The 53,709-nt window shown below is 37.4% G+C and overlaps 2 protein-coding genes and 1 pseudogene across 3 annotated transcripts; all 3 read right to left on the bottom strand.

Annotated features, from left to right (window-relative positions):
* Positions 1-7,116: 7,116 nt before the first annotated feature.
* LOC121434684 lies at positions 7,117-9,363 on the bottom strand (annotated as a pseudogene).
* A 4,960-nt stretch (positions 9,364-14,323) lies between these two features.
* LOC121434782 (zinc finger protein 431-like) lies at positions 14,324-20,159 on the bottom strand. 2 transcript variants are annotated; one of them, XM_041633757.1, is made up of 5 exons: positions 20,126-20,159; positions 19,868-19,928; positions 15,803-15,938; positions 15,606-15,727; positions 14,324-15,521 (listed from the first exon to the last, which is right to left on the bottom strand). In XM_041633757.1, the coding sequence occupies exons 1-5, from the start codon at positions 20,157-20,159 to the stop codon at positions 14,324-14,326; spliced, it is 1,551 nt and encodes a 516-aa protein (XP_041489691.1). The 2 variants fall into 2 exon arrangements, with proteins under 2 accessions (XP_041489691.1, XP_041489692.1); XM_041633758.1 differs by lacking the exon at positions 15,803-15,938 and adding an exon at positions 17,457-17,465 and having other exon boundaries at positions 14,324-15,680.
* A 23,982-nt stretch (positions 20,160-44,141) lies between these two features.
* LOC121434683 (40S ribosomal protein S26-like) lies at positions 44,142-44,459 on the bottom strand. Its single transcript, XM_041633605.1, has one exon. It carries the CDS (start codon positions 44,457-44,459, stop codon positions 44,142-44,144), a length of 318 nt encoding a protein of 105 aa, XP_041489539.1.
* Between the last annotated feature and the right edge of the window lie 9,250 nt (positions 44,460-53,709).

Here is a 53,709-nt window from a genome sequence, read left to right as displayed (position 1 = left end):
TGGGGAGTGCAGACCCTCAGTGTCTCTGAAGCTCCAACTGCTCATAAGGTCTCAGAAAGGGACCCTAGGGAGGTTGGGCAGCTACCTAGGATAGAGCACAATGATAACATGATGGCAGGTAGAGCAAGCCCCCTCAGATGAATCAGGAATACTGAAAGATGCAGTTGTTGGGTGGGGTTGAAGTGGAACCCCAGCTTAATGTTGTTCAGGGTGTTTGGTGTCCTCTGACCAGACAGGTCTGGGTTCTTGTGATTTTTGACAGACCTAACTTCAACCTCTGGCGACATCTCCCGGAGGTCTAAGTCTTGCCTAAACTGTAAGAAATTCATCCAGCTCTGTTCATACTCGGGGAGAACACCATGCTGCCATGAATGTGTCTACATAATCATGTTCATATATGTACTACATAAAGGTATAAAAGGACTGGAATTGAGCCAGACTAGATATTAGAAAAGTAGGATTATTGTTCCCTGATCTTGGTATAATATTACAAACCAATGGGTAGAACAGAGACAGCAAACTCCATTGGAACAGGTACAGGGGAGTAACTGAAGAGTGAGTGAACCAGGGCCAGAGCCCACTGAGGGTCCGGACATAAATCTGGGACCTTCAAGGGAGTAGACCTAAGCCAGACCAGGACCCCTGTTTGTCTTGGTGTGAGTCTAGGACCTCCAAGGAAATGGTTCTGAGCCAGGACCTCTGCCACTCTGAGACTGAATCTGGGACCTCTGAGGGATTAAGCAGAACCAGAGATCTCTGCAGAGCCAAGTGTCAGTCATGGACCTTAGAGGGAAAAATGCTGATCCAGGACCTCTGTTGCTCAGGGCCTTGCTCAGGGACATCAAAGGGAATAGACAGGAAACTGAAACCTCTGCAGGTCCAAGTGTGAATCTGAGAACTCTGAGGGAGTAAGACTGAGCCAGGTCTTCTACTGTTCTGGGCGCACTTGAGCCTGGGAATTCTGAAGCAATAGACCAAAGGCAAAGATATTTGCAAGACCAACTCCAAGCCAGGGACTTCTGCAGGAGGAAATCCAGACCAAAATTTACAGAAACAGGTCAAAGCTGGTAACCTAGGCCAAAGTAGTCCTGAGACAGCAAACTCCAAGTGAGCAGAGCAAAGCCCAGGAATGTTGAGCTATCTCTAGGAACACAGGATAACCAATGGGGTAACTAGAACTATAGTACTGATAGTACCACAAAACAATCATCTGAGCTTTGGATTAATGGACACCTAGAATATTAATCAATAGAATCTCAGACAGCTGCAACATGCACCTAAGAGTGGAATAAAAGAGTACAAAAGGTAAAACCATATGCAACACCACAAAGAGCAATAAAACACCAGGAAAACCTAAAGAACCTTCAACAGCAAGACTTGAACAACAAAATATAGATGAAGCAGAGGAAAGTGACCTAAAAAATAAATTCAAGAGTTTGTAACTCATAAAGAGGAAATGAGAAATTCCCCCAAAGAATTGGAGGGAAAGGCAAAAAAAAAATTGGAAGACATCATCAAATCCCTTAAAGGAATCCAAGAAAAAGCAATCAACCATATGAAAGAAACTATTCAAGACTTGAAAACTAAAATAGAGACAATAAAAAAAACACAGACTGAGGGGATTATAGAAAAAGAAATGTTGAGAAAATGATCAGGAACCACAAACACAATCATGAATAACAGTATATAAGACATGGAAGAGAGAAGCTCAAGCACTGAAGATATAATACAGGAAAAAAACTCATCAGTTAAATAAAATATTAAATGTATCAAAAGCTTAACCCAAAATATCCAGGAAATATGAGACACCATGAAAAGGCCAAATCAAAGAATAATAAAAATAGAAAAAGAAGCTCAACTCAAAAACACACAAAATATATTTAACAAAATCATAGAAGAAAACTTACTCAACTTAAAGAAATATATACCTATGAAGATAAAAGAAGTTTACAGAACACCAAATAGACTGGATCCATAAAAAGTCCCTTCAACACATAATAATCAAAACATTAACATATAGAGTCAAGAAGGAATATTAAGAGCTGCAAAGGAAAATGGCCAAGTACCATATAATGGTAGACCTATCAGAATTATACCTGACTCCTCATTGGAGACAGTGAAAGCCAGAAGGTCATGATCAAACATTATACAGACATTAAGAGACCACAAATGCCAGCCCAGAATACTATACCTAATAAAACTTTCAATTACCATAGAAGGAAAAAAACAAGACATTCCATGAAAAAACTAGATTGAACCAGTACCTAGCTACAAACTCAGCCCTACAAAAAATACTAAAAGGAAAACTCCAACTGAAGAAAATTGGCTTAACCAACAAAAACATAGACAATTGATGGTCACATAGTAGCAAATTCCAAAGAAGGGGAAAATGCACAAGTTAACATCACCAACAATGAATACTAAATTAACAGGAGATAGCAATCACTGGTCATTAATATCCCTTAATATAAATGGACTCAACTCACCTATAAAAAGACACAGGCTAACAGATTGCATGTGAATACACAATCCATTTTTCTTCTGCATACAAAAAAAAAAAAACCACATCTCAACCTCAAAGACAGACACTGTCTCAGAGGAAAGGTTAGGAAAAAGGATTCCAATCAAATGGAAATAAGAAACATCAGGTGTAGCTATCCTAATATCTAACAAAATAGAATTCAAGCTAAAATCAATCAAAAGAGACAAAGAAGGTCATTTCATACTAGTCACAGGAAAAATCCATCAAGAGAAATCTCATTACTGAACATCTATGCCCCAAATGCAAGGGCACCCTGATATGTAAAAGAAACACTTCTAAAGCTTAAAACATACATTAAACTCCACACACTAATAGTGGAAAACTTCAATATTCCCCTCTCATCACTGGCCTGGTCAATCAGACAAAAAATGAACAGAGACATAAGAGAACTAACAGATATTATGACCCAAATGAACTTAACATACATCTACATAATATTCCATTCAAAACAAAAGAAAATACTTTCTTCTCAGCACCTGATGGAACCTATAGAAAAACTGACCACATACTCAAACCGAACCTCAACAAATACAAAAAAAAATTGGAATACTACAATGTACTTTCTCATACTATCATGGTTTAAACTAGAAGTAAACAGCAATACTAATTTCAGATAACCTACAAACACAGGGAAATTAAGCAATGTTAACCTGAATCATCAATGAGTCAGGGAAATTAAAACTTCCTAAAATTCAATGAAAATGACCACACAACATACCCAAATTTATGGGACACAATGAAAGCAGTGTTAACAGGAAAGTTCATAGAATTAAATGCCTACATAAAGAAGCTGGAAAAATCCCACACTAGTGAATTAACAGAAAATTTAAAGTTTTGGAACAAAAAGAAGCAAACTCACCTAAGAGATCTAGATGGCAGGACATAATCAAATTAAGAGCTGAAATCAACAAAATTGAAACAAAGAAAAAATACAAAGAATCAATGAAATAAAGAGTAGGTTCTTCAAGAAAAAAATAAAATAGACAAACATTTATCCAAATTAACAAAAGGTAGAGAGAGAATATCTAATTAACAAATCAGAAATGAAAGGGGGACATAGCTGCAGACACAGAGGAAATACAGAGAATCACCAGGTCATATTTTGAAAACTTGTACTCCACAAAATTGGAAAACTTAAAGAAAATGGGCAACTTTCTGGATACATATCACTTACCAAAATTAAATCAAGACCAGATAAGCAAATTAAACACACCTATAATTGCTGAATAAATAGATATAGTCAAATAAAGTCTCCCAACAAAAAAAAAAAACCCAGGACCAGAGGGTTTCAGCTTAGAATTCTACAAGTCTTTCAAAGAACTAATACCAATATTCCTCACATTATTCCACACAATAGAAAAGTAAGGAAAATTGCCAAACTCTTTTTATGAGGCTACAATTACACTGATACTCCAACTACAGAAAGACATTATAAAGAAAGAGAATTACAGACCAATCTCACTAGTGAACATTGATGCAAAAACACCAAATAAAATACTGGCAAACCAAATCCAAGAACACATGAGAACCATTAGGCAGCATTATCATGTTGGCTTCATAACAGAGATGCAAGGATGGTTCAACATATGAAAATCTGTCAAAATAATCCACCATATAAAAAAACTGAAAAATAAAAACCACATGATCATCTCATTAGATGTCAAAAAAAGGTTTAGACAAAATACAACATCTCTTAATGATAACAATCTTGGAGAGAACAGGGACACAAGGAATATGCTAAACATAATAAAGGCAATATACAGCAAGACAACAGCCAACAACACACTATAATGGAGAGAAACTCTCAGTGATTCCACAGAACGAGAAAAGATTGTCCACTCTCTTCATATCTATTCATCGTATTTCTTAAGGTCCTAGCCAGAACAATAAGATACAAATGGGAAATCAAGGGAATACAATTTAGAAAAGAAGAAGTCAAACTCTCACTGTTTGTTGATGACATGATAGTTTACATAAGCAATCCCAAAAATTATGCCAAGGAACTTCTACAACTCATAAAGACTTTCATTCAGTAATGTAGCAGGAAACAAGATCAACTAAAAAAAATAATCAGTATCCCTCCTATACACAGACAATAAAATGTCTGGGGAAGAAATCAGAGGAGTAACACCCTTCAAAATAACCACAAGTAGCATAAAATATCTCAGAATAACTCTAACCAAACAAGTGGAAGACTTGTATGACAGGAACTTTGAATCCTTGATGTAAGCAATTGAAGAAGACACCAGAAAGTGGAAAGATCTCCTATACTCTTGGGTAGGCAGAATTAACATAGTAAAAATGGCAACTTTACTAAGAGCAATCTACAGATTCAATGAGATGCTCATCAAAGTCTCAGCAAAATTCTTCACAGACCTCAAAAGAATGGTACTCAACATCATATAGAAAAGCAAAAATCCCAGGACAGCCAAAATAATCCTGTACAATAAAAGAACTTCTGGAGGAATCACAATCCCTGACTTCAAACTTTACTAAGGAGCTACCGTACTGAAAACTGTCTGGCACTGGCATAAGAACAGACAGGAAGATCAATGGAACTGAATCGAAGACCCAGATATTAATCCACACATATTCAAACACCTGATTTTTGACAAAGAAACAAAAAATATCAAATGGAAAAAAGAAAGCATATTTAAGAAATGGTGCTAACATAACTGGATATCAACATGTAGAAGAAGGAAAATAAACCATATCTATCACCATGCACAAAACTCGAGTCCAAAATGGATCCAAGACCTCAACATAAAGCCAGCCATACTGAACCTTATAGAAAAGAGAGTGGGAAGTACACTTGAAAGCAATGGCACAGGAGACCAGTTTTTAAATATAACCCCAGCAGCACAGACAATGAGAGAAACAATTAATAAATTGGACCTCTTGAAACTGAAAATCTTCTGTAAATCAAAGAACATGGTTAATAAGACAAAATGACAGCCTGCAGAATGGGAAAATATCTTCACTAATCCCACATCATACAGTCTCCAGAATATACAAAGAACTCAAGAAATTGCTCATCAAAAGAACAAATGATCCAATAAAAAACTGAGCACAGAACTAAACAGAGAACTCTCAGTAGAGGAATGTAAAGTGACTGAAAGACACTTAAGGAAATGGTCAACATCCTTAGTTGTCAGAGAAATGCAAATCAAAACAACTCTGAGATTCCATCTTACACCAGTAAGAATGGCCAAGATCAAAAACACTGATGACAACTTATGCTGGAGAAGTTGTGGGGTAAAGGCAACACTCCTGCATTGCTGGTGGGAATGCAAGATAGTACAGCCCCTTTGGATGTCAGTACGGTGGTTTCTCAAAAAATTAGGAAACAACCTTCCTCAAGACCCAGTAATACCACTTTTGGCTATATAACCAAGGGATCCTCAAACATGCACAAGGACAAGTGCTCAACTATGTTCATAGCAGCATTGTTGGTCATAGCCAGAACATGGAAAGAACCTAAATGCCCCTTGACCAATGAATAGGTAAGGAAAATGTGGTACATTTACATAATGGAGTACTACACAGCAGAAAAATAATAATGACAGCTTAAATTTTGGAGGAAAATGGATAGAGCTGGAAAACATTATTTCGTGTGAGGTAACCCAGACACAGAAAGACAATTATCACAGTGATTCACTCACAGGTAGTTTTTAAACATAAACCCAAGAAAACTAGCCTACAAACCACAATCCCAAAGAAATTACCCAAAAATGAGGACACTAAAAGAGACTTACACAGATCTAATCTACAGGAGAAGTAGAGAAAGACAGAATCTCCTGACCAAATTTAGATCAAGGTCCCACTGTGGACCTTGTGGGAAGGCTAAAGGGGGTAGGGAAGAGGCAGGGAGGAGAATAGAGAGAAATGTTGAATTCAATAAAAATCAATAAAATATACATTCCTAAAAATGCCATCTGGCCATAAACAATATTAGAAACCAAGGATACAGGAGGGAGATAATGAGAGGAGAAAACAGCTTTGAGCCTAAAGGGAAAGAAAGTTCAAGTGTTCTTGAATGAGTGCTGATAATAACTGCCTCACAAGAAGAACACAAGAGTTTGTGGGGTAGGGAGTTTAGGGAAGATCGAAACTCACATTTGTCAATTGTGTGTGACTGAAAGTCTGGGAGAAGGCTAGGAACTAGGCAGGCAGTCAGGCAGGCAGCTGTGAGGTCCTGCTGATGAACATCTTTTTAAGAGCAGTGAGGAGCCCTTTGTGACTGTCAGTCAGGAAATGATGCACTCTTAAGTAGTACTTAAAATGGTACTCCCAGTGCCCACTGAGGACACATTAAGAAGGAAATACTAATGTCTAGTATCTATTTATTTTCTTGGTACTGGTCACACTATGTAGCACAGGATGACATTAATTTAACCATCAATCTGCTTTAGCCCCACACATGCTGGTATTATAGTTGTGAATGAAGGAACCTAGCGAAGGCTGAAGTCTTGAGATTAGATCACATTAAAATGCTGGACACTAGCTCAGACAAGTTCAGGACAGGAGAAAACTGGGGAGTCAGACTGACAGACTTAGTGAGACAGACTGTGTCTCTACAGTGGAGGTCCCCATAGTTCTATAATCTGCTCTGCATTGGTATTGGCATTTGATGACACAAACAGAAAGTCAAGATCCCTATCTTTGCAGATCACTTCCTGCTTGATGGGTGTGAAGTCCACAATGAAGAGGACTGTAAAGACCATGTTAGAGATATAACCATTTGTGTTTATAGGTTTCATGTACATGAAACATGATGATACTATAGAAAAATAGGACCACAGCAAGGTGCTCCAAGCAGGTGGAAAAGCATTTGCAGGGCCTGCTGGCTGAGAGCACCTTTAGGAAGGTGACCAGGATTGGCATGTCAGAAAGGCTAATGAGGTACTTGAGTAGAGGTAACAGAAGGATGGCATCCACAAGGACAAAGTCATTTTTAACTGATATGTCACCACAGGCCAGCTTCAGCACACCCAGGACCTTGCAGGTGAACTTTCTAAATACTTGGTGGCCATACAATGACAGTCTCATGGCAATGACTGTTTCTGTCAACTACCTGATGACATAGAATACCCAGACAGCTCTTGGAGGCATTGAGAAAAAGCTGTGGCTCATGTGCACAGGTACCTGAGTTGCTGACAAATAGCAAGGTAGTAATCACAGGCTGTGATGACAAGCAGCAGGCATTCTGTGGAGCCTGTGGAAAGTCTCAGATGCATCTGGATGTCACAGCCATCAGAGAGATGGTCTTCTGGGATGACAGTAGGTGGAACAGCATCAGAGGCACAAAAGTAGATGTGTAGCAGATTGTCTAAATGGAAATATTACTCAGAAATTGTATATGGTGTGTGTAGGCAGGGATCAAACATACACACAGTCATGAAGGCAGTGTTCGGAGCAGGGTCACCAGGTTCATAACTGAGCACAGAGGAAAGAATAGATCTTCCAGGGATGAGTAGTCAGAAAATTCCTTCAAGATAAATGCAGAGACTTTTGTCCTGCTTCTGGTCTACATAATGCAGAGTTATGCCTGGATACACAGTAGTGTGGAAGGAGAGAGCATGCAGTGTATTGAGAACACAAAAAATTTTAAGGTCTTTTCCAACATGGATACACATTCTGTGACTTGAAGACAGTCTCCTCGTCTTCTGTAGGTTACATCGCATCCATGTGACTAGTGAGGATAACATCCCTAAGAGGGTATTTATGGAAGTATCAATAGGCAGAATCACAGAGAGCCAAAGCTGAATGAGAAATAAAGGTCTTTACTGTAGGATTCTTAAAACGTTTCAATGGCTAATGTTTATTGGAAGCTCTCCAAAAGCAATGTAGACTATGCACTTCCAAACTTACCTGAAGTTACATCCACTTCACCTCTTATCCTATCACAGAGAAGTGACCTGAAAACAGCATTTGAGAGCTGGTAGCCTGGATAAGAGGTCCTAAAACTTACACACATACTGGAATTATTTGGAAGACTGTCAAAACACAGTGTGTGTTCCTTCCAGAGTTTCTGGCTTAGGGCAGATGTGTGCTGTTGCTGCTTTGATGGCATAGGAATGAATGTCTCTAAAGGTCCTGCTGACTTTGCTGCAGCCTCTAAGCCATGGCTTACACTGTTCTCACTATCTGGAATATTTTCATTTTTTCCTCACCTGTAGTAGCTGATCTGTCTCTTCTGGTTCTGTTTGTCACACTGTATGCTTTATATCTCAGGAAGGGGGCAGATACTGACCTGTAAACCTGTGAGGAGGCACACCCCCAGAGAGATAATCTGTTAGGTGCTTTGTATGGGCTACAGCTTTATAAGATGTCCTTTTGTGTTTCCATCTCTACTTAAGAATCAGAAATGGTTTTAGAATTAGACAATGTCTATCCTTCTCTAAATCCAAGCATGATGTTAAAAGAAAAATTCAAAACTCTGTCTCATGTCAACAGTCTTCTGGTATGGAACAGAAAGAAGATCAATTTTGAAGGAATATTTTACTTTCCTTCATGCCCATTTTGTCTTTATCTTATCTTTCAATGAATATATGTCTACATGAATAATGCTTACATTTTCATCAAAGAACAGCTTCCAAGAAGAAGACATTGGGGCCCCACAATGTCTCTACCTGGTTGATATGACGGCATGATGCTGATAGCACTACGAGACCAATTTATGGGTACAAGCTGCAGATATGGTGCACCTTCTTACAATGTTCTGGCCAGAATTCCAAATAAGAAATTCAGAAAAACCCTGTCAAATACTCAGAAACCATTTGCAATTATCCAAAACAGCCATCTTGAAATTTAACCATCATTTTGCGTTTATAATATCCCATAGAAATAACATCGTCCCTGGAAGCAATTCTAGAAGATGCCATTCTCTCTCCCAACAAAGTTTGTCGTCACAGTCAGGAACAACATTTACGAGTTGATTATTACTAATATAGGATTGTCAGGAGCCATTTCAGGCTTCTCCTTTCTCACAGGGCATTGAAGTAAAAATCTTGAGACAGAAAACTTAAAGTTAGCCAAATCATTATGTGCTGATCGTGGAGACTCAAGCTCTGGAAAGTACCACAAAGTGTCTTCAGGGCTTGCTGCTATCACTAACAGCAGGTGTTCTAGCCACTGACCTTGCAACTGCCCTGCTTAGCTCTCAAACTGCCCCACTTAGTTGCCTAGCTACCAAGCCCCTCCTTCCCTTCCCCCTTTCCTGAGTTCCCCCTGCCCGAGTCCCTTTCTGAGGAGTATTTAAGGCATGAAACTTGCTTCAATAAACGGATTCCTTGACAAAATACTGCTTGGCATCCGTTTCTCTTTCCTCCCAAGTCTTTCAGATAGTGCCTCTTCAAGACCCTGGAGTAACTTAGGACCTGCTGGGTGGGTCATAGGATTGGGTGAAATGATGTACACCCAGAGATCTCAAAATGAGCGAAAATGGAATTGGATAATAGGTAGATTACTTACTCCTACTAATAAGTTTGTAATAGAAGGAATACTTGTGAAATATTTTTTATGGATTTACATTGGTATACTTTTGTATATTGACACAAATTCGAATTATATTTATTATATAGACTGTTTTGATTTTTGTTTAGAATATTTGTAACAACTATATAAGGTTATTATGTCAGATTCTATAAATGTATGATTCTACCTGTTTAAAACATATTTTTATTGATGCAATTTTATGATATATTTATCATATTGCATTATATTACTCTATCTCTGATCAAGATTTTTATACATTGTTTACATTTTGAAGTCATTGTCCTGCTTTACTGCATAGTTCTTTAAAGATTGTTTTATATTCTGATATGAAGTCTTATTCTTCAACACTGTGATGAGACTTTGGTTGATTGGTCAGTCAGTTGTCTGTCAACTACTACACTTTTTGGAAGGTGCTAGACTGCACTACCTGCCTACTCAAGTAATATTATTGCTCTTCTCAGGTCTTTGATGGGGTTGAAGATGAGATAATCATACTTACCATCCTCTTATGATCTAGTTAAGCCATTTCTACTACAACATGGACTCCTTAGGATAAAATGCTTATCAAACCATTAGGATGTATTCCTTCCTTAATATTGATTATGCTTATTGTAATTCTAACTTTAATTTTGACATCTTGTGTACAGAGTTTTGTATAGGGTTTGGAATTTCGTATTAAGTTAAATGGGTAGGTGCTGTGAGAGCTCCTTCAGTCAACAGCTTTAAAATATCAATGCACTTGGGCATGGTCTCTTACAGTATGAATGAATCTATAAAGGGTATAGTTGCTCTCTTGAATCCAGTTCTTGATTCTGGATGCTAGCTATATTGTATATGAGATCCATTGCTCTGTAGGTGCTCATCTGACCTATAAAAGCCCAAGGTATTCTTACACTCTAACTTGGTGTTTTCAGAAGTCAAAGATTCAATTAGTACTCACATAGTTCAGGGTCTGTCACTCTGACTTGTACAGCCTTCAAAATTCATCATTAAAACATGAACTCAGTGTTACATGATGAACTTAGAATGAATGCAGCTACATTAGGTAAAATCAAGCACTTCCGTCTCAAATGTTTCATGTGTGATTATTGGTTTGGGAAGATTGGGAGATATGGTATAAATCTTTAATTTTCTGTTGGAAAATGTGTGGATTGTTTTTAATTAAATATCATAAATCAGTCTGCCTTAGCAAGAGGAAGTATTTCATTCAGCTACAAAACTAAGAAAAGTTCCATATTTCAGCTATTCATTTTATACTATCACTTTGTTTAATTCACCCACAAACGGCTGTGAATCAAGGATTTTTTAATTGTTTTTTATTCAACTATATTTATCCACTATTCACCCTTCCTCCCCCATCCCATTGTCCCATGATTCACATGTTCCAAATTTACTAAGATCTTGTCTTTCTCTATGTCCTATATAGAATAGATTTATGTATGTCTGTTTCCTCTTTGTTGTATATGTTCTGGGCATTGTGAATTGTAGGCTGACTGTCCCCTGTTTTATATTGAAAAGCCACTTAGGAGTGAGTACATATATTTTTTCTTTCTGGTTCTGGGTTAACTCACTCTTTTAGGATGTTTTCTAGGTCCATAAATTTGCACATAAATTTCAAGATGTAATTGTTTTTATCCACTCTGTAGTACTCTACTGTGTAAGTATACCACAATTTCTTTTTCCATTCTTCTGAGGAGAGGTTGTTTTCAGGTTCTGGCTCTGACAATATTGCTGTGAACACAGTTGAGCATTTGTCCTTGTGGTATGATTAAGCATCCATTGAGTACATATCCAAAGGGCATGACTGGGTTTTATGATAAGTTGTTTCCTAATTTTCTTTCATTTTTTTTTAATTTTTGGTTTTCTAAGACACTGTTTCTCTTTAGCTTTGGAGCCTGTCCTGGAACTAGCTCTTGTAGACCTGGTTGGCCTTGAAGTCACAGAGATCTATCTCTGGCTCCCAATGTGCAGGGATTAAAGCCATGCCTCACAACCCGGCAGGTGACTTTCTAATTTACGGAATAACCATACTGATATCCAAAGTAGCTGACTCAGTTTGTAACCCCATCAAAAATGGAGGAGTGTTCCCTTAACTCCACATCCTCTCCAGCTTAAGTTGTCATCAGTGTTTTGATCATGCCTATTGTTACAGATGTAAGAGGGAATCTCAAATTTGTTTAGATTTTCATTTCTCTAATGACTAAGGAGTTTGGAAACTTCCTTAAGTGTCTCTCAGTCATTTTAGATTCATATGTTAAAAGATTTTTTTTAGGTCTGTACTCCATTTTTATTGGAGTACTCCATTTTTTATTTGATGAACAATTATTTAAGTTCTTTGTATGTTCTAAAGATCAGTCTTCTATCCAATGTGGTTTAGGTGAATATCTTTTCCCATACTACAGGCTGCCTTTTTTTGTATTGTTGATCATGTCCTTTGTTTTACAGAAACTTTTGCTTCAGGAAATCTCATTTATAATTTTTCTCAGTGTCTGTGATGCCTGGGGTTATAATTTGAAAGTGGTCCTCTTTACCAATGTGTTCAAGTGTACTTCCAACATTCTGTTTTATGTAGTTCAGTGTGTTTGTCTTTATGTTGTAGTCTTTGATCCATTGGGACTTGAGTTTTGTTCATGATGATAGATGTAGATCTACTTTCATTCTTCCCCACATTGATATTCAGTGATGCCATCACCATTTGTTAAATATGTTTTCTCCATTTTATATTTTTTGGTGTTTTGTCAAAAATCAGGTGTAGTAGGTGAGTGGAGTGATGTCTGGGTCTTAAAATCAGTTCCATTAGTCCTCCTATCTGTTTTTGTGCCAACACCAGGCTCTCTTCAGTACTGCAGCTCTGCAGTCATCTAAAGAAGTCAGGGAATGTGATGCCTGCAGAAATTATTTTTTATGTAGGATTGTTTTGGTTATCCCGCATTTTTTTGGCTTTTATATATGAAGTTGGGTGTTTTTATTTTGAGATCTGTGAAGAATTTTTCTGATATTTACATGGGAATGGTAGTGAGCCTGTAGATTGCTATGTTGATTTCTACCTAACAAGGGCAAAGGACATCTTCCCATTTTCTGGTGTCTTCTTCAAAGATTTAATGTTCTTTTCCAACAGTCCTTTCACTTCTTTAGTTGGTAATTCCATAATATTTTATATTATTTGCGGCTACTGTTAAGAGTGATGTTTCCATCATTTATTACTTCAAACCATCTTTCCTTTTCAGAAAATATTCCTTGTAACCACCTTCTATCTACCTTCCTGATGACCACTCCCAATCTTCTGATAACTATAATTATATTCCCAACTTCTAAGGATACTTTTATACAAAACCTACAAGTAAGCGTATGAGTGATTTGACTCCTGATGCCTCTCATATTTCAGTTAATGATATCCTTTGAGCTTAAAAACATTGTTGAAACTTTTTAGGATTTTATGGTTCTGGTTTGAGAGCCAAGTTGTGTTTTTCTTTCACTGGGCCTTTTAATGTTTTGGCTGTTTTCAGGGAGATGTTGTTTCATTATCTAGTTCTGGATTCAGAGACAAAGTTCATTCCTTTGGCTCTGGTTTGAAGACCAAAGTTGGAATACCCTTCCTGTAACTGAAAAGGATTTATCCATTACTTTGCTGGTTCAAACTAAAATAAAGAGAGTTATAATGATGCATGAACAAATTGTTGACATTTTCAAACTTTTTTCTACACAATAACTGATTTTTGTTAACTGACTGTAAGTGGCTTGACAGCTAAAAGAACAATTTAAAAGAAGCACCCAGCTTTTTCATAAGGTCCAAAAGATTATGATAATATGCACAAGCTTTCTCAGATGACTACACACTAAGTCTTACTCTTATATAAAACACAAAACATTATGACACTGAATTCATTTATAGTTTCACTACAGTATGATTTTTTTCTCATATTTTTGAAAAGTATCCAAATTATCTTCAGGGTTTCTCTACAGAAGGGCTCATATTATGTATTTGGAGATAATTGTGAAAAAGAATTTACCACATTCCATTCACAGGTATCTCTAGAGTATGTTACATTTTAAGCCTTTGAAGAGTACAGGGGTCTGCAAAGGCCTTATCACACTGATATCATTCATAGGGTTTCTCTCCAGTATATGTCCTTCTATACATTTGAGAGCACCATGTTGAGCAAAGGCCTTAACACACTGATTACATTCATAGAGTTTCTATCCAGTATGTGCTCTTTTATGCCTTTGAAGATGACTGAGAAGGGCAAAGGCCTTACCACACTGGGTATATTCATAGGGTTCCTCTCAAGTATGTGTTCTTTTATGGCTTTGAAAATTACTGTGGTGTGCAAAGGCCTTACCACACTGATTACATTCATGAGGTTTCTCTCCAGTGTGTGTTCTTTTATGCCTTTTAAGATCACTGTGACATGCAAAGGCCTTATCACAGTGATTACATTCATAGGGTTTCTCTCCAGTATGTGTTCTTTTATGCACTTGAAGATTACTGTGTCGTGCAAAGGCCTTACCACACTGATTACATTCATAGGGTTTCTCTCCAGTATGTGTTCTTTTATGCCTTTGAAGATGACTGAGACGTGCAAAGGCCTTACCACACTGATTACAATCATAGGGTTTCTCTCCAGTATGTGTTCTTTTATGTGTTTGAAGAACACTGTTTTGAAAAAAGGCCTTACCACACTGATTACATTCATAGGGTTTCTCTCCAGTATGTGTTTTTTTATGTGTTTGAAGAACACTGTTTTGAGAAAAGGCCTTACCACACTGATTACATTCATAGGGTTTCTCTCCAGTATGTGTTCTTTTATGCACTTGAAGATTACTGTGTCGTGTAAAGGCCTTACCACACTGATTACAATCATAAGGTTTCTCTCCAGTATGTGTTCTTTTATGTCTTTGAAGATCACTGTGCCATGCAAAGGCCTTACCACACTGATTACATTCATAGGGTTTCTCGCCAGTATGTGTTCTTTTATGGCTTTGAAGGTGACTGTGTTGTGCAAAGGCCTTACCACACTGGTTACATTCATAGCGTTTCTCTCCAGTATGTGTTCTTTTATGTGTTTGAAGAACACTGTTTTGAGAAAAGGCCTTACCACACTGATTACATTCATAGGGTTTCTCTCCAGTATGTGTTCTTTTATGCCTTTGAAGTTGACTTAGACGTGCAAAGGCCTTACCACACTGATTACATTCATAGGGTTTCTCTCCAGTATGTGTTCTTTTATGCCTTTGAAGTTGACTTAGACGTGCAAAGGCCTTACCACACTGATTACAATCATAGGGTTTCTCTCCAGTATGTGTTCTTTTATGCATTTGAAGATGATTATGTCGTGTAAAGGCCTTACCACACTGATTACAATCATAAGGTTTCTCTCCAGTATGTGTTCTTTTATGTCTTTGAAGACCACTGTGCCATGCAAAGGCCTTACCACACTGATTACATTCATAGCGTTTCTCTCCAGTATGTGTTCTTTTATGGCTTTGAAGATTACTGTAGTGTGCAAAGGCCTTACCACACCGATTATATTCAAATGTTTTCTCTCCAGTTCGTGTTCTTCTACGCAATTGAAGATGAATATGACGTGCAAAGGCCTTACCACACTGATTATATTCATATGGTTTTTCTCCAGTTTGTATTCTTTTATGTGTTTGAAAAACAGTACATTGAGTAATGTCTTTACCACACTGATTATATTCATAGGGTGTCTCTCTAGTATATATTCTTTTAATCTTTTGAAGATGGCTCTGATCAGCAAAGACCTTACCATGCAGATTACATTCATATGTTTTCTCTCCAGTATGTTTTCGTTTATGACTTTGATGAGTTACATACAGAAAGTCTTTATTATCTTGAACATATTCATAGGGTTTCTCTCCACTGTGTGTTCTCTTATGCATTTCACGATGATTGTGACAAGAAAAGACTTCATCACATTGCTTAATTTCACAGCATTTTTCTCCGCTATGTGTTTTTTCATTCCTTAGAAGATGAGTTTTATAAGACAAGACTTTACCACAGTGAGAATATACTGAAAACTTTTCTCCAGTTTGATTTCTTTCAATCCTGCAAGCAAAATTTACACATGTAAAAGCTTTACCACATTCAATGCAGTTGTACCTTATACCTATATGAATTAACTTCATATTTTTTCAAATTGTAAAAAGGAATCTAATATCAAGGTTTTATAGCTTTGTTTAAAATCATGTTTTGTTCTCTCATTGGGGGTCATTTTACATCTAGAAAAAATTTTTGTGATGATAAATTCCATTGTGTCATGGTTTACCTTTTCATCTATAACACTACCTATATTTTTCTAGGGTATTTTTTACATTTTTGAAGAGAACTGCATATACTGAGTGCTTTACCTGTTGTAATAAGAGTGGCGGGCTACGTTCCTGGCACCCACCCACTCATATTATGACAGAGTGGCTCTCTAACGTGATGGACTACATCCACTTTAAAAACCTGAGAGGTCTTTAGAAAAGGGAGAGAGTTTAATACAGCTTTGGCTTTTTGTGGGTGGCTTGCCACAAAGAAGTTTTCCTGACTCAGCAGCAGGAAAAAACTGGCTGTTTTAAAATGCCGGCTTTCTGGGCTGTGCCGCCATCACCATATCTGTCTGGCTCCTGCTGGAGACAGAGCTTTTGAATGGAGCATTTGGAGTAAAGTGGTACACCTCGCTTGATGGCGATGTGGACTGCCATGTGCCTGGAACTGTGAGTGGCTCAGGGGCACCAAATGGCTCTGAGGCAGGAGAGGCTCAGCTCAACCATGCTGAACTATGCTGGTCTCAGCAGGAACTACCGTAATTACCATAATAATAGCATGGTTAAGGTTTAGACTAGGCAGGACTCAGGTGGTACCATATTACCTGTACATGGTGCAACTTAAGTTTTTAAGAACTGCTTAACATTTTAAGAAATGCTCCTGGATAGTAAAAAAAAATTACAGATTCACAATAAAACAGATTCAGACATAAAAGACCACTAAATGAGTCACAGTGTTGGATGAATGTACGTAGGCTTGGGAGAGAGAAGAAAAAGAATATAAAGAATAAAGTTAATGTCTTTACAAAAAGGGTAAAGTCTTTAAAGAGACAGAATAAAGTAAACTGATAGAGTAAAAATAAGACACATAAAAATGGAAAATTCACAGTGAGTCTGGATTCTTTGTATTATTGTGCTTTCTTTAAAATTTTTGACTGTACAGGAGCTAAGTACAGAGAGACATTTTATTACATGGGCTACCAAGCTGAACCAGAATGGATTTCATAAGGGTATTATGACTTCAGAATTTTGGTTTAAGGATATGATGCTTTGGAAAGGAGTTTCTTCTTTTGTTTTCACAGAGGATGAGACCCTGTGGATTGTGTCTATCCCAATATGGTATGATCATGCCCTCCTGAGAGGTTGCTGTGAACACCTTCAGAAAATTACTTCACTCAACTGCCGACTGAGATGAACCTAGCAGACAGGTTATCCCATAAAAGACCTGAATAACAGCACCCCCATTCAGCAGGAAGCAGTTTGGAGAGAAAAAAACTGTGCCCATGTTCCCAAATATTGTTTATAAATGTTCTTTTACATTTAAAGGGGGATATGATATAGGTATGAATAATTTGCATTGGTGTGGATTTTAAGGTCAATTTTGTTATACGTATATGTATTTCAGTATCTTGATTAAGGTATTGTGATTGTGTAGTTCATTTTTAAAATGTAATGTATAATTAGGAAATACAGGTTGTTGATGGATAATCATAAATATTAGTCAAGCTTGTAGTCATGTTAGTTAGATATTCAGGTTATATATAGAGATATATTTCAGTTAGATAGGTATTCTTTATATCTTTTAAAGACTGCAGAATAAGAATATGGCATTTAAATGTTTTAATCCCTTAGGGCTTTTCATGACAATGAGACACATCTGCTCCTGGCAGCATCAAGCTACTTCAAGAGGAAGATGGGCATCGAAGAGGCTCCTTATGGAGTTTGATAGCCATTTGGGCAAGAAACTGCTCTTGCCTGGACTGTTGCATAAACTGGACACAAAGAACCCGCAGAGAAAGGACAGCTGAACTTGCCTAAAGGCAAGATGTTCTTTCAGGGTTCCTGATTCATGAAAGAGTCTGCAAGACATTCTGCAGGACACAGCAGAAAGTGACTGAACTGTCTTTGAAATTTCCTGCTTCATGGAAATGTCTGCTGAACACTATGGGTCTGAAGGCCGAAGACGGATGCCCCAACGAAACAAAAGAACTTTGGGTGACTGTACAGGGAGCAAGATGTCTCTGTCATTTCTAGAGTTTTGGATTTCTTGTTTACTTAGGTAATATTATATCACTCTGGAGTCTTGATGGAGTTGAAGAATAAATAAATAGTTATAGTTTTCCTTAGTTATGATAAAAGATAAAATAGATATAAATATTGTAACTGTAATTCTTGCTTGATAACTGTTTTGCTATATGTAATTGTACTATGTTAAAGTTAAAGCCTTTCTTTTTTGTTTAAACAGAAAAAGGGGAAATGATGGAGGTGGGTCTTGTATCTTATCTGTTGCTTTCATTGGTTAATTAATAAAGAAACTGCCTAGGCCCATTTGATAGGCCAACCCTTAGGTGGGTGGAGTAAAGAAAACAGAATGCTGAGAGAAAGAAGCCGAGTCAGTGAGTCGCCATGATTCTCCCATCAGACACAAACACAGGTTAAGATCCTCCCTGGTAAGCCACCAGCCCAAGGTGCTACACAGAATATTAGAAATGGGTTAGATCAATATGTATGAGTTAGCAAATAAGAGGCTGGAACTAATGGGTCAGACAGTGTTTAAAAGAAAACAATTTCCGTGTAATTATTTCGGATAATGCTAGCCATGCGGGTGGCCGGGTGCCAGGAATGTAGCCCGCCACTCTTATTACAACATTTACAAACATTACTCCATTCATAATTTTACTATATTGTGAATCATTATACATTTGGTAAGTGAACTAAGACACCCAGAAGTATTTGCATAGACCTAGAACTCATGTTTGTTTGTTTGTTTTTGTTGTAATGTGAGTTTGTATTTATGTATTAACCATGATGATAGAAAATAAATTAACTTTGTATTTGTGGATCAAATTAAACATGTATACTCTACATAGGAACTACAGTTTATCTTCTTAATTGTTCTTAAGAAGAGGTATGCTAAATATTTCCATATTCCTATTCCATGTTCCTATGCTCATACACTTGTGTCAAGAGTGACATATCATATATATATATGAAAAAATCGTATATATATATATATATGAAAAAAAGAATAGTGTATAAAAGATTTCCAAAATGAATCCACAAGGTTCAACTTTCAGAGACTTGAGGTATAGATATTAAGGTTTTTCCACATCACTGCCCCTTGACCCTTGACTAATCTGATTTCACTAAACTTAGCACAGTCACAAAAAGTATATGAGTGATACAAGGCTTACCATGGGCTATTGAATTAGTAGAAAGTTTTGCAGCTATACTCATCATCATTGAAATATGTATACATTTTCTGTCATGAATAGCAAGAAGCAAATGAAGCAGCAGTTCTACAACATAGCTCTCATGATGCTATGAATCAAATGGTGATATCTGTTTAGGCATTGCTACCTAGACTTTTTCTTAAATGAAGGCTTTGCAGATGCAATTCATATACAAGAAATTGAGGTATATGGATTTGTGAGAACTTAATAACCATCAATATATTTAAAGCTGTGCTTATTTACACTTTTGCTTTTGTTTTAAAGTTCCAGAACACATTACAAACTATTTAAGGGAAATTGTTATGAACTTGCCCAAGAAAATTACCTTGCATGTCTTCTAGAACATTTACAATGCTCTTTGGTGTTAAGGTCTTCCCAAAAGTATCCTAAAATACAGTACCAGAATAGAAGTTATATTATTTAAGAATGTGCAACAATTAGCTTATTATCTTAAGTGCACCTAAAAACTGTGACTGTGTTATTCACACCATTATTCTTTCTCTAAAACAAATTACAGAACAAAATTATAAACCAAGGAAAAGTTGTCTCCATATTTTGAAACATGAAAGAAATTCATTTTCACCTATAGTAGTTAGGTTCCAGTAGGTCTCCAGCATCACATCTTTGTAGAGATTCTTCTGGGAAGGATTCAGTAAATCCCACTCTTCCTTAGTGAAGTTGATGTGCACATCATCATAGGTCACTTCCTTCAAAAATATACCATATATGAGTACAGTGTAAGTATGAGAGTGAAATGCATACTTCTTTGACAGTATAGTTTTACGATTCTGGTGTTCCCCATTCTTGTTCCATGACATAGACAGTCACTTTAGAAGGAAATTGAAAAGGAGAATCAATTCTGTTATTTCTGTGTCATTTGTATAGGATACCTCCTTATATGAGCAGTATCTATTCATGGGGAAAGAAAAAGAGAAAAGATCAACAGTATGTTGTATGCATGAGAAAATTAATGCCTACAGAAAGGAAAAAAAAGATGGGCAAACTGGGCTTATTGGTGTATTTTGCCTTTACCACAATGCTCAGCAAACAGAGGTAGGTATATTTGTTTCTGAGATGAATGCCAGTCAAGATTTAACAGAACTGCTTATCCATTTTTGGATACCATGTATTTTGTCAGAGGTTGAGGCATGAGCATGTCTTTGCCCAAAGGCTAGTTTTGACAACAAGAAAACAAGCTTTGAGTGTCTCCGGTGCTCAACATTCTCTGGAAAATAGACAATGCTACCAGTAGTAATTGTGTCTCACTTCAACAGTACCCTAGGTTATGTAAAATCCAGATTTTACAGCTGTTTGAAGTGTCTGATTTACCTATCTATTCAACATTTATTCTTCATGTGTGTGAAAAACCTGATTATTCTAACTATAAGTAAGACAAACATTGATGACTATTGATCTATAATTCTAATACCTATATAACTTAAAGACTAAGACTTCATATTAGAATATTGTACAATAAACAATTGTACAACAAATGAGGACAATGGGCTCAAAATGTAACCAATGAATAGGTATCTTGATCAGTGGAAGAAATGTACATTGCAATTTGATAAATATATTTATTAATATATAAAATGTTTTAAGCATTGGTAGAAGCATGAATGCATATAATATTCAATATTTAACATTATATCAACATACAAAAATCTATATCAAAGCAATTGCCTATAAATTATAACTCACAAGAATTCACTCTATTACTTACATATTATTAATGTATGTAAACTCACACTATCTTATTCCATCCAATTTTCCCTTTTATTTCAAAGAAATCCCTGAGCCCATAAAATTTCCCTTCCAACCCACAACCCTATACCAATTATAATCAACCCCTAAATGATGTCCCTAACCCTAGGACAAACTTTGTTGGGAGAGGGGATGTAGTCTTTTAGAATTACTTCCAGCTGTCATGGGGGCGATGTTCTTTCTATGGGATCCTGCGAAACTAAAATGATGGTTAAGTTCCAAGATTACTGTCTGGTATAACTGCAAATAGTCTCTGAGTATTATGTAAAGTTTTTCTGATCTTCTTCTTATAAGGTCTGTCCAGAACATTGTAAAAAGTGGACCATTTCAGCTAACCAAGTTGGAACCATCTTGAGCAGCTGGTATGCGAAACACGTCTGGTAGTAGCACTATCATCATCATGCCATTGTATCAACCAGGTTGAGTTGTTGTTGTGGGGCCCCAACTTCTTCCTGAAACTTCAGAAATTACTGCAGGAAAATTCATTGTGCATTGTGGAAAACTGAAACATTATTTATAGTCATATACAGACATATATATTCAATGACATGTACAATAGACTTGAAAGTAGAAATGTAGAAAAGTGAAAATTTTTCTAAATTCTTCTTTCTGTCCCATGATCCTGACATTGAGAGAGAAACTCTGAATTTTTATTTTAATGACATGCTTGGATTTATAGAGGGACAGAGCCAGTGTCTTTCTCCAAAACCAGCTCTATATATTCATAAATATACATCCACTTACAAAAGGCACCCAATGAAATGATAGGATAAAAGTGTACATTACTGAATCTAAAAAAAAAAATAAAGGGGCATATATGTGTATGATGTAAAAGTATAGATCATTAAAATTAATTTAAAAAGGCAACTACTTATTTATATATTTTATATTGATATAGATATGGATGCTCCCTTTTGATATAAACTTGACATTTTTATCAAAACATACTGTCTATGATTTTTATATTCTTACTCAAACCATTTTATCTAATTTAACTCACTTAAACATGTAATGAAAATTTCTAGTCCTTGAAAGTTATTATTATAAACCAATTAGGATATAAAGTACTGGATGTTAGTACTTTGTTATTTATTACAATGGAAATTATACTCAAGTTAGGTATGTTTTCAACATTATATGGAATGTCATTAGCTGATTCAAATGTAAATACTTTAGAGAAAATGGTTGGTGAAGTAAAGCAAACTTTGTCTCCTTGGGAATTACTTCTGAAAATATACAAAAAGGTGATTGTATTAATTATTCAGCATATAAAATAGTGTTATAAAAATTTGAGCCCAAAAGTTAAAAATTAGGAGAGGTTATATGTGGAATCTTAATAAATTTCAGAAATTGTTGCAAGACATTGACCATCTATATCCCATTATTGGAGTAAAAAATTGAAAATAGTAATTAGAACCAAACCATAAAAGGTGACAAGTCAAAGAGAATTATCATCTAAAGCAGAAAAAAATGGTTTAGTAGAAATAAAATTATAAAAGGTACTTATGGATTGTTTGGATCTGGAGTTTGGTTACATTCAAGACTTTTTTTTTGATACAGGTTTCTATGTAGCTTTGGAATGTGTCCTGGAACTACCTCTTCTAGTCCAGACTGGCCTTGACCTCCACCTGCCTCTGCCTCCCAAGTGCTGGGATTAAAGGCTTGAGCCACCACCTCCTGGCCGTCATTCTAGACATTTTATGCTCTATGCATTCCCTATAGGTATTTTACTGCAGAGGAAAGATATTATCTTATAATCGATATTTTAAACATATAAACATACTGAAAGACTAAAAAGTTATGTGGAAAAGAAACTGAGTTGTTTTTAAAAAAGAAAACTGAAACTTCGTCTATTAGCAAGAATTTACCAAGGTTAAATTTTAGCATGTTTAGTCCAGTGCTCAAGTGTGGGTCTCTGTCTCTATCTCCATCCATCACCAGATGAAGATTCTATGATGATATGCAAGATATTCGTCATTATTGCACTGGAGCACTGGACTGAGCTCCCAAGGTCCCAATGAGGAGCAGAAGGAGGGAGAACATGAGCAAAGAAGTTGGGACCACAAGGGGTGCACCCACCCACTGAGACAGTGGAGCTGATCTATTGGGAGCTCACCAAGGCCAGCTGGACTGTGACTGAAAAAGCATGGGATAAAACTGGACTCTCTGAACATGACGAACAATGAGGGCTGATGAGACGCAAAGGACAATGGCACGGGGTTTTGATCCTGCTAAATATGCTGGCTTTGTGGGAGCATAGCCAGTTTGGATGTTCACCTTCCTGGATATGGACGGAGGGGGGAGGACCTAGGACTTACCACAGGGCAGAAAACCCTGACTGCTCTTTGGACTGGAGAGGGAGGGGGAAAGGAGTGGGGGGAGGGGGAAAAGGGTGGGAGGAGGGGGAGGGAAATGGGAGGCTGGGAGGAGGTGGAAACTTGTTTTTTTTTTCCTCCTTTTCTCAATAAAAAAAATTTAGCATGTTTTACTAATGTTGAAATTGAATCATTATGGACAGGAAGCTTACAGTAATTTCTTGGGAGAAATTAACAACAAATATCTCTTTAGCCATAATATTAGTGATCATATAGGGAAATAACTATTTCTAGGGAAAGGTTTCATCTAGCTTCCTGTATTTAATTTTGGGTTTGAGTCTCTCTCTGATATCTACGCATACATAACAAATACTCATCTTTAACCTCTTACAGATCTGCTGCATATGACAATTAAAATGATTAAGTTTTTTTGCAATGAAATATGAGCATGCATTACAGTGACTCTGAAGTCTCCAAAAGAAGTGTGAGTCACACAAGGAAGATTTCAACTGCACTATGTAATTGTTTCACCATCTAAACACCAGGTTTGGACTACACACTGCTCGGGACAGTATCAAAATGGTACACTGAGATATTTGAGACACCTGGGAACATATGTTTTAATTAAGCAAACAGTTCATTTTGGAGGTTTGAGGAAGAGATGATGGGCAAAAACACAGACAGATTGAATGACAGAATTGAATCAAAGACCCAGATATTAATCCTCACACCTATGAACACCTGATTTTTGACAAATAAGCTAAAATTATACAATGAAAAAAGAAAGCATCTGCAACAAATGGTTATGGCATAACCTGATATCAACATGTAAGGAATGCAAATAGATCCATATCTATCACCATGCTCAAGTCCAAAGGGGATAAAGACCGTAATATAAATCTGATCACACTGAAACTGAAAAGAGAGAAAGTGAGGGCTGGAGAGAAGGCTCAGCCGTTAAAGGCTAGGCTCACAACGATAAATATGAAGAGAAAGTGAAAAGTAGCTTAACAAGCATGGAACAGAAGACCACTTCCTAAATATAACACCTGAAACGCAGAGTCTGAGAGGAAAAATAAATAAATTGGTCCTTCTGAAACTGAGAAACTTCTGCAAAGCAAAGGACACAGTCAATAACACAATAAGGCTGCTTATTGGATGGGAAAATAAATTTCCAATCCCATATAAGATAGAAGACTGATCTCCAAAATATATAAAGAACTCAAGAAATTAAACATCAAAATTTCAAATAATTCAATTAAAAATGGGGTACAGAACTAAACAGAGAATTTTCTATAGAATATTCTCAAATGGCCAAAAGACACTTAAGGAAATGTTCAACATCCTTAGCCATCAGGGAAATGCAAATCAAAATGACTCTGCAATACCACCTTACACCTGTCAGAATGGCTAAGATCAAAACACCAATAACTGCTTATGCTGGAGAGGATGTGGGAGTAAGGGGAAGACTCTTCCATTGCTGGTGGAAATGCAAATTGTACAACCACTCTGGAAAACAGTATGTCAGTTTCTCTGAAAATTAGGATTCAACGTAACTCAAGACCCAACAATACAAATGACAATAGTGTAAACTCCTTTATACATTAATATTGGTTTTAAAGTAGAGGATATTCATGCTATAATCCACAGACACAGAGTTAGTTAACAACAAAGGATCAAGGGAGGGATACATCAATCTCCCTGAAAGGGGCACTAGAATAGGTCTTCTGAATTGAATGGCGGTAGTTGGGTATGGAAACAGGAGAAATCAGGATCAGGGTGGTTGGATGTAGGGAGAATAAGGAAAGACTACAGGAATTGGGGAACATTTAGGAGTTGGTATGGTACCTAGTAGAGTAAATACTCATTAGGTTGTATAAAAATGCCACTAGCAAGGACTTTTAGGAAAGAGGGATAAAAAGCCTGTGGAGTCTTTTCTAACCAGGCGAAGTATTCAATGTTGGGACTGAAACACCAACCCAGCAACAGTCACATCTACATCTAGTCCTGATTGTAACATGTGTTGAGTTATTTGTTCCCCATAACTTGTAGGAGTAAACAACAAATAACTCGTGAAACTTCAGGCCCATTCCATTAGAAGGAGACAATGCCCATCCTAATTGGATGTCCAAGACCTGAAGCTCACTTCACTACAGGTCTGTGATAGAACCAAACAAGATAGGAAAAAAGTCCAAGAAATGATTTCTCATAATATTCTGTTATTCTTATAGAATGGTGCCTCAGACAATTGTTACCAAACTGGCCTAATCCAGGAACTCAAAGCAGCAGGAGCAGACACAGGCAGTCAAACAATAAGAGGAGATAAGAAGACCCTGCTGGCAATGGGGAGGAAGTACCATAGCAACTGCCTCCCACCTTGGTTGAGGACACTAGGTTAACACAACCCACAGAATCAACTAAGCAGGAGTTATTGGTGCTCACAGAGACTCTAAAGGTAAACAATGAAGAGAGATTTGGGGGAAATATGAGACTGAGATGAATGGTGGAAGGAAGCACTGCAGTCAAGGTAAAAAAAGAAGAAGAAACAAAAGACTAATGAAAGAGAGGAATGAGGACAAATGAGGGAAGATTGTGTCAAGGAAAGATGAAAATTCAGCAGAGTAAATGCCAAACCCCGTGGTTCTCTCTCAGGTACATGGGGCTACATATTTTGTTTGGCTGGTTTTGTGTTTTTGTTTTGTGTTTCTTGAGACAGGGTTTCTCTGTAGCTTTGGAGCCTTTCTTGGAACTAGCTCTTGTAGACCAGACTGGCCTTGAACTCACAGAAATGCACCACCAGTGACTGGTGAGGCTTCACTTTCCAAGGGCTTACTTAATTAGTTCTATCCCTACTGAAGCAGTAATCTAATTGATATTTAAAATTAAAACTGCCTTGACCAGGCAGTTGTGGCACACACCTTTAATTCCAGCACTCAAGAGGCAGACGCAGGCAGATCTCTGTGTGTACAAGACCAGCCTGGTCTACAAAATGAGTTCTAGGACAGGCTCCAAAGCTACAGATAAACTCTGTCTCAGAAAAACTAAACCAAACTAAACCAAACTAAAATGAAATAAAACTCAGGAGTCAGATAGCAGGGTAAGAACTTGAAAGATCAGAAAATCAATTGATCAGCCACTGGTGACTACTACCTCTTCAATTTATCCATGCAAGAAAAGAGCCCATATCTTCTCTCAAGCCTGCCTTAATAATCCTGATTCCTACCTGGTCAACAACATCCAAACCTCTAGGGTAATTTACAGTGAGGTTGTTGTTAGCTCTGTCCTGACTCCAAGCAAACTGTATTATGAGAACATCATCAAAATGTCATAATTTCCCCTTTCTTACTAAATAAAAAGTGAAGGATTCAACCAACACAGTAAAGCTATATACAAAATATACAACAACTATGTACAAATATATATAGGAAACAGTGACCAATTCATTTGTATTTGGTAAATTTAGATGTAGAGAGCTGTGTGGAGCCGCACCTGATGGTGCTGGCTTCTGCCCTCCGTGATCCCGAAAGTGAGTGCTCTCTGTGATAATCAACTTCTAATATGGCTAAGGCCTGACTCATGCTATTATCACACAATTATTGTCAGCTGCTTGCATATGTGTGGACCTATGGGCACTGCCCATGTGGCAATCCAGGGTTGGCAGCTTGTGCCTTTTTAAGGGCTAGGAGAGGTTTGCCCGGGGTGAGAGAGAGAGAGAAAGAGAGAGAGATCACGATTCTGTAAGAAAGTCCTGAATAAAACTGCCTGCAAGAAGAGTTCGGGTGTTGTGTCTTCCTTGATGGTCAAGGTGGGCGTGACATTTAGAGAAAATACTATATTATCTATCCTATCTAGGTAAGTCCAAAGTGTTGTACCTAAATCATTATTTATCCCACCCTAAAATAAACTTTTTATATCTCTTAACCTTACATATTTCATTCTAGTTTCTGAGGTGTTTCAATTTGGTAACAGAGAAAACTACAATTATCTAGTATTTAAGTCCTTTAGAGACCTGTGAAGGTTATAGTACTCCCTGAGTAAACAGAAAATATAGTGTTTATTTATCTCCATGCAGAAATCTCAAGTCCAAATAGATCAAAAGAGAAAACCAACCACATTGAACTTCATAGAAGTGAAAGTGGGAAATACACTTGAACACATTGGTACAGGAGACCACTTTTTAAATATAACTCCAGCAGCACGAACACTAATAGCAATATTTAATAGAAGGGACCACCTAAAACTGAGAACTTTCTGAAAAGCAGAGGAAATGTTCAATAAAACGGCAGCCTACAGGATGGAAAAGGTCTTCTTCAACCCCACATCAAACAGAGGGATGATATCCAAAATATATAAAGAGCTCAAGTAACTGGTCATCAGAAGAACAAATAAGCCAATAGAAAAATAATTGTACAGAATTAAACACAGAACTCTCAAGAGATGACTATAAAATGACTGAAAGACACTTAAGGAAATGCTCAACATCCTTAGCCATTAAGAAATGTAAAAACAACTCTGAGATCCCACCTTACACCTGTAAGAATAGCCAAGATCAAAAACACTGAAGATAGTTTATGCTGGAGAGGATGTAGGGTGATGGGAAAACTTCTCCAGTGCTGGTGGGCATGCAAACTGGCACAATCACTTTAGAAATCAGGAAGGGAGGAGAGCAGAGAAAAATATATACCTCAATGAAAACAATTTTAAAAATCCAAGAAATGACATAAACTACTGACTGCCTGGACAGTCACCCAAGATTCCACTGTACTGTTGGAATTTTAACTTTAGCCTATACACCTAGAAAATCTGACCAAGTTTCTGTGAAGCAGGAATTTTGAAGGATTGTCCTTCTTTGCCATGGCAATGCTCAGCTGTCACTTTCTTTCATGTCCTGCCTATCTAATTTAGACAGTATACTGTCAGTAGTCAACTCAAAGGGCAGTTTCTTGCCAGTGCCTAAGTCTTGACAGCAAGAAAGTTAACTACATTTAGTCATTTCTATGATATCCATAATTTCTCTGAAGTAGATTGGTGTTGTCAGAAACAGACATGCCTTATATAATCATAACATCTTAAGTGCCATATTTTGAATAGGAAATATTTGATGACTTATTGAAAATGTATTTTTGGCCAGAGAGTGATGGGGCATGTCTTTAATCCCAGTACTTGTGTGGCAAAAGCAGGTTGATCTCAGTGTGCTCAAGGCCAGTATGTTCTACAAAGTGATTTCCAGAACAACCAGAGTAATTCAAAGGAATCCTATCATGAAAAAAATGAAAATGAAATATCTTTTGGCTTCACCTTGAAAGCCTACCTAACAGGACTATAAGTATGATTATAACATGTAACATTAACTTGTAATTTTATTAATTTAAATAGCTTGTAATAGTAATTTTCAGGACTAGAGATTTATTTTATATCATAAAGTTCGGCAGAAAACCTTACATAAGAGTAGATATGTATGTACAGTATCTTTTATCAAAAATAACCTTAAATTTCCATGAATATACAAAAATATGTTAAATAAGATTAGAAACATCTACAATATAACAAAAATAATCTCAAATATGTATTAATATAAAAAATCCATACTAATATAAAATATTTAATAAAAATAGTTTTTTATTTAAGGTCAAATTAGTAATCTATCATTTATCCTATGATTTCTATATCTTCCCTGTTTCTTTTCAGAACAAGATAACTAAATATTTTCTCCTTTGTTTATATATTTTACCATTACCCATAGTAACTTGTTACCTCCTCCACCTCAATGATGGCATAATTCATGACCTAATGAATGACCAAACCCCAACTCTTAGGAATATGGGAACCATGCTTTTGAAATTATATTTTGATGTCTGTGAGCAACGGCATCTATAAGGGTCCCTGAAATAAACCTAAGAAAATTTCAATTTATGGGAGAATTACCTGTATTATTTCTTGTCCAGTCTTTGTGTAATGGGAAAGTATAGGAATTATCTCAAGTTCTGTCTAGTGTAGTGCATGAGGACCATATTAGATAGTAATCTTGGAATCATCCTGAATAATTTATAGCCCAAAGCTGACCTTTGGAGGAGGGTAGTCAGTTTAGTGGCATTACCACACTCTAGGAGGAATCAATGTAAAATCATTAAGATTTTAATGGTCACTGCTAAGAATGATCGTGGTTTACTGTAGAAAACCTTTTAAGTGCTATATGTAGTAAAGCTCAAAGAGGTTAAAGGAGCATAGTTTTTTATTTATATACAGAATCGAAAAACTTACTTTTAAGTTACTTGATAGAGATTTAGACCCAAAATCATGAACAGGAATTAAAAAGAAGCCTTTTATTTAAATTAGATTTTAGATGTAGTGCAAACTGATGTTGTTCATAAATCCTGTAATCAGTTAGTAGGGCGGGAAGCTGAAAGATCAATGAAGCACAGCATCCATCCACTAGATCTTAGCTCTATAAAGTTCCCAGTCCAATGTGGGAGCCCACATGTGACTCAGTTTCCATCTGGAGTCATTTCAGACTTAAAGATTCTATTTGAGTCCAAGCATACCTGCTGTTCTAGTAACCTTGAGGGTTGTGAATAACATCTGCGTTAGCCAACAGAAAAAGCATTTTGCCCAGCTATAAGAGTCCATTTTTTTCTATTAATATTTGGGCTAGTGGAGGCCAGCCAGGGGCACCCCTGTTAATGATTAGAAGCTGCTTAGCTGAATCAGATAATGCACAGGTTTGAGCTGCCTCCAAGCACAGTGCAGGAAGGTGGGGAGCTGACTGTACTGCTTTTTGATCTGCATTTTGACTGTGTTTAGTACATATGCTGGCTGAGAAATAAACTCAGGCTGTTTTCTATTGACCTTTCATCCTTTCAGTCTAACCTATGTTTCTGTCTTCATTTCTCTTAATCTAACTTTTCCTTAGCCTCAGCATTCCCTCCAAGGGAAGCCCTAGATAAATGTTGTTAAGACTCACCAAATGGGGTATCCCGTCTCTATAAATCCTCAAAGTGAATGCTGTTTCTACAAAACACTCAATCCTCAGCTCTTCTCTCATACCACCTTATATTCCTCTCTCTTCCCAAGCATGCCACTTCCTATCTGCAACTCCTTAGTGATAGGATTAAAGATATGAGACACCAGCATTGACTCTACAACAAACTAGTGTGACTACTGGGATTAAAGGTGTGTGTCAGTATTGCCTGGGGTGTAAGGCGGGCCATGGTATCTGTTTTACTTTATGATCCTCAGGCAAGCTTTATTATTAAAATATAAATGAAAAAATAAAATAAAATACTTAGAAGCAAGCATCTGAGATCAAGAAGAGAAAAGTAAAACTGTTTATCACCAAAAAATATAAAAAATATTCTGAGTACAAACTGGGGAAGGTCCATCGTTTTCACAAACAATGAATGATATAATTAAATTATGGTTCACAAAATCAACAATATGGATGACACCATTGACAAAACAAGGCACAAACACAAATCTACATACACACACATGCACAAACACACACACACACACACACATACACACACACACACATATATATATATATATAATTGTTTCTTAAAGAAGAACAACAAGGTTCTAATCTAATTCACTGAATCACTGGCCATCACACATGCTGTACACTCCTGTTCTCTCCTTTACCAATAATAGAAAATGGGTTCAGTGAGAAGGGCTCTTTCACCAAAATTTACAATATTCACTTGAAGTCTTCTGATGTTTTTCCTTTACAGAAAATAGATTTGATTACTGAAAGCATCTCATTCTCTTGTGATAAAGAAAATTATGTCTGTTAGGATCACTTACCATGTTTCCTACAATTGGTGATGGAATCCAAGTCTGCATCACAGTGAGGAAATGAAATCTTTTTAAATGGAATTTCAAGAGAACAGATTTTTAAAGAATCAGTTTACATGTAAATCAACTTGATTTACTCTAACTACTTGGAGTTCCAACCACTTCTGAAATTAAGGTTACTGCTATTTTTTGTGTATGTTTGTATATATTTTTGTGTATGATACTCTCTATATGATTGCTAGAAGTGATCAAAGCTTCACCCAACGCTCACCACGATATAGCTTGTGATCTTCCTGCCTACACCTACTGCAGAGGCAGAATAGAATCATGGAAAGAACCCACAAACTGTCTGCTACTTGTATTCCCAATTGCTAACTCTTCCCGTAATTCCACATTGGCTAGGGCTCACAATATTAGCAGTTCCTCTATAGGAGGATCAGAGATTAAATGACTCAGACAGCACAGTCCTTCCAGTTCTGCCCTCCCAGCCCAGCAGACAGGGCCCCTGTTTAAAAAGATTGTATTTAGTATACATTATTCCACTACCCTAGAGCACATCCTGTTCCACATCCAAAGTACAGGGTCCTCTGTGTGCACATTGCATTGCACACTCACTTTCCAGTGCAGCCATCCCATTGCCTCAGAGAAGGAAAATCCTGAAGACAAACACAGGTCACATTCATAAAGGAATCACTGTTCCTGTGTAACTGTGGTTACTTTGTAACTGTTGTTAAACAAAAACAGACCATGAATTAGAAAACAATCAGGATCATGTTATGGCTCGGAGGGAGCAAAGACAATGAGAATATGATGCAGTTTTAAGCTCAAAAATTATTTTGAAAACTTGAAATAGACTTTATGGCCATGTGCTCGAGAGACTAAGGATTTTTATTAGAGCACAATAAATATTTCTCATGTATTTTCCCTAAAGATGAACACCTTATTCCAGAAAAGTAACAGTCCTGTTAAGCAGGGCCACAACATTTTACCCAGATTATCTGTTTTTGATGAACTATTGTAAATATCACAACTAGATTTCAAGATAAGGTAAGTGCCATACCTAGATTACCATTGTCTGTGGACTGCAAACAATGGTCAATCAGGATAATCATACAGCATCACAATTGACCTCCTGATTCCACATAAGTAATCTCAGTTGAAGGAGGAAAGCTCTTACCCTCAGGCCAACCTCTCAATTCCTGCACTGTGTCTCCACCAGCTTCAAAGTTGGTCAATAAGTTCAATTCTTATACCAATCCCTCTTCATTTCTAAGTCCCCAATAAAAGCCAGAATGATTAGCAGACACTCATTAACTGCTCTATTTTTCTTTCTCACTGACTAGAGAAGGACAAACCTGGAAGGAGTTGCAGGACTGTCTTCCCAGAACTGGCAACAGAGGCAGGATTAGGTGTGTAAAATAATTCTCAATTATGTAGCATGAGGCAAGCCTAAAGTATAGGAGACATAGCTCTACATAGAAATCAACATAACTTGAAAGAAATGAAATGAAACTATCAATGACTTAGAAACCTTGGAAAACAGAAACAAATAGAGATAACAGCAGCAATTCACTTAAAGAAAGTATTTGAAACTGAAACCAAAAAGTGATTTTTAAAGTGATGATAATAATGCACTTTTAACTGTGCAGTAGTGGCTCAGGCCTTTATTCCCAGCACTCAGGAGGCAGAAGAAAGTGGATCTTTGTGAGTTTGAGGCCAGCCTGGTCTACAAGAGCTTGTTCCAGGGCAGGCTCCAAAGCTACAGAGAAGCCTTGTCTCAACACACCAAAAAAAATGCACTTTTAAGATTAAATAAAATTTTCTATATTGATTTTAAAAAGGAGTAGGCCATTCCCTAGGAGAAAGAATGTCATTAACAAGAGGTAGATTGATATACAAATATACATATGTTCACACTGAGATTTGTAACCGAATACATAGAGTTAGTCCATGGACTGTTTTTCAAATCTCTGAGCCGACATAACTCTGTCAAGCAAGATCGATCATATTTCTTACCAAAAGCAATCTACAGATTGAATACAATGCCCATCAAAATCCCAGCAAAATTCTTCAAAGATTTCAAAAGAACAGCACTCAAATTCATTTGAAAAACAAAAAACTCAGGATAGCCAAACAATCCTATACAATAAAAGAACTTCTGGAAGCATCACAATCCCTGTCTTCAATCTTTACTACAGAGATACATTACTGAAAACAGCCTGGTATTGTCATTAGAACAGACAGGAGGACCAATTGAGCTAAATAGAAGACCCAGATATCAACTCACATATCTTTAAACACCTGATATTTGAGAAGGAACGAAAAAATACCAAATGGAAAAAAGAAAACACATTTAACTGGTGGTGCTGTCATAACTGGATATCAACATGTAGAAAAATTAAAATAGACCCATATCTATCAGCATGCACAAAACTCAAGTCCAAATGGATCAAAGACCTCAACATAAAGCCAGCCACACTGAAAATTACAGAAGAAAAATTGGGAAGTACACTTGAATGCATTGGCACAGGGAACCAATTCCTAAACATAACCGCAGTAGCACAGACACTAAAAGAAAAATTAAATGGGACATCCTGAAACTAAAAAGCTTCTGTAAAGCAAAGGACAGGTTAACAAGGCAAAATGACAGCCTACAGAATGGGAAAAGATCAAAATCCCACATCAGACAGAGGTCCGATCTTTAAAATATACAAAGAACTTAAGATATTGGACACCAGAAGAACTCATAATCCAATAAAAAATAGAGTACAGACCTAAACAGAGAACTCTCAACAGAGCAATCTAAAATAGCTGAAAGACAATTAAGGAAATGTTCAATATCATTAATCAGAGAAATGCAAATCAAAACATCTCTGACATTCCATCTAACACCTGAAAGAATGTCCAGGATTAAAAACACTGATGACAACTTATGCTGGAGAGCTTTTGGGGAAATAGAAACACTTCTGCATTGCTTGTGGGAATGCAAGCTGATACAGTCCCTTTGGATGTCAGTGTGGCAATTTCTCAGAAAATTAGGAAATGACCTTTCTCAAGACCCAGTAATACCACTTTTGGGTATATAATCAAAAGATGCTTAATCGTGCCTCAAGGACATGTGCTCAACTATGTTCATAGCAACTTTGTTTGTCATAGCCAGAATGTGGAAACAACCTAAATGCTCCTCCATAAAAGAATGAATAAGAAAAGTGTGGTACATTTACACTATGGAGTTCTACACAGCAGAAAAAAAATAACAACATCTTGAATTTTGCAGGAAAATTGATGGATCTAGAAAACATTATTTTGAGTGAGGTAACCCAGACACAGAAAGACAATTATCACATGTACTAACTTATAGGTGGTTTTTAAGCATAAAGCAAAGAAAGCCAGCCTACAAACCACAATCCCAGATCTTAGACAAAAATGAGGATGCTAAGAGAGACTGACAAACATCTAATCTACATGGGAAGAATAAAGGATAAAGAGACAAGATTTCCTGAGTAAATTGGGTGCATGGGGACCTTGGGAGAGTGTTGAAGCGGGAGTGGAGAGGCGGGGAATGAAGCAAAGAAATTGTAGAGCTCAGTAAATATCAATAAACAAAGATCGATCATATCTGCAGAGGATAGTTGCCTAATTGCAAATTAAATGTTACTTGACTCAAGATAACCTTCCTAATCTGGACACCCACACAATCACACAACATTAATTTACACATGCTGGGCAATTACAAACCTCTCCTGCTACCACAATCAGGCCCTTTCTCATAGTGGTGGCTGCAACAGCTGATTGCCTATGCTGTGCCCCCTGCAGTGCACACAACAATCTATTCTTCCTATTGTGGTCTGAGGACAGAAGAAATGCTCCATGTGCAAATCCTTTTTCTGTGACTGTGTTGGACAGTCAACTACATGGCTCAAATGCATTTTTATTTTATTTTATTGGTTTTGTTTGAGACATGGTATCTCTGAGCTTTGGTGCCTGTCCAGGAACTAGTTCTTGTAGACTACACTGGATTCAAACTCACAGAGACCTGCATGCTTCTGCCTCCCGAGTGCACCATCACTGCCAGGCAAATACATAATTTTAAAACTGTGAATGGGTACAGTCACTTAAGAACTTTGAGGGTGTAATATAGAGGACACTCAAGATTGTCCAGGAAAGCAACAGACAGGGACCAAAGCCATCTGAGTCAAAATAACAGAAGTTGTCTCAGAAACAATATTTTTATCCGGACAGAAATGCAGCTCTTCTACAATTAATATGCCTTTCTACAGAGAAATCACAATACACACTTAGAAGATTAATAAAGAAAAGTTTCTTAAATGATGTTATGCATTGATCTCTGTCCAATGCTCAAGGGGAGCTAGGATAGACAGATTTTGCATTCAATATATGCTGTTATCCATAAGTATCCCTTAGGATAATGGTCCAGATTAAACTTTGAACAATTGAAATAGAAACAGGAAACTTGCCAGTCTAAATATTTAGGCAAAAGTATTCTCAGAATATTCTCTTAAGTATGCCAGTTACCAGTTACAGACAGGGTTCTAAGGTGACGATCACAAGGGAAAAGAAAGACTGGACTGGACAAGTAAAAGATAAAAAAGATAAGGTGAGGAGGTGTTGCAGAAGATCCAGGCAAGTCTAGTAAGCTTCTTAAGAATAACATCTTAGGCGGGCAGTGGTGCAGCACGCCTTTAATCCCTGTACTCGGGGATTTTTCGAGGTGTTTCTCAGTAGCTTTGGAGCCTGTCCTGGAACTCTTGTAGATCAGGTTTGCCTTGAACTCAAAGAAATCCATCAGATTCTGCCTCCAGAGTGTGGGAATTAAAGGCACGCACCACTACTACCTGGCAGTGAGTTTTTATTTTTAAATCAGTGATGGCTTCTTTGAAATGGTTTGGAGTCAAATATCTGCACAATCCTGGTAAACAATGTGTACCAGGGCATTCTAATCTCTTCCAGTTCTGATTAGCATATATTTAAAGTCTGGGTGTTTTACATGAAGTTCTCCCTCTGCTAAATTCTACTTTGTGAGACTAATTATTTTTTAAGCATTGGTCAATCTATTGTATCACCAATTCTACTCTTCAACATTATGGTACAGTAGTGGAAAGCTACACAACACATGAGATGCCTTTGATAACCTCTACAAATTTAAATCTCAATTCAGATCATATTTAAAGCTTAAATGCAAAGTGCTCGATACCGAGAAGATATTGGAGAATCTAGGCTTCTCTGAGTTTGGCAACTTGTTTCCATGAGTGCAAGAACACTGTTGAAGTTGACTAGGAAAGTGTTTTTACACACAACTTCCTGCTCCCAATACTCTATGGAGATGAAGCCACAGAACAAAGTTATTCAGAGGCCTGCTCCTAGGTTCAGGAGATAGCAGGGACCATGAGGGACTTCACATACAGGGAGAATGATGGCAGGTTCCCACCCAGACCCATGGAGGTAACACCATAGTGTTTTCTGCACCTCACCCTCTGCTCCTCCCCATCAGGAGACAGCATTTCCTCACTTACCATGTTGGGCTTCTCCATTTTGCAAAAATTCTCAGTGCATCGTCTCCCTGCAACAGCAACTGCACCGGAGAACAGGAATTCTCTGGCGCCAGCTCCACTTCAAAGCCAAGACTGAAGATGGCTTCCCAGGAAGAGACCTGCACTGCTTCTGACTGGCAGGTCACCTGGAGTGCATGATTGGCTACTGAGTCCTGAGTGACAAGAGCACCTCCCATAGGGATACAGTGTGCTTAAAGACACAGAATACTGATTCCTGTGCAATCCATTGCCCCTAATAGAGAACTTCTCCAGATCTGAGAATATATACATTTCAATAGCACTTGCCCCTGGCTACAAAAGCAATCAATGTCATCTTCTTGCACGCCTAGGAACTTTCCCTTTTTCTTCCAGCACACTATATGACTTGTAGGGTGCACTGTGCTAGGTGGATCAAGCATTTTCCTGTCCCATGGGGTAAGGATGCCTAGAATACTAACAATTAAAGAGAGTTTTAAAGTTACTAAATGAAATATTTGTTCTGTGGCTTCATTTCTGAGGTCAGATGAACTGAAGGTACTTTTTATATGGTTTTCACAGGGATTTTATACAACAGGAAAGAGAAAAGCAGGAAACAGATCTCAATCAAGATGATCAGTCTTTCCCCCATCAGAAAGGTGGATAATGGCTCATTGCTTTATGGGTTTTGTTCCTTAAATTTGAAGCAAATTCCAGGTAAATGAATAATAATAAAAAGAATAGTGTTCATGGAAATTTGAATATGTAGAGAATAATGGAGCTAGAAAGAATGAGCACTATTGTTAGCCAGCACATCTCACTCCATAGTCAGGTGAATAAAATATACAACTGCAGTATTTAAGATTCTCTTAAGAACAGGATTTGTAGAATGAATCTCACCATGTATGTAAAAAGTAGGCTTATTAAAATGTCTCACAAGCTATTGTCCAGGTAACTTAAGAATAGCTGCCTACCAATGGCAATTGAAGAATCCAATAGCTTGCTTCTCAGCCTTTTGTCTAAGGTCAGGTGAAGATTCTAGTAGTTGTTCTGCCCCCAAGGCTCTGTGACTCAGCTGGTTTTAAGTATTCATCAAAATTACAATGCAGTAGGCTCTAATGCTAGTAAAGGAATGAGCTTGGTAGCCAGAGCTAGAGCACGGAGGCAAAACAGAGACTTTTCTTCTTCTTCAAAATACTTTATATGTGACTGCTGCTACCAGAATGGGAGATGCTGATTAAAGTTGGGTCATAGTCTTTGTTGGATTCAGGTTCGTTTTTATTTTTTTGGTGATTTCAAGACAGGATTTTTCTGTGTAGTTGTAGAACTCATTCTGTAGGCCAGACTGGTCTCAAATTTAGAAAATCCCACTGCTCATGAGTGATGGTGTTAAAACTGCACACAGACATGAGTGAGAGAGATAGCTCACTGGTTAAGTGTGCACAAACACCAAGCAGCTTAATGTGGATCCTATCATCTCAAACTATACACATTAAAGGAATATTTTCCCATTTCAAACCTTTAAGTAAAATCTCCTCAGGTATAATCAATTCTTTGTGTAGTCAATTTTAACTGCCAAAAATAGCCAGACATTTCAACAGCCAAGACAGATGAAATGAGAAAAAATTCTTGCCTGTAGGAGGCATAAAGAATGTTTATAAAGTTGTTTTCAAAATTGTTTTTCCTCAATGAATGAAGCATGGAGATTTTACGTAGGGAGTCTGAACATGCTCATGCAATGTTCTCCCTTTCCTTAAGCATGCTCAATTAACAAATCCACTTTAATGATAATCACAATGTAAAAGCAAAGACATTTAGTGACATTCTTTCCTCAAAATCATGTAGGAACAATTGTAAATTAAACAAATGATGGAAAGAAATGCCTCTGGCATGTTCATACTGTACCATAAGGTTTTAGTTGAAATTCAAGTGGATGACACTGTGAAAAGTCAATTATCAATTTTAATTCTTATTCTAAAAGATAACTTTACCAACACCATAAAAAGTACCTTCAGTTCATCTGATCTCAGCATGAAGCCACAGCACAAACTTCTCCATTTATTACCTTAAAATTCTCTTTAGCTGTTAATAATATTCTGAGCATTCTTTCCACCGTGGGACAGGAAATCACTGCACCCACCTAGCACAGCACAGTACACTGTACAAGCTAGCTAGCCACATTGTGTCCTGGAAGAAAAAGGGAAAGTTCCTATGGAGTGCAAGATTATGACAGTGTCTACTTTTGGAAGCCAGGGATAAGTGTTATGAAATACATATCTTGGCCCTTCTAGAAAAGATGTTTGACTGGGGTGGGAGCAATGGCCAGGAACCACTGTGCTGTGTCTTTAAGCACACTATAGCCCTGTGGACAGTGTTTTTTTCATTCAGACCGAATTAGCTAATCAGGCCCTTTAAGTCATGCCGGCCTCTTCTGGGCAGCCATGTTCAGACTCAGCTTTGCAGAGGAGCTGCCTTCAGTGGTTTTTTATGCTGCAGTGTAATTGTTGCTGCTGGGAGTTGAAGAACTGAGAGCTTTGACCAGCTGGGAAACAGCAACATTGTGAGCAAGGGAATGTTGTCTCCAGATGGGGAGGAACAGAGGATGAAGTGAGGGAGACAGCATGGTACATCCTCCTGGGATTGGTGTGGAAACCTGCTGCCATATTCCCTGTATTGTGAAGTCCCATGTGGTCTTTGTTAATTCATAGACCTAGGGTCAGGTTTCTGAATAACTTTGCACTGTGGCCTAAATCTGCTTAGAGAATTGGAAGTAGGGTGCTGTGTGTACAAACATTTTTCTTGTCAACTTCATATGCCATACTCAGAGAAGCCTTGTTTCTCCAGTATCTTCTCAAAATTGAGCACTTTGCATTTAACCTTACATACAATCTCCATTTATATTTAACTATGTGGACAGTATCAAGGCATCTCACCTCTTGTGTAGCACTGCACTTCTAAGCTGCAATATAGAAGAGAAGAATTGCTGATATAAAGGATTTGCCAATGCCTTGGACATAGTTCAATATCACAAAGTACAATTAGCTGAGAGAGGACTGCCCCTAAATTACCCAAAAGTTAAATGTATTTTAATTAGGGCTGTTAGAGATTAGAATGCTAGGGTACACATTGTTTAACTGGATTGTCCAGATATTTTCCTCTAAATTATTACAAAGAAGCCACCACTGACTTAAAACCAGACACCAGGCACATCACCATATCAAAACACAACCTCTAACAAGCTTTTCAAGGAGGCCTACTTTAAGGCCTGATGTGGTATAAAGTTCCAGTTTTCTATTTGAGAAAAGCACAGTTCTTTCAAATGGGCAATATGACACCAGGTGACATATAATTGAAATGCAAAACATTGTTGTCTGGAGGAGTTACCTGATCAATCAAGGCTTTTTTTTATGCCCTCTTGAGGAAGGAAGAACAATCTTGGGAGACCTAGTAATAGACTGGTGCCTAAGCCTTTTGAGTTTCCCTAGGGATCTGATCTACTGATAATAAAACAAAGCTCCTTCTCTAAAACCAGAAATATGCTTAGGGGAGCTGGTAATGGTCTGGTGACAAGGCCTTTGTGGAGGGGTTGCTTCAGATTCTAAGAACCCAACTCTTCCCACCATATGGAGATTTAGTTATCAGTCCCATGGCCACTCTGCTCATAGTAAAGTTCTTGAGATACCCTGTGTTCTCATTGTATAGATTTGTTTGAGTAGTCTCCTCCTAAATTCATGTGATAATTTGTACTTATAATTCTCTAATATCTTTCATTTCTCCCTTGGAAGTATACAAGATGCTATTCTCCTTTTAAAAATTTTTTGAGACAAGGTTTGTCTCTAGGAGTGTCCTGACTATTCTGGAACTCACTGGGTAAATCAGGCTGTCCTTGAACTCAAAGAGATCACTTGGCGCAGCAAGGGTGTGTGCCATCAATGCCCAGCAAGATGCAGTTTTTCCTAGGAAGTTTACTAGGCATCTGCAAGACTTCCCTATCCTAGGATTTTATCTTTTTTACATTTTAGTTTTCCCATCCTTCTCACCCCTGTGACCTTCACCTCAGGACCCTGTTACTGAAGCATGACCTGCTCATTCCTGTTACCAATGTAATGAAGAAAGTATCCTGAGAATATCTTTGCTCTGTAAGACTCCTGTCAGCCTAAATGTGTAGCCTGGCAAGTTCCCTGTTTCTATTTCAATGTTCAAAGTGTTACCTAGAGCCTAAACCTAAAGGATACTTAAGGACAACAGCAAATGTGGAATCTGTCTAGCTGGCTCCTCTTTGATATTTAGCTAGAGATTGTTGTCTACCATCATTAAAGACGTTTTTCTTTATTAATCTCCTAGGTGTGTAAAGTTATTTCTCAATGGAAAGGCATATTAATTCTAGAGCAGCTTCATTTCCATCCTGTTAGAAAAATAGTTCCTTAGACAAGTTCTCTTATGTTGTCTCAGGTGCCCTAAGTCTGCTGCTATCCAGGGCAATGACCTTGCTGTCCTGTATATTACACTTTCAAAATTCCTTTAAAAATACTGTACCACCTCACAGTTTTAAAATTATGCATTTGAGTCATGTAGTTGACTATGCATTGCAGTTGCAGGAAAAGGATTTGCATATGGAGCATTCCTTATGTCTTCAGACCACAATAGGATAAATAGTTTATTGTGTACACTGCAGGGGAAACAGTGGAGGCAATCAATTATTGGAGTCACCATTATGAAAATGTTCCTGGCTGAGCAGAGTTGGCATAGGCCTTTAATCCCAGCACTAGGGAGGCAAAGGCTGGCTGTAAGTTCAAGGCCAGCCTGGTCTACAGGAGCTAGTTCCAGGAAAGGCAATTAGGCAACAATTCTATGCAGACATGGTTGATCTTGCTTGACACAGTTATGTCAGCTCAGAGATTTGAGAAACAGGCCATTGACTAACTTTATGTGTCAGGTTACAGATCTCAGTAGCCAACATATGTATATAGAAACCATTAATCTATCTCTTATTAGTGACATTCCCTCTCCTATAGAAAGGCCAACTCTGTTTCAAAGCCAATATAGAAAGTTTTATTTAATCTCAAGAGTGCAATATTTTTATCATTTTAAAATCTTATTAGAGTAATTTTCAGATATTTTTTTAAGTGTATTGCTCCTCTTGTCTCTGTTTCTGTCCTCCAATGTTTCAAGTCATTAATAGTTGCATTTTATTTCTCTCAAGTGATGTTAATTATTGATTTCTTTGTCTCTTATAGTTTAGGCTTGCCTCATACTATATAATTGAGAATCATTTTGAACACCTAATCCTGCCTCTGCTGCCCAGTGCTGGGAAAACAGTCCTGCAACTTCTTACAGGTTTGGCATTGACTTGTCAATGAAGAAGAAATGTAGAGTAGTTACTGAGTGTCTGCTGATCTTTCTGGCCTTTATTGGGGACTTAGAAGAAGAGAGACCTGTGCAAGAGTTGAGGTCATTGACCAACATGAAGCTGGTGGAGACACAGTTCAGAAAGGGAGAAGTTGTACTGAGGGTGAAAGCTTTCTTCCTTCAACAGTAGTTGAAATTAGCATTGTGGAATCAGGTAGTCAATTGTAGATGTTTCATGAATGTCCAGATTGACCATTGTTTGCAGTCCACAGATCAAGGCAATCAAGAATCTGGGAAAGAAACTGACCTTATCTTTAAACCTAATTGCTATATTTAAAGTAGCTCATCTAAATTACAAAATCTGGGGAAAATGTTGTGGCCCTGCTTAACAGGACTGTTACCTTTCTGCATTAAATTGTTCATCTTTAGAGAAAATACATGAGAAATATTTAATGTGCTCTAATACAAATCCCTAGTCTCTGGAGCACATGGCCATAAAGTCTATTTCAAGTTTTCAAAATAATTTTAGAGATGAAATCCACATTATATTTACATTCTCCTTGTTGCCTCCAAACCCAAATATACCTGGATTGTTTTCTAATTTATGGTGTGTTTTTCTTTAACAACAGTTACAAAGTAACCACAGATGCACAATAACAATAGTTACTTTATGAATGTGACCTGTGTTTGTCTTCAGGATTTCCCATCTCTGAGCCAATGGGATGGCTGCACTGGGAAGTAAGTGTACAATGGAATGTGCACACAAAGGACCCTGTACTTTGGATGTGGGATAGGATGTGATCTAGGGGAGTAGAATAATGTGTACTAAATACAAAGTTTTTAAACTGGGGCCCTGTCTGCTGGGCTGGGAGGGAAGAACTGGATGGATTGTGCTGTCTGAGTCATTTGGTCTCTGATCCTCCAGTAGAGAAGCTGTTAATATTGTGAGTCCCAGCTGGGTGGCCCTAGCCAATGAGGGATTCTGGGAAGTCTTAGCAATCAAGAGTACTAATGGGAGAAAATGGTTAATTTGGCTTATATTGCCATATTGTCGTTCACTACTAAAGGATGTCAGGAAAGGAACTTAAAGAGGGCAGGATTCTTAATAAATTTTTGTATGTTGAACCATTCTTGCATCTCTGAAATGAATCTGACTTCATCATGGTAGATGATTTTTTGATGTGTTCTTAGATTTTAGCTAGTATTTTATTGAGTATTTTTGCATCTATGCTCATCAGGGAGATGGGTCTGTAATTTTCTTTTTTGGTTGAATCTTTGCATGGTTTTAGTAGAGGTGTAACTGTACCATCATTAAAGGGGTTTGGCAATGTTCCTTCTCTTTCTATTATGTGGAACCCTTTGAGGAGTATTGTTATTGGGTCTTAGTTCTGATGGAATTCTGCCCTGACACTCTCTGGCCCTGGGCTTTTTTTTTTTTTTTTTGGTTGGAATGACTTCCCTTTCCTTGCAGGTTATAGGTTGATTTAAATTATTCACCTGATCTTGATTTAATTATGGTATGTGATACCTATTCAGAAAATTGTTCATTTCTTTTTTTCTCAAAACCATTGATTTACTATAATACAAATAAGGAAATCTTAACATTGATATACAAAGATTACAATTTGACCAAAGAATTTCTTCTTTACTACACAAAACATGATCCAGCAGTAAAAACAAACCATTTTCCTTTTTCCAGTAAAACAAATGATATAGTTTTGGTAATAAAATAATTTTGAATATAGCCCAACTATATTTACTTATTATCCAGTCAGAAAGTTTTATCATCATTTAGTGTATTGGTTGTATCTCCACTAACAAAATATTTAACCCCTAAAGCAGCAGTCATTTATAGCAACTCTGGTACCAACATCAAAGGTGTTCGGTCCTTCCGAGCTTCCCGGGATCGATTCCTGACTACCTTGCTATGAATAGCACAGCTCACACAATAATGCAGCTTGACATAGAGTTTGGGGAGCACATAGGCATCGAAGACACTTGCGTCAGACATGTCCCTGATGGCAGCCACCTCTACGATGTTCTGAATGATGAACTTCTTAATGGCCTTGTCCTTGGGCACACAGCGGGCGCAGTTAGTGCAGCGAACTGGCTGCACATGGCTGCGGCCCTTTTTGGCACGACCGTTGTTTCTCCTTTTTTTGGTCATCTTGGAGCCAAGTCCCGAAAGAGGCTAAAATGGCTCTCTTAATGAGGATATCTTCTTCCCTGCCCCTATATCCACCCTTCCTTCATCTCAACCCTCCCACTCCACCAAGCTCTCCTCAAACCTTCCCTTCTCCCTTCTCTCTCCCACTCTTCCTTTCCCCCATCCCACCCTCACCCCCACCCCCATGCTCCCAACTTTTGCCTGGCAATTTTGTCTGCTTCCGATTTCCAGGAGGATCTACGTATGATTTTCTTTGGGTTCAAGTTATTATTTTGCTTCTCTAAGCTTGTAAACTATAGGCTCAATGTCCTTTGTTGATGGCTAGAGTCTACTAATGAGTGAGTACATACCATATTCATCCTTTTGGGTCTGGGTTATCTCACTCGGGATAGTATTTTTTTTTTTTTGGTTTTTTTGAGACAGGGTTTCTCTGTGGCTTTGGAGCCTGTTCTGGAACTAGTTATGTAGACCAGGCTGGTCTCGAACTCACAGAGATCCGCCTGCCTCTGCCTCCCGAGTGCTGGGATTAAAGGCGTGCGCCACCATCGCCCGGCGGGATAGTATTTTCTATTTCCATCCATTTGCATGCAGAATTCAAGGTGTTATTTTTTTTTTTTACCACTGAGTAGTACTCTAATGTGTATATGTTCCACACTGTCTTTATCCATTCTTCCATTGAGGGGCATCTAGGTTGTTTCCAGGTTCTGGCTAATACAAATAATGCTGCTATGAACATAGTTGAACAAATGTTTTTGTAGTATGCTTGGGTATATTTCCAAGAGTAGTATTGCTGGATCCTGAGGTAGGTTGACTCACAATTTCCTGAGAAACTGCCACACTTATTTCCGAAGTGGTTTCACAAGTTTGCATACTTAGCAGCAATGGATGAGTGTTCCCCTTACTCCACATCCTCTCCAGCATAGGCTATCATTGGTGATTTTGATTTTAGCCTTTCTGACAGTTGTAAGATGGTATCTCAAAGTTGTTTTGATTTGCATTTTCCTGATTGCCAAAGAAGTTGAATATGACCTTAAGTATCTTTTGATCATTTGAGCTTCTTTTGTTGAAAATTCTGTGTCTGTTCAGTACTCCATTTTTTAATTGGGTTATTTAGAATTTTAAAGTCTAGTTTCTTGAGTTCTTTATATATTTTGGAGATCAGACCTTTGTCTGATGTGGGGTTGGTGAAGATCTTCTCCCATTCATCAAGATTCCTTTTTGATTTAATGACAGTGTCCTTTGCTTTACAGAAGCTTCTCAGTTTCAGGAAGTCCTATTTATTCATCATTGCTCTTGTTGTCTGTGCTATTGGGGTTTTACATAGGAAGTGGTCTCCTGTGCCCATGTGTTGCAGTCTACGTCCCACTTTCTCTTCTATAAGTTTCAGTGTGGTAAGGTTTATATTTATGTCTTTAATCCATTTGGACTTGAGATTTCTACATGGTGATAGATATGAATCTATTTTCATTATTCTACAGGTTGAAATCCAGTTATGCCTGTACCATTTGTTAAAGGTGATTTCTTTCTTCCATTGTATGCTTTTAGCTCCTTTGTCAAAAATCAGGTGTTCATAGGTTTGTGGGTTAATATCCAGGTCTTTGATTTGACTCCATTGTTCAACATCTCTGTTCCTATGCCAATACCAAGCTGTTTTCTTTACTGTAGCTCTGTGATAGATTTTGAAGTCAGGGATGGTAATGCCTCCAGAAGGACCTTTATTGTGCAGGATTGTTTTGTCTATCCTGGGTTTTTTGTATTTCTATATAAAGTTGATTATTTTTCTCTCAAGGTCTGTGAAGAATTTTGTTGGGATTTTGATGGGGATTGCATTGAATCTATAGAGTGCTTTTGTTAGAATTGCCATTTTTATTATGTTGATTCTTCCAATTTAAGAGCATGGAAGATCCTTCCATTTTCTGGTGGCCTCTTCAATTTCTTTTTTCAAAGCCTTAACCTTCTTGTCAAATAGATCTTTCACTTCCTTGGTTAGTGTTACCCCAAGATATTTAATGCTATTTGTGGCTATTGTGAAAGGTGAAGTTTTTCTGATTTCCCTCTCTGCTTCTCTATCCTTTGTGTATAGGAGGGCTACTGATTTTCTGGAGTTGATCTCGTATCCTTCCAAATCATTGAAGGTGTTCATCAGCTGTATTAGTTCTTTGGTAGAGTTTTTGGGTCATTGATGTACACTATCATATCATCTGCAAATAATGAAAATTTGACTTCTTTTTTTCCAATTCGAATCCCATTGATGTCCTTATGTTATCTTATTGCTATTGCTAGATCTTCAAACATTACATTGAAGAGATATTGAGAGAGTGGCCAGCCTTGTCTTGTTCCTGATTTTAATGGAATGGCTTTGAGTTTCTCTCCATTTAATTTGAATTTAGCGGTCGGCTTGCTGTGTATTGCTTTTATTATATTTTGGTATGTTCCTTGTATCCCTATCTGCTCTAAGACATTTATCATAAAGGGGTTTTTTATTTTATCAAATAATTTTTCAGGATCTAATGAAATGATCGTATGGTTTTTTTCTTTCAGTTTATTTATATGATGGATTACATTGATAGATTTTTGTATGTTGATCCAGCCCTGCATATCTGGGATAAAGCCTACTTGATCATAATGGATAATTATTTTGATGTGTTCTTGGATTCAGTTTGCCAGTATTTTATTGATAATTTTTGCATCGATGTTCATGAGTGAGATTGGTCTGTAATTCTCTTTCTTGGTTGAGTCTCTGTGTGGTTTTGGTATCAGGGTAACTGTAGTTCCATAAAAAGAGTTTGGCAATTACTCTTCTGTTTCTATTATATGAAACATATTAAGAAGTATAGGTATCAGCTCTTCTTGGAAATCCTGGTAAAATTCTGCATTAAAACCACGTGGTTCTGGGCTTTTTTTTTGGGTAGGGAGGTTTTTTATGACATCTATTTCCTTACAACTTATAGGTCTATTTAAATTGTTCACCTGGTCTTCATTTAATTTTGGTATATAGTACTTATCTTTAAAGGGTCCATTTCTTTTACATTTTCCAACTTTGTGGCATACAGGCTTTTGTAGTATGTCCTAATATTCTCTGAATTTCCTCAGTGTCTGTTGTTATGTTCCATTTTTCATTTTTGATTTTGTTAATTTGTTTGTTCTCTGTCTGCCTTTTTATTAGTTTGGACAGGGGCTTGTCAATTTGTTGATTTTTTTCAAAGAACCAGCTGTTTGTTTTTTTTAAAGCAATTATGAGTTTCAATTTTTAAATTTCAATTCTTTTAAATTCATCCTTACCCTATTTCTGTTTCCCATTGTTTCCAGGTCAATAAGAATTTCTTTCTTCTTTTCTCAAGTATGTTGATTGTTTATTTCTGTTTCGAGCAATGTCTTCTGTAGATTAGGCTTGCCTTACACTATGTAGTTAATAATTCCATTGAACTCATAATCCTGCTTCTTCTGCCCAGTGCCAGAAAAAAAATCTTGCTACTGCTTCAAGGCTAGGCCTTAGCTGGGCAGTGAGAAGAAATAATAGACCAGTAGATCCCGTGTAAGAATTGAGTTCAATGGTCAAATTTAACGCATATGTTGTCCCAGTTTAAAAGGGCATAGACATGAAGGAGCATAAAAACTCCCCTGTTTTGAAAATAGTGCATATTAGAAATATGTAGTTACATTGATTGAAGTGTGATCATAATTAGTATTATTAATAAATTTCCAGATTCAGATATTGGGGTAAAACTGACAGAACACAGATGAAACCAAGCAGCTACATTAAAATTATGCAGTTAACTTGTTTGATTGAAGCATGATCCTAATTAGAATTATTAATAAAATTCCTGAGTCAGATATTGGGGAAAAGCTGTCAGAACAGAGAAGCAATCCAACAGCCACATTCACTTTTTAGATCTCTAAACTTTTGGATCTAATGAGGGAAGAGATCCCGTCCCCACCCATCTTAAATTCTTGTCCTCATCTCCCAAATGCTGGAATTAAAGGCATGAGCCACTTACTGCCTAAACCTCTGGTTCACTAGTGGTTACCCCCCACTTCTTATCTCCAGAGAAGCTTTTTTTGTTTGAATAAACATGAAATATCATGGAATAATTGATAAATGTCCTGACTGGTCACTTCTCACATCCACAGACCAGGAAATCTAGAATCTGGATTAAGAAGGGAACTTAATATGGAACCCAATTACAGATAATACACTAGTTTGAACAAAATATAACTGGATAAAATGGTATGGCAGTGCCTAAAAGAACTGGTATTTTACAGGTTTAAGATGAACATTATGAGAGAAAATGACTGAAACTTGGTGTGCTCTATTTTAAATGTTTTGACTCTGGACTATATGGCCATAAAGTCTATTTCAACATTTTAAAATAATTTTTGAGGATAACAATTCCTTAATTTCCTTCTTTATTCTTCTTCTAAGCCTTTCCATAGACTCTTCATTGTTTTCAAATTCATGGCTTCTTTTTGCTTTAACAGCAGTTAATGTGACCTTTGTTTGGCAGCAGAATTAATAAGTTGTGATACCTCTACCTGTCTTCAAAGGACATCAAGTCTGTAATGAAAAATGCACACAAGGAAAACTGTATCTTGGAGGAGGAACAGGAAGTGCACTGAGAGACTGGAAGAGTTCCTACTAAAATACATATTTTATTGATGAGAGTCTTTCCCTAGGGTGGAAGGTCATAGCTGCGAAGGCCTATACAATCTAATCTTTAATCTCTGCTCATCTAGTAGAGGGGCTGCTATTATCCCGAGGCCCAGCTGGGTGATTCTACAGGGCAACATTGGGAGGTAGATTTTTGAATTTTTCTTGATTTCTTCTCTTATGATGCTCTGGGCAAAAGTGAAGGAGACCATAAGTCATGCCATGAGAAGTGGTGGTACATTGCCTTCTGAATAGGATGAGCAGGTTTGCTGTGCTGTCAGATCTTCTGGGAGTTTGATGGACCATATGGTAGACTGTGCTTCTGTTCATTCATGTGTTGACCTAGGCCATGTACCCAGGACTCTAAACATTCTTGAGTGTTCATTTGGAAAATAATGTACAGAGACATTGAAGACTGCAGTATAGAATGGTATAGTGACAAAGAATACATTGTTATTTTCACCTAAAAGATCCAACTCTTAGTATGATTTAAATGAGAAGACAAACAGTGAAAATAATGCGTGTTCCAGGATTTAATAATGAATCTAAATATGACATGAGATTGTGTAGTATCATGGGAAATAAACTCTGATAGCAGTAGGTCAACTAAAATTAAGTAACAGCATGCTGCATTGTTATAGTTGATGTAAAATTACACATATTTAGTGTATGAATTCAGGTTCATTTGGACATAATACTCCCATGGGCCAGCACCATTACCATAGGGGACACAGTAAAGTGTCATGCCCAGACATTCTCTTTATGTCCATGTGTTGATGTGTCTTCATTATATACAGAGTAGTACTCATAAAATGACATAAATTACTATAAATCCCAGCAATCTCCTCAGTATATTTTCCATATTAATGGAATTAGAATTTAGAAAAAAAAGAATTTAGAAGTATTGGATTCTCATGCTTATGGCAGCTATATTCATGGTGTTCTAAATATAAAATCAACCTAAATGTTCACTTATAGAGAAAAAGTTTTGTGTCTCATGAGGCCAGTGTGCTAACAAATGAATGAGGATGATAACAATGGTCAAAAGCTCATGAACTCATAAAGGACTGTCACAGTCAGTACTGTGTCCATCATAAAAAAAATGTAATTACAGCTTAGGGTATGTCAACCCACCTATTTCTCTCATTTGTTTCTAATCACTATTGTGCTCTCATAAATCACGTGGAAGTGAGAGCTTCAGCAATAAAAAATGAGAATCTAACTAAGGTAGCAATGTAAAATGAAAGACAAAGAATGAATCTAGTTGAGGCAATCACTGGTAAATGGTTTTTCTAATGTTCATTTAGTTGGTATGTGGAGAGGAAAAATATCAAGCTTTTTAAAGCAAGGATTATTATGGAGATTAGATGCAAATGTGCTACTATGGCATAAAATGCAGAAAAATGCTTTATTTGGTTAGTGTGAGAACTTTTTCAATGAGTCATACTACACAAAAAGTAAAATTGAAGTGAAGAAATAGGTTGCCTTGTTTTGTATGAATTTAAATTATGACAATAAATTGTATTTTGACAAAAATGTGATAATCTTAGACAATTGAGTGTTTTCTTTTGTTGAAATAACCAACCTTAGAAAGTTACACTTTCATTTTTGCTTTGCATACTGCTTAAAGAATTAATATTTTAATATATCTCTTAATATATGATTAATACATAATTAGCATAGCAAAACATTATAACATTACTTATATTTTCATGTTATTAAATAATTACTCAAAAGGTATTTCTCCTTAAAGAGAAACAAGAGCATTCTTTTGGAATTAAATGAACATGGACCTCTGTAATATTCCACAGTTCAAACTAGTGGAAGAGAACACAAGAAAATGGCCTGGGTTTGTTTTCTGTATAATTTAACTTTTACATTGCTGAATTGTACAGAGATATAACATTCCCCATGTTTAATAAACAAACATGTTTCAGCTGATTGCATTTCCACCTGCATTTAAAACTTTTGCGGTACTCCACTTGAAGCTTTCTTATGCAGTCATTTCAGACTACCAGCTGACTTGCAAGCCTTTGCAAGTTCTTGCTGTCTTTCTTCAATCCCTTGTTTACCAGAGTGCTTCAAATTCCTTAATGTCTTTTTAAGCAAAACTACATTTTATGTTACATTTTAGGATTAGTGAAATCATTTCTTTCATGTGCACACGTTCTTGGATATATGCACTTGTTCATTCATGTACCACAAAGGCTGTGGGTGGTTCTTGATTGGTCAGCAAGAACAACCACATAGTTTTCATTTATTGTTGGCACCACCTAGTGGCCACAGTAAAACTAAAAATAAATAAATAAAATCACTTTTGTATGCTTACACATCATAAATTTCTCTTATGCCTACTTTTCTTTATAGACCACAATTAACCATCATGCATTTAACTAATTCATCATTTTGAACTTTCAATAAATTTGAAACAATTAAAAATGGGAAAAAGATATTCCACAGTATAAGTCAGTAATCATATTTGGCCCCATAACTTCATGGTAAATTTCTATAGGATATAGTACATGGTAACCAAGTATCAGTGTACTGACTAAGAAAGGACATTTCTGGGAAAAAGTAGGAGGTAATTCCCAGTAATGCTTCCCAGAAACTATTCAAGAGGCAGCCATGTTGAATAACAGACCACAGGTAGGCTGTAGCCACAAACAAATGCATGACCTTGACACCTGTGGGTGTCTGTCCTAGATAATCAAATCAAGGCTCCACACATTCTTTGATTTACAGAAATATAGGGAAAGCAGCCAGAAGGTGTCTGACCTGTGCTCTAGGGTCAGATAGAGAAAGAAGACACACAAACAGTAAACTTTGGATCTCTTAGGAGAGCGGCTTATTTGTTGCTAATGTTGAGTCATGAAGTCCTTGGTTGAAGGAGGCAAGCCTCTGGTCACTGCTAGAAAACATAGCCCACCAAAGAAAAGGCTCTCTTTATTTTATTATTGAAAAAAAAATTTCTGCCTCCTCCCAGCCTCCCATTTCCCTCCCCCTCTTCCCGCCCCTCTCCCCCTCCCCCCACTTTTCTTCTCCTCCCTCTCCAGTCCGAAGAGCAGTCATGGTTCCCTGCCCTGTGGAAAATCCAAGGTCCTCCCCCCCTCCATCCAGGTCTAGGAAGGGGAACATCCAAACTGGTTAGGCTCCCACAAAGCCAGAACATGAAGTAGGAACAAAACCCCGTGCCATTGTCCTTAGCTTCTCATCAGACCTCATTGTCTGCCATGTTCAGAGAGTCCGGTTTTATCCCTTGCTTTTTCAGTCACAGACCAGCTGGCCTTGGTGAGCTCCCAATAGATCAGCCCCACTGTCTCAGTGGGTGGGTGTACCCCTCATGGTCCTGACTTCCTTGCTCATGTTCCTCCTCCTTCTGCTCCTCATTGGGACCTTGGGAGCTCAGTCCGGTGCTCCAGTGTGGGTCTCTGTCTCTATTTCCATCCATCACCAGATGAAGGTTCTATGGTGATATGCAAGATATTCATCAGTATGGCTATAGGATAGGGTCATTTCAGGTTCCCTATTCTCAGCTGCCCAAGGAACTAACTGGGGACATCGCCCGGGGCACCTGGGAGCCACTCTAGGTTCAAGACTCTTGCCAACCCTAAGATGGCTCCCTTAACTAAGATATGTGCTTCCCTGCTCCCCTATCCAACCCTCCTATATCCCAATCATCCCGTTTCCCCAAGTTCCCCACATCCTCCCCTTCTCACTTTTCTCTCCCCCTCTCCCCTAGGTTCTCTTAAGAGAGCTGCTTGATTGATTTGTTGCTAATGTCATAAAGCCCTTGGTTGAAGGAGGCAAGCCTCTGGTCACTGCTAGAAAACATAGCCTGCCAAAGAAAAGGCATTACAAAGATGCTGCATTTGACTATGTTTTTGGGCGTTCAGAATTTTTTCCAAGTTATTTCAGATTTTATGTGGAAATCTGGCTACACATTGGAATGCCATTTGTGAACAGACATTTTTTCTTTAACTGTCAGCTCAAAATTACCACACAGAGGCTTTTAAGATTTTAAGAATTGAAAATGCTTACCCAAAAGGTCATAGTTATTACTAACCTGCTCTTACATTTTAGTTAACCCATATTCCCCATTTAGTATCTTCCACTGGTAGAACATTTATCAGCATGGCACGTTCATGTCTTCCTCCCTCTGCCTCATGCCCAGCTTCTGGCCAGTCAGTGTTTTATTCAACCAATTTGAGTGACAAATCTTTAGAGTATACAATAAAATTACTAGGAAATGGGATTTGGCTTACCAAATATTCAAAACCTGGCTACTCATGAAACTATGACTTCATTTTTATGTAAAACCTACCCAATAGCTGGGAATGTTTATATTACAAATATAAAATAGAATAAATAAACATTTGGAAAGCTACACAAGCAAAGTTAGTGATGATTTGTATGTATATGTATGTGCCAGTGTATATACTTTGTGTGTATATTTGTGCATGAGTGTGTATACATATTTGTGGAGATGTATGGATGTGTGCAATTGTGTATACATGTGTATGTGTGGAAGACAGAGGAGAAACTCTGGTGTTATTTCTCTGATTTTCCCAAACTTATTTGTTATTTTTTTTTTGAGATGGGGTC

Source organism: Microtus oregoni, unplaced genomic scaffold (assembly GCF_018167655.1).
Source record: "Microtus oregoni isolate MIOR12 unplaced genomic scaffold, Mior012 000044F_ref0000062, whole genome shotgun sequence".
NCBI lineage: Eukaryota > Metazoa > Chordata > Mammalia > Rodentia > Cricetidae > Microtus > Microtus oregoni.
This window is presented reverse-complemented; position numbering and strand designations above follow the sequence as displayed.

Bases quoted from the DNA above. Each gene is read 5' to 3' on its own strand.
- LOC121434782 (XM_041633757.1), bottom strand. From the start codon at position 20,159: ATGCTGGAGACCTACTGGAACCTAACTACTATAG. The intron at 15,728-15,802 runs GTCTTTGCTGAT...GAATATAATCAG, and splicing joins AATGTAATCTGCATGGTAAG to TGTGGTAAAGACATTACTCA. The intron at 15,522-15,605 runs GCGTAGAAGAAC...TAATCTTCAAAG, and splicing joins CGTCATATTCATCTTCAATT to CCATAAAAGAACACATACTG.
- LOC121434683 (XM_041633605.1), bottom strand. From the start codon at position 44,459: ATGACCAAAAAAAGGAGAAACAACGGTCGTGCCAAAAAGGGCCGCAGC.